Below are 72,089 nucleotides of genomic sequence, written 5' to 3'. Positions count from 1 at the left end.
TTCTTTAAAAACAATATATAACATTTTTCTTTCTCAAACAACTTCTAACTTTTTCTTTGTTCTTTATACATACCTAAGACCATCGTGGTCTGTATGTATGCCCAAAATTGCAATTCTCTTTTTTATATATTGCCAGATACAAAGTTTTGCTTAGAGATTCATCTGTACATTTTTATTTGACTTAGATATCTGGATTTAAACAATGGATATATGAATACATATATAAATCTAGGTCCCTAGTTGTGTTCATATGACTTGTTCCTCAGTGGTGAAATATAGCACTGTATGTTTCACATACGCAAAATTATAATAGGTAGCATATGTAATTCATTTAGGTGAAATAAGGAGTTAGCCTAAAAACGTTTGTGAATTAAGCCAGAAATAAAAGAGAATAATATGATTTTGTTATATTAAAACTAACACTGTTTAATCTTCAAAACACTGGAAGTGTTCTAAAAGTTTATAAAGAAAATATACAGAACAAGTTTTGTTTTCTTAAATGTGAGTTATGTTTATGCTAGCTTTATTATTAAGTGGCAAAAAATTGGTTCCAGTTTTGGCAGTTTTTTCACAGTATATATAAGATTTACTTTAGACAGATGTTTTCTCCAGAAAAAGAAAAAGATTTCTTGATATAAAGCCATTTTGAAGAACTGGCCAATTGATAGTGTTTCTCAATGATTTTTTAGGCAAATTGGCAACTTGGGCAATTAGTGAATTTGATCCTGATATTTGGACTTATAGACATTTGTTTATCAGAATTCATACTGGCTTCATTCAAATGATGATCCATGCAATTCCTTTATTTTTTTGAAGTAAATCCAAATTTTATGCAATAACTACATTTATTAAACAATGAAACTTTGATCAACTCAATTGAACAAATATTTATTAAGGGAACCGATAACAGTACAATTCACTATGTAGGTTCTAGAATGAGAATATGATTTTATGGCATCATATAGTAAAACTAGGATGATAATATTTTAAAATAGCAAATATTAACAAGAATGAAAATGGATTTCTTTTACACTCAAGAATTTCTCCTGTTCAAGACAATCTTCCAAAATACGTGGAAACCTTCTTTATATTTATATTTAGAAACCACACAAAAGATATTTTAGCTAATGAGTTGATTGTTTTTTCTGGCCCCAGAAGGACACAATAAGCTCATCTATTTTTTACCTTAGTTTCAAGCATCAGTCTCAAATATTTCTAATTCATTTCCTAAAATGTATAAGAGCATCATCAAAAATTTACTAAAATGTCTTCTTCTTTCCCAGGAGCACTTCTTTCACTTTGATGTCCCTGGTTTTCCATGAGAATTTATTCATCATTAAGAATAGTCAGAGAAGAAGAGATTATAAAGGCTCCCTCACAGAGTTATGAAACATGAAGGATAAATGCCTGTTACCCGGACAGGGGAGAAGGAGAGTGAGGGTCTGTGGGAATCACTGGGAGAGAGACTGATTTTGTGAGGAGAGTCTGAGAGATGATATAACCAAATTGGCAAGAGAGAAAACTAATCTCATTAGTTTTATTTATCCTTACTTATGTTTAAAAGATTTTTTTAATAAAAATGTTTTCAAGCAGTTATTTAAAACATTGTGTTATTTCCATTTTCATGGACACTTCTGGGAAATTTTATCTTAATTATTGCATCAGCGTTTTGCATTCAGAGACCCATGATGTTTGGCATTTGGAATTAAGCAACACTGCCCTCTAGAGAACTTTGAGGTGCTGCCTCAAGAAATGCTCAACTCTCAGGAATGAACTGGGTGAAACAAATGCACTTCCATATTTCTTAATGCACCTAGGCCCTAAAAGTAGTGTGAAAAACCAGGCCATGGTCATAATATTGCTTTTCGTCATGTACAGATCCATTGATGGAGATACGCAGTGAAAGGAATACAAGCTGGCTGGGGTGAAAAGCACTTGGCCCTGAGCTAAATGTGGACAAAGAATCCCAACTGACAATGTCAGCAAACACAGAAATGACAGCCAGCATTCTGGAAAAAAAGAGACTTCATAATTCTGCTGTGGGAATCTTTTCTAAAGCAACTAGACATATACAAAATAAAATTAATTTAAAGGAACTTCAAGGAGGAAGAGAGGGAGGGAGGGAAAGACAGCGAAAGAGAAAGAAATAGCAGTAGAATGTGATGGATCTAGAGGAGTTTAAATAATCTGTTGGTGTGTATACTGTGAACCACAGAATAACAGGCAAAGGAGAAGTAAGGAAATGAGAAAAATGGTCATCAGAACACCTCTCTCTAAACCCCTCATTATCATCATCTTAGGGACTCTCTGAGGACATAATCAAAGAGAAATTATTTAAATCAACTATTTTTTCAGATTTATTTGCAGTTTTGGTAAAAACTGCCCCACCAAATGAGCTGAAAAATATTCCTTTCTCCATTTTCAGGAAGAGTTTATGAACATTTGAAATATCTTCTGCAAATATTTGACAGAATTCACCAACAAAGATATGTAGGCCTAGATTTTCTTTGTGGTGATATTTTAAAATTACTAATTTAATATATTTTTTGTTATGGATCTACTCATTTTCACTTTCTTCCAGAGTCAGTTTTGATAATTGTGTTTTTCCTATGAATTTGCTCATTTCATTAAAGTTGTCTACTGAAACAAAGTTATTTATAGTATTTCTGTATAATTCTTTTCATTTCTGCAGGGTCAATAGCGATGGTCTCTCTTTCATTCATGGTTTGTCAATTTTTACCTTTTCTTTTTTCTTTTTTTTTCAATGCCTTTTGGGTAGAGGGTTTTCTGAACTTCTTACTCCAGAACTCCAGAAGTAGTACCATGTATTTGATTTTTATTTTCAGACAACATAATCCACTTTATATGGTTGAATTAAAAAAAAAATTCCAATATACAGTACAGGAGAGTCAAGAACCTATCCCTGAATATTATGCAACCAGAACCAAAAGAACCAGGAAAAACAACCTGCTGTGCCACAGGATTCAGTCAGCAGAGAATAGATGTAAAAAAAATGCTGTTAAAGTGGCCACAAGCAAACAAACGCTTCTTACTTTTCTACTTGCCTGAACATACATTCTTCTAGTGTGTGGCACCACCTCAAATCACTCATTTCTGACTCACACCTACTTGGTAGAACTTAGGTCACATATAGCAACCCAGGAGAAAAAGAATCAGAAAATTTTATTTTCACTAGCATTATTATACAGAAAATCAAAGTAGAGACAGTTGAAGTAGGTGTGAATGAGTCAACTTACGTTTTATACCACAATGACTTCACATGATCTGACCACTTATCAGTCCCCCAATGTTATCTCAATACAGTTCTCAAATGACCATTCATTATGCACTAGTCACTCTGTCCTTTTTGCTATCTCAGGATAACCTTGGAAAACTTCAGGAAATTTGTATTTTCTGTTCTTTTTGAGTTGACTGCTCTTATCTTAGGTTTCGGCATAGTTAATGTCTGTGTATAAAATGTCATAATCTTAAATAAATCTTCCTTAATCATTCTTTGTAATCCCCCTCCACTCTCTGAAATATTCTTTCTGTTTTCCAAATATTCCATGAGTACATGGTTCTTGACAAAACCTAGATTTCATCCAGAACCTCAGCTGTAAAGAGGAATATAGAAGAGAGTAATGAAAGATGCCAACTGCCATTGGCAATTTGGGATATAGGTGTTTCTTTAGCTGTGCTTATTTTTTTGCTTCCATTGGCAAAAATCTTTACACACTTTGTGCATTATATCTAATGATGAAGACAAAAGCCATGGATACAGAAATGTGCACCATTTTTTATCTTTCCAAATTGAACTTGATCCAGTGTCAAGTCATATAAAGATATACATAAATCATAAAATATTTTCCCTAACTGCTAATAATAGCAGACTTTTAAATGTGAAAATATAAAAGAAGTAATAATTGTATATAAATAAAATAATAGTTTGCCATCATATGTTTCTTTTGAAGTTACAGAAGAACTTTTTCACCATAAATTTGGCTGTTTCTTGGCATCTCAAAATAAATTTCAAAGTAATAATATGTTGAACAAAATTTCTCTTTGAGTTTTTGGAGGATGAGAGCTAGGTAGATTGCCAGGAGTTTATCTATGTGCATTGCAAACAGGGTGCTAAGAATTGTGGTTTCAACTAAACTAGCTATATACTGCTAGCAGCTATTTAGGAGGAACTAAAGGTACAGGAAAGTTGAGAAAATCAAAATTAGCATTATACACAGAAAAAAATTTATGGTTGTAAACTCATGGACAGAGACAACTAAAGTTTATGATTAGTGCAAATCCAAGTTTAAAAAGCCAATGCTTATACAATTATTTAAGGATATAAGAAGAGAAACAGGCTATAGTTCTTCAAAACAACATCTTCTGGTTAGTAAGTCAATACCATCCAGACCAACAGCACATATAAAAATCACATATATAGTCTATGTCTACTTTATCTCATCCTCATATGCGTCACTGAAAAGAGGCTAAAGGTGAATCAATTATCCTGCATTTATTGCAAAAGCAATGATTTTAAGTTGTTTTCTGATCAAAAGGAAACACGGTATTTCTTTCTAAGAGGTAAGATTTTAACTATGTTCTATAGTAAGTTAAATTTGTTGAACAAAATAGCTATACACAGGTTAAAGATGTAGGTTATTCTCATTTTTTTTTCATTACTAATCCAATTTAGGGCATTTTTAAAAGAAATATGACAGCTTTTACTAGACAATGTTTAAAAGTAATGGTGTACATTGTAAAATAATTGCTGTTTGTCAAATAATGGGTGCAAGATAGGAGGATAAAAGCTTTAGATAAGCTGGGGCTATTTTAGATTAGGTGAGCTAGACAGCATTTCTCTAAGAAGGTAATATATAAGTAGAAACAGGAATAAAATAAAGAAGTCATAAGAGATCTAGAAAAATATTTTCTGGCAGGGGAAAAAGCAAATGAAAAAGCCCTGAAGCTACAATAGACTTGTCAGCTCCAGGCACTGCATGGAGCAATATAGCTGGAGGGGAGAAAGTTGGGGGAAAATGACTTTGGAGAAGCAGCCAGAGGCCACCACAATCAGGACCTTGACATAATGAAGATGTGAATTTTAAGTGTGATGGTAAATCACTAGAGAGTTTTGAGCAATGGTGTGATATGATCCAATTTTTAATAAGTAAATTTGTAAAACCTCTCTCTCTCTAATGCCAAGAGAAAACTATAGAGCATTAGAAGAAGAAGAAAAACCATATGTCTTCATTAATTTTTTGTTGCTATAGCAGAATACCTGAAACTGAGTAATTTATGAAGAAAAGAGGGTTATTTTTTACAGTTCTGTTCTGGAGGCTAGGAAGTCCAAAACTGGACAGCTGCATCCGGTTGGCTTCTCAAGAGGGACTTAGGCTGTGTCATAACATGATGGAAGACATTTCAGGGTGAATGAGGAAGCAAGTAAAAGCTACAGGAACTGAACTTGCCTTTATTTCAGCCTACTCATGGGAGGCAATTCTATTCCCACAAGAGCTAATCCAGTCTTTTGATAGCTAACTCTGTTTTGTGAAAGACATTAATCCATCTTAACAGCCTAATGACCTTTCACAGGCCCCACCCCATAACATTATTACATTGGCAATTAAATTTTAACATGAGTTTTGGTAGAGACCAACCATATCCAAACCATAGCAGCATCTATCAAAAATTATATTTAAAAAATAGACCCAAAGTGTTATAGCAGTGAAAAGGAAGTAATGATTAATTCAGTCTGTGTGAACTTAAAACTTATTAAAAGAATGGGCAGTTAGTAGAAGCTTTAAGATTGAATAGAAAAATACAGATGGACATAGGATCTTACAGAAATGCATCCCCAGTTAAGGGAAAAGCTAAACAAAAACAGAACCACTGGATTAAGCAAATTGTGATTAGTGAAGGGCTGAGGATTAGTTAACTATTGATTTCATTAAGAGAAGAATTAGATTAGATTGAGTATATTGGAACTAGGTGATGTAGATTCTTGCATGTACTGTTCTGGAGTTTGTGAAATTATTGTTTTAGCAATGGATCTGAATTTTAGATATTTTTAATGAGAAAATCTTATTTATTTATCAACATTTTCCAATGTAAAAGATGTTCTGCTAGGAATTGGAAATATAGGGGTAAAAAAAATATAATTACCCCTTCTGAATTTCATAGTTTCTACACTTTGGTTAGAATAAAGTAGCTTCTTATACTGAGTAAAATCACCTTTTCTACAGTCTGGTAAAATGGAATTCTCCCCCAGTTTTGCAGTTACTGTAGCTTCATTTTAGAACCATGATTTTCCATTTTTGAGGAGTTCAATATCAATATGTAAGGTGGCGTGGACTCTTGCCCTTCTCTCAGTAACGACCCAACCCATCCTATTCACTGTATTCCGAGTTACCAATGTATCCTCATCTCACAAAACATTGGAGGGAAATTAGTTTATATTCTCATTAAGCACCTAAATAAAAATTGACATTGAATCCCCTTGCACATAGTCCTCTAATTATTTCTGAGAGCTCTCAAAGAAGCCGTCTCAGTGCTCAGGAATACATTCCTCAGATTTTCCACTTGAGCTTCCTTATTAATTAATTACCATTTATGTTGATGATAACACATTAGATAGAGAACCACTCTACACAGTACAGTCAGCCTCTCCTGGTGATTGTCACTTCTTGAAGCACTTGGAAGGACGGCCTCACCACCCTCTCCAATGCCACCCTACCCCTAACGTGGATCAGGCTTGACTCACAATTCTCCACTGCACAACTGTGATGATATCATTTTACTAACACTTCACTGAAGATACGAGAACAAGAATATAGAAACATAACATCACAAAGAATGTAAAACTGGCTCCTCAATATGTCTGTTCAAGGGCTTTACAAGTCCACAGCCACTCTCAGGCTCTCTTATTGCCCTGTCTAGCTTGTAGGAAGATGTCAACCCTTACTCAAAATACACACATATACACATAGGCACACACACACACACACATACACACACACACACACTAATCTAAGAAGCTGCTATGAATACTCTCTAAAAGCATCTGTAACTACAAATCAAAAGTCAAATTGCCATGAGGTGCAAAGAGGTCCCAATTTTACATGCATATCACTCAATCTATTTCTTTTTTCCAGCAAAACTCTTCTGAAGATGCTTGATAGTAAGAATACCTCACTGGTTAGAGAGAAACTCATACTCCTACCTGAAAGGATGTGGAACCATCCTCTCACCAGCACAGTCCAGTAGGTTGAAATACAATAGCCCAAGAGCAGTATTACTTGTCATTCATTTAAATAATAACACACATAAATTCTTAGCTTACTATAACTTTTTTACTTTAGAGACTTTTAAATTTTTAAAACCTTTTGACCCTTTTGTAATATCATTTAGCTTAAAACACAAACACAGTGTACATGGGTAAGAAAATATTTTCATTCTCTGTATCCTTATTGTTGAAGCTTGTCTCTATTTTTAACATGTTAAACTTTCATTTTAATTATATTTTTACTTTTTTGTTGTTGTTGTTAAAAGCTAAGTCACAAACACATACATTAGCATAGGCCCACACTGGGTCAGACTCACCAATAACACTGTCTTCCACCTCCACATCTTCTCCCATTGGCAGGCCTTCTGGGGCAGTAATACTCATGGAGCTGTCATCTCCACTGGTAACAGGCCTTCTGGAATACCTCTTGAAGGACCTTCTTGAAGTTGTTTTAACGTTTTTTTTCGTAAGTAGAAAAGGATCACACTCTAAAATAATGATAAAAAATACAGTATAGTGAATACATAGACCACTTGCTTGTTACTATTATCAAGTACTCTATACTGTACATAATTGTATGTGGTACACTTTCATATGACTGGCAGAGCAGTAGGTTTTACACTAGGATCACCACAAGCACATGAATAATGTTTTGCACTACAGTATTATGACAGCTATGATGTAATTAGGCAATAGGAATTTTTCAGCTCCATGATGATCTTTTGGGGTTACTGCTGTATACGTGGACTGTTGTTGTCGTTGACTGAGATGTGATACAACACATGACTGCATTTATATCAATAAAATGTACATTCTAAGACACTTTCCTTAAAACAAAAGCACAATTTACTTCAAATGTTCCTTAAAGTTTCTATATCTAGAGACAAATGGATGTTCTTACACACATAAATATTTTCTAAAATTCTGAAGGCTTCTGTTTTGTCTGGGAAATCCTCGCAGATGAGGTCAGTTGCTCCAGTGGTCACATAGTGGACTCCTGTTCATCATCCACTTGCTGGGCAAATTCCATCTCATGTATTATTTGTCTTTCCCACAAGAATGCCAGTTATCTGGCAGCAGAGACTCTTTTCACTTCTTTGTCACTAGGGTACCTCCCAGAGGAGTGTCTGGCACATAAAAGGTGTGCCTTGCATATGGCAAGCTCAGTATTTACTTAGTGAATTGCAAAATCTAAAGTAGATGGCTTTTCTAAAAATAACTGTTAAGTACAAACAAGTAGGAGCTCTGATTACATTCTGAACTATATACTTCAGGCTATATTATATTTAGTTTTCATTGCCATGGTTTCTTTTTCCATATTTTTAACTACATTGACAGTATCTACTATAATGAATGAATTTTAAAAATAAATTATTACTTATATGGAAAATTCCCTTTTCTAAAATGTCCAATTCAGGTACTACTTCAACTTTATATGCTTCTCTTGACATGACCAGAAAAAATACCTGATCTCTAACTTCTTTCTCATAGTGCTTCATAATATTGTGTTTCTAATATTCCATTTCCCACAACATTTAATTATTTTTTAGTATTTTTATTTTCCTCTTTAGTCTTTGAATATTCCAGAAAAGAAATAATTTAATTTTTTTTCTTGCTGAGAAAAAACTGGGGAACTTTCATTTTTTAAAATTTTACTTTAAGTTCCAGGATACATGTGCAGAACATGCAGGTTTGTTACACAGGCATACGTGTGCCATGGTGGTTTGCTGCGCCTATTTACCGTCATCTAGGTTCCCTCCCCTCAGCTCCCACCCACCACCAGGCCCCTGTGTAAGTTGTTACACTCTCTGTGTTCATGTGTTCCCATTTTTCAACTCCCACTTATGAGTGAGAACATGCAGAGTTTGGTTTTCTGTTCCCATGTTAGTTTGTTGAGGATGGTGGCTTCCAGCTTCATCCATGTCCCTGCAAAAGACATGATTTCATTCCTTTCTATGGCTGCATAGTATTCCATAGACTATATGTACCATATTTTCTTTACTGAGTCTATCATTGATGGGTATTTGGGTTGGTTCCATGTCTTTGCTCTTGTAAATAGTGCTGCAGTAAACATATGTGTGAATCTGTCTTTATAGTAGAATGATTTATACTCCTTTGGGTATTGACCTAGTAATGGGATTGCTGGGTCAAATGGTATTTCTGGTTCTAGATCCTTGAGGAATAGCCACACTGTATTCCACAACAGTTGAACAAATTTACACTCCTACCAACAGTTTTAAAGTGTTCCTATTTCTCCACAGCTTCACCAGCATTTATTGTTTCCTGACTTTTTAATAATTGCCATTCTCACTGGCCTAAGATGATATCTCATTGTGGTTTTGATTTGCATTTCTCTGATAATCAGTGATGATGAGTTTTTTTCATGTTTGTTGGCCAAGTAAATGTCTTCTTTTGAAAAGCGTCTGTTCATATCCTTTGCTCACTTTTTGATGGGGTTGTTTTTATCTTAGAAATTTGATTAAGTTCCTTGTATATTCTGGATATTAGACCTTTGTCAGATGGGTAGATTAGAAAAATTTTCTCCCATTCTGTAGGTTGCCTGCTCACTCCAATGACAATTTCTTTTGCTGTGCAGAAGAAGCTTGTTAGTTTACTTAGATCTCATTCTCCCATTTTGGCTTTTGTTGCAATTGCTTTTGGTGTTTTTGTCATAAAATCTTTTCTCATGCCTATGTCCTGAATGGTATTGCCTAAATTTTCTTCTAGGGTTTTCATAGTTTTGGGTTTTGCATGTAAGTCTTTAATCCATCTTGAGTTAATTTTTGTATAAGGTGTGAGGCAGGGTCAAGTTTCAATTTTCTGCATATGGCTAACCAGTTTTCCCAGTGCCATTCATTAAATAGGAAATCTTTTCCCCATTTCTTGTTTTTGTCATGTTTGTCAAAGATCAAATGGTTGTGGGTGTGTAGTGTTATTTCTGAGGTCTCTGTTCTGTTCCATTGCCCTATATGTCTGTTTTGGTACCAATACTATGCTGTTTTGATTACCTTATAGAATAGTTTGAAGTCAGCTGGATGCCTCCTCCAGCTTTGTTCTTTTTGCCTAGGATTGTATTGGCCATAGGAGCTCCTTTTTGGCTCCATATGAAATTTAAAGCAATTTTTTTTTTCTAACTCCTTGAAGAAAGTCAATGGTAGTCTGATGGGAATAGCATTGAATCTATAAATTACTTTTGGCAGTATGATCATTTTCATAAAATTGATTCTTCCTATTCATGAAGATGGAATGTTTTTATCCTTTGTTTGTGTCCTGTTTTCTTTTCTTTTCTTTTTTTTTTTTGAGACAGAGTTTCGCTCTTGTTACCCAGGCTGGAGTGCAATGGCGCAATCTCGGCTCACTGAAACCTCCGCCTCCTGGGTTCAGGCAATTCTCCTGCCTCAGCCTCCTGAGTAGCTGGGATCACAGGCACACGCCACCATGCCCAGCTAATTTTTGTATTTTTAGTAGAGACAGGGTTTCACCATGTTGACCAGGATGGTCTTGATCTCTTGACCTCGTGATCCACCCGCCTCGGCCTCCCAAAGTGCTGGGATTACAGGCTGTTTTATTTTCTTGAACAGTAGTTTGTAGTTCTCCTTGAAGAGTTCCTTCATGTCCCTTGGTAGCTGTATTCCTAGGTATTTTATTCTCTTTGTAGGGATTGTAAATAGGAGTTCACTCATGATTTGGCTCTCTGCTTGTGTATTGTTGGTGTCTAGGAATGCCTGTGATTTTTGCACACTGATTTTGTATCCTCAGACTGCTGAAGTTGCTTAGCAGCTTAAAGAGTTTTTGAGCTGAGAAGATGGGGTTTTCCAAAGATAGAATCATGTTGTCTGTAAACAGAGACAGTTTGACTTCCTCTCTTCCTATTTGAATAGGCTTTATTTCCTTCTTTTGCTTGATTCTCCTAGCCAGAACTTTCAATACTATGTTGAATAAGAGTGGTGAGAGAGGTCATCCTTGTCTTGTGACAGTTTTCAAAAGGAATGCTTCCAGCTTTTGCCCATTCAGTATAATATTGGCTGTGGGTCTGACATAAATAGCCTTTATTATTGTGAGATAAGTTCCATCAATACCTAGTTTATTGAGAGTTTTAAACATGAAGGAATATTTAATTTTATTGAAGGCCTTTTCTACATCTATTGAAATAATCATGTAGTTTTTGTCATTGGTTCTGTTTATATGATTGATTACATTTATTGATTTGTATATGTTGAATCAGCCTTGCTTCCCAGGGATAAAGCTGACTTGATCGTGGTGAATAAACTTTTTGATGTGCTGCTGGATTCGGTTTGCATTTTTTTTGAGGATTTTCGCATGGATGTTCATCAGGGATATTGGCTTGAAGTTTTCTTTTTTTGTTAAGTCTCAGCTAGGCTTTGGTATCAGAATAATGCTGGACTCACAAAATGAGTTAGGGAGGATCCCTCCTTTTTAATTTTTTGGAATAGCTTCAGAAGGAATGGTACCAGCTCCTCTTTGTACTTTCAGTAGAATTCAGCTGTGAATCCATCTGGTCCCAGGCTTTTTTGGTTGGTAGGCTATTAATTACTGCCTTAAGTACAGAACTTGTTATTGGTCTATTCAGGGATTCAACTTCTTTCTGGTTTAGTCTTGGGAGGGTGTATGTGTCCAGGAAATCATCCATTTCTTCTAGATTTTCTAGTTTATTTGCATAGAGGTGTTTATAGTATTCTCTAACAGTAGTTTGTATTTCTGTGGTGTCAGTAGTGATAACTCCTTTATCATTTTTTGTTGTCTCTATTTGATTCTTCTCTCTCTTCTTCTTTATTAATCTAAATAGCAGTCTATCTATTTTGTTAATGTTTTCAAAAAACATATCCTGAATTCATTGAATTTTTTGAAGGGATTTTTATGTCTCTATCTCCTTCATTTCAGCTCTGATCTTGGTTATTTCTTATCTTCTGCTAGTCTTTGGATTTCTTTGCTCTCGCTTCTTTATTTCTTTTAATTGTGATGTTAGGGTATTGTTCTAAGATCTTTCTAGTTTTCTGATGTGGAAATTTAGTGCTATAGATTTTCCTCTTAATACTGCTTTAGCTGTGTCCCAGAGATTCTGGCATGTTCTTTGGTCTTATTGGTTTCAAATAACTTCCTGATGTCTATCTTAATTTCATTATTACCCAGGAGTCAATCAGGAGCAGGTTATTCAGTTTCCATGTAATTGTGTGGTTTCGAGTGACTCTCTCAATCCTAAATTCTAAGTTGATTGCACTGTGATCTGAGAGACCGTTTGTTATGATTTCAAGTATTTCGCATTTGCTAAGGAGTGTTTTACTTCCAATTGTGTGGTTCATTTTAGAGTAAGGGCCATGCGTCACTGAGAAGAATGTATATTCTGTTGATTTGGTGTGAGGAGTTCTATAGATGTCTATAGGTCTACTTGATCCAGAGCTAATTTCAATTCCTGAGTATCCTTATTAATTTTTTTGTCTCATTGATCTGTCTAATATTGACAGTAGGGTGTTAAAGTCTCTCACTATTATTGTGTAGGAGTCTGTCTCTTTGTAGGTCTCTAAGAACTTGTTTTATGACTCTGGGTGCTTCTGAATTAGGTGCATATATATTAAGAATAGTTAGCTCTTCTTGTTGAGCTGATTCCTTTACCAGTATGTAAAGTCCTCCCTGGTCTTTTTTGATCTTTGGTGGTTTGAAGTCTGTTTTGTCAGAAACTAGAATTGCAAGCCCTGTTTTTTCTTTTCTTTTTGCTTTCCATTTGCTTGGTAAATTTTCCTTCATTCGTTTATTTCAAGCCTATGTATCTCTTCGCATGTGAGATGGGTCTTCTAAATACAGTGCACTTATGGGTCTTGATTCTTTATCCAATTTGCCAGTCTGTGTCTTTTAAGTGGGGCATTTAACCCATTTACATTTAAGATTAGTACTGTTATGTGTGATTAAGATCTTGTCATCATGATGCTGTCTGGTTATTTGCAGACTAGTTGATGCAGTTTCTTCTTAGTGTCATTGGTCTTTGTGCGTCAATGTGTTTTGCAGTGGCTTGTATCAATTTTTCCTTTCCATATTTAGTGCTCCTTCAAGTGCTCTTGCAAGGCAGGCCTGATGGTGACAAAATCCCTCAACATTTGCTTGTCTGTAAAGGATTTTATTTCTCCTTCATGTATGAAGCTTAGTTTGGCTAGATATGAAATTGTGTTTGAAATTCTTTTCTTTAAAAATGTTGTATATTTGCTCTCACTCTCTTCTGGCTTATAAAGTTTCTCCTGAGAGACTTGCTATTAGTCTGATGGGCTTCCCTTTGTAGGTTCCCTGTTCTTGCCTTCTGGCTGCCCTTGACATTTTTTCCTTCATTTCCCCCTTGGAGTATCTGTTGGTTATGTGTCTTGGGGTTGATCCTCTCTTGGAGTATCTTAAAGATGTTCTCTGTATATTCTGAATTTGAATGTTGTCCTGTCTTGCTAGTTTAAGGAAGTTCTCCTGGATAATATCCTGAAGTGTGTGTTTTCCAAGTTGGCTCCATCCTCCCTGTCCATTTTAGGTACTCCAATCAATTGTAGGCTTGGTCTTTTTACATAGCCCCATATTTCTCAGAGGTTTTACTGTTCCTTTTCATTCTTTTTTTCCCAATCTTGTCTGCATGCCTTATTTCAGTAAGAGAGTCTTAAAGCTCTAATATCTTTTCTTCTGCTTGATCAATTCAGCTATTGATAGTTATGTATGCTTCATGAAGTTCTTATGCTGTGTTTTTCAACTCTATCAGGTCTTTTATGTTTCTCTCTAAACTGGCTATTTTAGTTACCAGCTCCTGCAGCCTTTTATCAATGTTCTTAGCTTCCTTTTTTTTTTTTGTTTATTGCATTTTAGGTTTTGGGGTGCATGTGAAAATCATGCAAGGTTGTTGCATAGGTGCATACGTGGCAGTGTGATTTGCTGCCTTCCTCCCCTTCACCTATATCTGGCATTTCTCCCCATGCTATCCCTCCCCAACTCCCCACCCCCCTCTGTCCCCCCGACTCCCCCCCAAACAGACCCCAGTGTATAGTGCTCCACTCCCTGTGTCCATGTGTTCTTATTGTTCAACACCCATCTATGAGTGAGAACATGTGGTGTTTGATTTTGTGTTCTTGTGTCAGTTTGCTGAGAATGACGGTTTCCAGGTTCATCCATGTCCCTACAAAGGACGTGAACTCATCGTTTTTGATGGCTGCATAATATTCCATGGTGTATATGTGCCACATTTTTCCTGTCCAGTCTATCATCGATGGGCATTTGGGTTGGTTCCAGGTCTTTGCTATTGTAAACTGTGCTGCAATGAACATTCGTGTGCATGTGTCCTTATAGTAGAACGATTTATAATCGTTTGGATATATACCCAGTAATGGGATTGCTAGGTCAAATGAATTTCTATTTCTAGGTCCTTGAGGAATCGCCACACTGTCTTCCACAATGGTTGAACTAATTTACACTCCCACCAACAGTGTAAAAGTGTTCCTATTTATCCACACCCTCTCCAGCATCTGTTGTCTCCAGATTTTTTAATGATCGCCATTCTAACTGGCGTGAGATGGTATCTCAATGTAGTTTTGATTTGCATTTCCCTAAGGACCAGTGATGATGAGCATTTTTTCATATGCTTATTGGCCTCATGTATGTCTTCTTTTGTAAAGTACCTGTTCATATCCTTCAACCATTTTTGAATGGGCTTGTTTGTTTTTTCCTTGTAAATCTGTTTTAGCTCGTTGCAAATTCTGGATATCAGCCCTTTGTCAGATGGGTAGGCTGCAAAAATTTTTTCCCATTCTGTTGGTTGCTGATTCACTCTATTGACTGTTTCTTTCGCCATGCAGAAGCTGTGGAGTTTGATCAGGTCCCATTTGCCCATTTTGGCTTTTGTTGTCAATGCTTTTGGTGTTTTGGTCATAAAGTCCTTGCCTACGCCTATGTCCTGAATGGTTTTGTCTAGGTTTTCTTCTAGGGTTTTTATGGTGTTACGTCTTATGTTTAAGTCTTTAATCCATCTGGAGTCAATTTTAGTGTAAGGTGTCAGGAAGGGGTCGAGTTTTTGCTTTCTGCATATGGCTAGCCAGTTTTCCTAACACCACTTATTGAACAGGGATTCCTTTCCCCATTGCTTGTTTTTATCGGGTTTGTCAAAGATTGGGTGGTTGTAGATATGTTGTGTTGCCTCCAACGCCTCTGTTCTGTTCCATTGGTCTATATTTCTGTTTTGGTACCAGTACCATGCTGTTTTGATTACTGTAGCCTTGTAGTATAGTTTGATATCCGGTAGTGTGATGCCTCCTGCTTTGTTCTTTTTGCTTAGAATTGACTCGGCTATGCAGGCTCTCTTTTGGTTCCATATGAAGTTTAAGGTGGTTTTTTCCAGTTCTGTGAAGAAGGTCATTGGTAGCTTGATGGGGATAGCGTTGAATCTGTAAATTACTTTGGGCAGTATGGCCATTTTCACGATATTAATTCTTCCTAACCATGAACATGGAATGTTTCTCCATCTGTTTGTGTCCTCTCTTATTTCGTTGAGCAGTGGTTTGTAGTTCTCCTTGAAGAGGTCCTTTACGTTCCTTGTTAGTTGTATTCCTAGATATTTTATTCTCTTTGTAGCAATTGTGAATGGCAGTTCATTCTTGATTTGGCTCTCTTTAAGTCTGTTATTGGTGTATAGAAATGCTTGAGATTTTTGCACATTGATTTTGTATCCTGAGACTTTGCTGAAGTTGCTTATCAGTTTCAGGAGATTTTGGGCTGAGATGATGGGGTCTTCTAGATATACAATCATGTCGTCTGCAAATAGAGACAATTTGACTTCCTCCTTTCCTAATTGAATACCCTTTATTTCCTTTTCTTGCCTGATTGCTCTGGCTAGAACTTCTAGTACTATATTGAATAGGAGTGGTGAGAGAGGGCATCCTTGTCTAGTGCCAGATTTCAAAGGGAATGCTTCCAGTTTTTGCCCATTCTGTATGATATTGGGTGTTGGTTTGTAGTAAATAGCTTTTATTATTTTGAGATACGTTCCGTCGATACCTAGTTTATTGAGGGTTTTTAGCATAAAGGGCTGTTGAATTTTGTCGAAGGCCTTATCTGCATCAATTGAGATAATCATGTGGTTTTTGTCTTTGGTTCTGCTTCTGTGGTGAGTTACATTTATAGACTTGCGTATATTGAACCATCCTTGCATCCCCAGGATGAATCCTACTTGATCATGGTGGATAAGCTTTTTGATGTGCTGTTGCAATCGGCTTGCCAGTATTTTATTGAAGATTTTTGCATCTATGTTCACCATGGATATTGGCCTGTAGTTTTCTTTTCTTGTTGAGTCTCTGCCCGGTTTTGGTATTAGGATGATGTTGGTCTCATAAAATGATTTGGAAAGGATTCCCTCTTTTTGGATTATTTGGAATAGTTTCAGTAGGAATGGTTCCTCTTTGTATGTCTGGTAGAATTCGGCTGTGAACCCATCTGGACCTGGGCTTTTTTTGGGTGGTAGGCTCTTAATTGCTGCCTCCACTTCAGACCTTGTTATTGGTCTGTTCAGGGTTTCGACTTCTTCCTGGTTTAGGCTTGGGAGGAGGCAACTGTCCAGGAATTTATCCATTTCTTCCCGGTTTTCTAGTTTATGTGCATAGAGTTGCTTGTAATAATCTCTGATGATGGTTTGAATTTCTGTGGAATCTGTGGTGATATCCCCTTTATCATTTTTTATTGCATCTATTTGGTTATCTATCTTTTCCTTTTTATTAGTCTGGCTAGTGGTCCGTCTATTTTGTTGATCTTTTCAAAAAACCAGCTCCTGGATTTATTGATTTTTTGTAGGGTTTTTCGTGTCTCTATCTCCTTCAATTCTGCTTTGATCTTAGTTATTTCTTGTCTTCTGCTAGGTTTTGAGTTTTTTTAACTTGCTCCTCTAGCTCTTTCAATTTTGATGATAGGGTGTCAATTTTAGATCTCTCCTTTCTTCTCATGTGGGCACTTATTGCTATATATTTTCCTCTAGAGACTGCTTTAAATGTGTCCCAGAGATTCTGGTATGTGGTGTCTTCGTTCTCGTTGGTTTTGAAGAACATCTTTATTTCTGCCTTCATTTCATTGTTTATCCAGTCTACATTCAGGAGAAAGTTGTTCATTTTCCATGAAGCTGTGCGGTTCTGGGTTGGTTTCTGAATTCTGAGTTCTAACTTGATTGCACTGTGGTCTGAGAGACTGTTTGTTATGGTTTCCGTTCTTTTGCATTTGCCGAGGAGTGATTTACTTCCAATTATATGGTCAATTTTAGAGAAGGTGTGATGTGGTGCTGAGAAGAATGTATATTCTGTGGATTTGGGGTGGAGAGTTCTGTAAATGTCTATTAAGTTTGCTTGTTCCAGGTCCGAGTTCAAGTCCTGGATATCCTTGTTAATTTTCTGTCTCGTTGATCTGTCTAATATTGACAATGGGGTACTGAAGTCTCCCACTATTATTGTGTGGGAGTCTAGGTCTCTTTGTAATTCTTTAAGAACTTGCCTTAGGTATTTGGGTGCTCCTGTATTAGGTGCATATATATTTAGGATCGTTAGCTCTTCTTGTTGCATTGATCCCTTTACCATTATGTAATGTCCTTCTTTGTCTCTTTTGATCTTTGTTGCTTTAAAGTCTATTTTATCAGAGATGAGAATTGCAACTCCTGCTTTTTTTTGCTCTCCGTTTGCTTGGTAAATCTTCCTCCATCCCTTTATTTTGAGCCTTTGTGTATCCTTGCATGTGAGGTGGGTTTCCTGGATACAGCACACTGATGGGTTTTGGTTTTTTATCCAATTTGCCAGTCTGTGTCTTTTGATTAGGGCATTTAGTCCGTTTACATTTAGGGTTAATATTGTTATGTGTGAATTTGATCCTGTCATTTTGATATTAGCTGGCTGTTTTGCCCATTGGTTGATGCAGATTCTTCATTGTGTTGATGCTCTTTACCATTTGGTGTGTTTTTGGAGTGGCTGTTTCTGGTTGTTCTTTTCTATGTGTAATGCCTCCTTCAGGAGCTCTTGTAAAGCTGGTCTGGTGGTGATGAAATCTCTGAGTTCTTGCTTGTTCACAAAGGATTTTATTTTTCCTTCACTTATGAAGCTTAGTTTGGCTGGATATGAAATTCTGGGTTGAAAGTTCTTTTCTTTAAGGATGTTGAATATCGGCCCCCACTCTCTTCTGGCCTGTAGGGTTTCTGCTGAGAGATCTGCTGTGAGTCTGATGGGCTTCCCTTTGTGGGTAACCTGACCTTTCTCTCTGGCTGCCCTTAGTATTTTCTCCTTCATTTCAACCCTGGTGAATCTGATGATTATGTGCCTCGGTGTTGCTCTTCTAGAGGAATATCTTTGTGATGTTCTCTGTATTTCCTGGACTTGAATATTGGCCTGCCTTGCTAGGTTGGGGAAGTTTTCCTGGATAATATCCTGGAGAGTATTTTCCACCTTGGATGCATTCTCTTCATCACATTCAGGTACCCCTATCAAACGTACATTAGGTCTTTTCACATAGTCCCATATTTCTTATTGGCTTTGTTCATTCCTTTTTACCCTGTTTTCTCTAATCTTCCCTTCTCGTTTTATTTCATTGAGTTGATCTTCTACCTCTGATATCCTTTCTTCTGCTTGGTCAATTCGGCTGTTGAAACTTGTGCATGCTTCGCGAAGTTCTCGTGTTGTGTTTTTCAGCTCCATCAATTCACTCATATTCTTCTCTAAGTTGTCCATTCTCGTTAGCATTTAATCAAGTCTTTTTTCAAGGTTCTTAGTTTCTTTGCATTGGGTTAGAACATGTTCTTTTAGCTCACGAAAGTTTCTTATTATCCACTTTCTGAAAGTTGATTCTGTCATTTCATCACACTCATTCTCCATCCAGTCTTGTTCCCTTGCTGGTGGGGAGTTGTGGTCCCTTGTAGGAGGAGAAGTGTTCTGGTTTTGGGTGTTTTCATCCTTTTTGCGCTGGTTTCTTCCCATCTTTGTGGATTTATCCGCCTATCGACTTTGTAGTTGTTGTCTTTCTGATTTTGGTAATTTTAAGTCTGCAGCAGCAGAACTCATAAACCCCCTTTTTCTTCCCTCCCGGTGTTCTGTCCCAGGGAGTTAGGGCTTTATGATTTTCCACTGTCTTGCTGTTGCTTTCCGTGCCCACAAGGTGACAGCCTAGTCGCACTCAGCCTGCAGAGGCTTCACTGAGCTGCTGTGGGCTCCGCCCAGCTTCCTTGTGAACTTCCCTGCAGTCCTGTTTATATGAGTGGGACCTTTTCTATTTGGATCATACTTCCACCTTCTCAGACCTTAACAAATAAAATATCTTGGTACAACCAGTTATCTCACCCTCACTTGATAGGATTCTGAGCAGAGATCTTGGAGTCTGGCTGCTAAGAAATTTATCTTTGTCAGCATAGTCAGAGATCCTAAAATCTTAGCTGCAGTTTCTGAAGGAGCAGAGAGTCCCAATCATCCCATCCTGGTCACCTGTTCTTAGCTTCTTTAGAAGCTAAGTGTTAGAATATCCTCCTTTAGCTCAGCGAGTTTGTTATCACCCACCTTCTGAAGCCTACTTCTGTCAGTTCATCCATCTTATCCTCCATCTAGTTCTGTACACTTGCTGGAAAACTAGGCACTCTGTACACTAGAACAGTCATCTTGAGAAGCAGCACTCTGACCTTTTGGGTTTTCAGTGTTTTGTTGTTGATTCCTTCTCATCTTCATGAGTTTGCCTAGTTTCAATCTTTGAGGCTGCTGACCCTTGGATAAGGATTTTGTGGGGAAATTTTTTGTTGATGCTGTTGTTGTTATTTTCTGTTTTGTTTTGTTTTGTTTTTCTTTCAGTAGTCAAGTCCCTCTTCTGTAGGGCTGCTGTGGTTTGCTGAGGGTTCACTTCAGGCCCTATTCATCTGGTTCACTCCTGTGCCTGGGGATGTCACTTGAGGAGGCTGAAGAACTGCAAAGTTGGGTTCTTATTCCTTCCACTGGAAAGGGGCACCAACCCGATTCCAGTAGGAATGCTACTGTATAGGGTGTCTGACAACTTCTCTTAGAGAGTCTCACCCAGTTGTGTGGCAAGGGCTGCAGGACCCATTTAATGAGGCACTTTGACTGTCCCTTGGTGGAGGGAGTGTGCTTCACTGGGGAGAAACCTGCTCATGTGGGCTGCCCAGATTCCTCAGAACTAACAGGAGAAAAGACTAAGTCTGCTTTTCCATGGAGACAATGGCCATCCCTCTCCCTAGAGGCTCAGGTCCAGGAAGATCAGAGTTTTGTCCCTGATCCCTTGGCTGGAGTTATTGGAGTTCTCAAGGAAACCTTGCCCAGTGAGGAGGGATGGGTTGGGGTCAGACCTGAAGAGGCACTCTGGCCACAGTCTGCTGCAAGCCCAAAGTGTGTTGGGCTGTGGGTATTTGCTCTTGGGGTCAAGCTGTCCAGCTCCCTGGCTCCAGCAGTAAAAGTGTGGCCTGGAGCTATCGAGATGGCTGCCGCCCTTCCCCTGCTCAGGGATCTTAGTGTGTTAGGCAGCTAGCAGTTGCAGTGTTGGCTGCCACCCCTTCCCCAAGGAGCTCAAAGGCTTAGACAGCAGATAGCAGCAGCTGTAGCGCTAGTTGCCCCTCCCTGTGGGTAATCAGCTGGCTTAAGCAGATCCTAGCTGAGTGGCTGTTGAGAATCTGTGTGGTATGGTTTCACGAATGGGATCTTCCGATCCATGGATTGCACTTTTCCATGGAAAAAGTATGGTTTCCCGGGTTGTGTAACACACTCTGTCACTCCCATGTGGGCCACGACGACATCACACTGCTCTTCCGTCCTCTTCGTGGGTCACGTCAATCACCTAGTCAGTTCTGATGACAGAACCTGATTATCTCAGTTGCCGGTGCTGGATTCACATGCTGTTATGGGTTCTTTTTGATAAGTGCCTCTGATCACAGCTGCTTCTTCTAGTTGGCCATCTTGGCCCACCTTCTAAAATTTTTCTAAGAGAAATCCTAGCTATAGTTGCTTAAAAACATTTTCTGAGATACTGTTGAAATGCACAAAAACATTCTTACATTATGACTTTTGACAAACAAGTCACAATAATTTACACTAAAGATATATATAGTAAATTATAGAATATAATATTTGGTATACATAATTTCCAAATAGCTGCCATCCTTCCATCCTTGGAAAAACCAAGCTATAGTCTGTTTTATACTGTTGAATTATCTATCCTTACTATGTAATTTTGTCAACATCATTCGCTTTTCATTGGTTGTTTTGGTCATCTGAGTGGATTATTCTTTCCACCTAATAGTTAATAATGCTTCATCTTTCTGGAAGCATTAAATAAGACATCTAACTCATTTTTTTCTGCTTTCAAAAATTTTTCTTTTCTGTTAAAATCCTCAGAGAACTTTGCATATTCAGGGGCTGGTTGGCAATTAACATTTAAGTTTTATTTAAGTTTTTTAGTTAATGTAAAAGTAACTATGAACTGTGTTTGTAACTGGACTTTGTAGGTATAAGAATTTAATTATCTATTTTTCTCTCTCAGACTATGCTAATAAGGTATGCTCTCCAACATAACAATATGCAGAAAAAAAATAGCTTGTAAGATGTTAAGATGCCAAAATCTTTCACCCACTATCAAAATTTTCATTAAATAACAGCCATTTATCAACACCTCCTTTTTGCCAGGTCTTACACTGTTTCTGGTTACCTAAGCTGGAGTCATATATTACATCGGCTTCGTTTTCCATTACCAGTCATTTCTTTGATTCAGTTGTGCTTACATTTTCAACTATTTGTTAGGGAACTTCTAAGAACTGTAGATCCGAAGATGAAGAAAATGATTCATTTTTTCACATATTTTATATGTCATTATTATACTACTTAATTCAAACAATAAAAGATATTTCTTTTCTGTCTGCAGAGTTCAGGGAAGAAGTTAAAAAGATGATGTTATAAATATCTTATTTAATGATAAGTAGTTCTTCAGATAGATATGTTAGCTTACAAAGAGATGGTCATTGTCTTTAAAAGCAGTGCAACAATGTATATTGATATAAAAAGCTTCAAAACTGGCAAATTAGACTAGTTGTAGGCATCAAGTGATCTTTCATAAATACAGCTATAATCATGGTGTATCTGTTAAAAATTAAACAATGGCTTCTTTCTCCATTCATAAAGCCTAAAACCCCTTAGCTTGGCATAATAGGTACTTAGCTATCTGACTTATAGTAGTTTACCAGTACCATGACCAATCAGTTCCTACACTGCACCCCTGTTCCAAACATGAAAATGTTATACTTCAGTCATACAAAACTGCTTACACAGCAGCTACACCTGTTTTGTCTTGGAATAAGCTGTTCTCTGTGTCAAGAATTCCCTTTCTGAATTTGTCTACCTTTGCTTTACAGTTTATTCAACTGGCCAGTCAGGGCAGATTTTGGGAATCTTCATCTGTCATGTTGTCATTGCATTCATTATTATTATATTATAATCATTTATTTTCCCATCTTACTCATAAGGAAGAAACTTCTTATTCATCTCTGTATTTCTACCAAGCAGTGTATATTATAAGGGTTCAAGAAGGCATTGTTAACTAGATAAATTTATCTTATATTGGTGTGTCAAAATGTTAACATCTATAATATTTGATATATATATATATATAATATATAATATTTGGATTCCAGAAAATATCTCAATAATAGACTAAATTTTATTTGGAAATTAGATGTGACACAGCAATAATATTTTCAACACTTCTCCTTCCATCCATGTCTAATGTTTTCTTTTAATTTATTTCTCTGTCCTCAGTAGGATAAAATTAAAGATTTGGTTTTACTTTTAATAATTTTTTCTGTATGATATTCTATCCATGTCATCACAGTCTATCCACTCTTTGATCAATGTTTTATTAGCAATATCCCTTGAAAATAATTGTTGTTACTGGTTTCAAAGGTACACATTGAAATTAGGTTATGTCGGCCAGGCATGGTGGCTCATACCTGTAATCCCAACATTCTGAGAGGATGAGACAGGCGGATCACCTGAGGTGAGGAGTTTGAGACCAGCCTGGCCAACATGATGAAACCCCGTCTATACAAAAAATACCAAAAATTAACTGGGTGTGGCAGTGCATGCTTATAATGCCAGCTACTTGGGAGACTGAGGTAGGAGAACCTGAACCTGGAAGGCAGAGGCTGCAGTAAGCCGAGGTCAAGTCACTGCACTCCAGCCTAGGTGATGGAGTAGTTTTAGGTATCAAGGAATCAAGAAAAAAAAAGAAATTAGGTTATGTCAATAGACTCTAGAATATAGACAATTTTAGAATTGTCTGTCTATTTATCTTTAACAGATTGAAAATTAACTTAGAGTAAAATGAAAAAATCCTGTTTTTATCTATGACTACAGATGATATTAAAAATCTAAATGTTAATTCGTCTTTGTGGTAACAACAACAACAATAAAAAAAACTCTCTATTTCCTTTCATTGTGTTTTTCTTGCACACAAAGCAGATTTTTTTCTTGATTTACATCAACTTTAAATTGTGTTTGCCTCTGGTAGTTTGTAAATTAGAGGGCTTTTATTGTATTCTGGCATCTTCACTTATTCAATGTGTATCCTGTTTGAACATTTAAATTTTAGTAAGACTTTATATATTCTCAGTTACACTCAGTGTAGTAGTTTTGCCAGAATACCAGTAGAAAAATGTTATAAAATGCCTGACCATATGGTCCCTTGAGCACAACATTTAATACGAAACTCAAAGTAAACATTGCAAAAGTATTTTTGGAATCATTACCAAATGTTGATGCTACATTATACAGGATACATGACAACACTCTAAATGTTAAGTATTCTTGAACTGAGAAGCACTTTCATAATAATGAATAAAAGGGTGTTGCAAAAAGTGAACATAGGCATTAATATAATTTGTAGTGAATTCGAATCAGGTGTGGCAACTTTAAGTTGAAGATGTCATGTCCTTAAGCCTCAAGATCAGAGAAAAATAATTATTTTCAGAATAATAATATGAATATCTTTTTATTGTAAATCTTCCACTGAAAAATGTTTGGTTGCGACAGCAAGGGTTTATTCTTTTAGACTGTGTTTACATCAGATTACAGGTTATATCAGTGCTTTCTGGTTATCTAAATTTCCCCTATAATTGAAATTAGTAATTGAATTTTCTTCCTTAAGAGCTGGATTATGTTGAATAGCTAATATGCCATAGGTAGGAAGCATAACCTCAAAAGGTGATGCATCTTAAATTGTAAGAGCAGAATCACATGGAATTTTCTCTACTTTGACTTTATTTAGAGATACGCAAGATATTTGCACAGTTTTGTCCGTTTTTGAATACAATCTAAAGTCTACTATAAGTGTACCATTACAGAAATTTTGACAAATATGTACAGTCACGTGGCCACCACCGCAATCATGTTAGAAAACACTTCCATCACTCTAAAAAATTATGTGATGTGCATCTGTGACAGACTCTCTCCCCATCACTCCAGCCCCTGACAACCACTAATCTGTATTTTCATTATAGTTGCCTTTTCTAAAATTTCCTATGAATAAAATTTTATTCCATTTATTATTCTATTTATTTTTATTCCTATGAATAGAAAGAATTTAAAAATGTATAGTCATTTGTGTTAATTGATTTCCTTTGGCATGCTGCTTTTGACATTCATCTACATAGTTGCATGTTTCAGTTATTTGTTCTTTTTATGACTAAGCAGTACTTCATTATATAAATATACCCACATTTGTTTAGGTACTCACAAGCTGATGGGCATCTAAACTTGTTTTCAGTTTACGGATTTTGTGAATAAAACTAATGTAAGCATTTAAACAACAAAAATGTTGTTTATACATATACTTTCATTTCTCATAGAGAAACAGAGTTGAATTGCTACGTTATATGATAAATGCACATTTAACTTTATAAGATACAACTAAGTTGTTTCCAAGGTGCCTGTACCACTTTGTATTCTGATTTAACAATGTATGAATATTCTAATTGCCCCATATCATTATCAATGGTTCTCAAATTTATCTAAGGACATAATAAATTCTTAGTAAAAATTTGAGCTTACTTTTGTTTTTAGTAAGAATTGAATTGTTGATCTAAAATTTCTATGAAAATGCAAGGGAACTGGAATAGCCAAAACAACTCTGAAAACATTAACTAATGCTGAGAGACATACACTACCTGATTTTAGCATTATAAGGGTTCAATAAACAAGAATTTCTACTGATGTAAAGATCAACTAAAAGATCAGTGGAACTGGATAGCAAACCTAGAAACAAATCTACAAATAAGTGTTCTATTTTTGGCAAATGGTATAAGACAATTCAAGGAGAGAAAAATAACTTCAATAATTGATCCTGGCATATATGGTTAGTCACACACAAAAACAAATTAATATCAATCCTGATCTCATAACATATATAAAAAAAACTCACAATGTAGCATAGACCTAAAGATAAGAGCAAAAACTGAAACTTTATGAGCAAAACAGGAAAAAATCATAGTGATGTTGGATTAAAAATATATATTTTAAATTAGAAATCAAAAGCAAAAGTATTTAAACAAATTAATAATTAAACTTCATCAAAATTTAAAACACTGTTGAAAAGGCCTAGTAACAAACAAAGAATTAAAAATTAGCTACGAATTGGGAGAAAATATTTGCTAAACATAAGCGTACCTGATGAAGGATGTATATATCAAACATATAAGTGATACTTAGCACTCAGTAATAGGAAGAAAAACAACCAAATTTAAAAATGGGTAAAATGTGCCACCAGAGAGCATGTATGTTTGGCAAAGAAGCACATAAAAACATGTTCAAAATTACTGATTATTAGAGAAACACACACTAAAATCATGAAGAGATACCTCATAACCAATAGAATGATCAAAATTAAAGACTGACCATACCAAAAGTTGGTGAAGATTTGTAGAGACTGGAAACTCTTATACGCTGCTGATAGGCATGAAAAAATGGTACAACCACTTTGGAAAAATAGTAGTTTGGTAGTTTCTTAAATAGTTAAACATTTGCATATCAGATGACCCAGCCACAAATACAATTCAAGGGTTTACCTGAGTTGAAAAGTGAAAACAATCACCCACAAAGAGACTTATACACACATTTCATAACAGTTTTATGTGTAATAGTAAAAAACTGTAAGCAATACCAATTTCCAACAACAGGTGAATGTATAAAAAATAGTAGTAACCAGACACTGAAATATTACTCAGTAATAAAAGAAGAATGAACTACTGATAGCATTAAATCATTGATAAAGCTCAACAATTATTCTGTATAGAAGCAGTCAAACAAAAGAAGACCTTCTCTAGGTATACATATATGAAAAAATCTAGGGAAGAGCACCCTAAACTATAGTGAAGAAAGCAGATCAGTGATTGTTTGGGAGTGGTATCAGAAAGGGGCATAAAAGAAGTAATTTCCAGTGGCCATGAGGAAACTTTGGGGGATTAATAAATATGTTTATTGTCTTGATTGTGTTGATGTCTAAATTTATCAATTATTATCCTTAAATATATGCATTTTATTGTATGTCAATTATACTTTAAAATGTTTCAAAACTTTACTTAGTATTTTTAAACAATTTTATTTAGCATCTAGTTATATGAATATGACAATAATATGTACGTTAAAATCTATTAAATTCAATAGAGATTCTGATATTTCTCATAGGAATTTTGGAGGTTTCTTGGTGGTGGTGGTGGTGCTGTTTATTTGCTTTGCTGTTTCTGCTTTCTTTTGTTTTAAAATTGGGACACAGGTTCTTAGATTAAATGTCTCCTTTCTGGTATTTATCTTAAATTTTATAATTGGGGTTAACTATTTGGGCAAGAATTTTTCACTACTTTGAACTCCCTTGAGTATATGCATATGAGTTTAAACCCAATTAATTAAAAACTTAAATGCATAGGTTATTTGACTAAGTCTGCTTGCTTGCTTGATTTTGTACTTAGAAGTCTTTTAAAGAACAAATCTGAGTCTTCTTGTGTCTCTAAAATGGGTGAGAATACAAAGACAGATCATATCACCTCTCTTACCAGACAGTAGACTATCCATTTGGCATCTTGCCTGGAAAGTTGCAAACTCAATTAAACGCACATATGGCCCAGAGAAGTAAGCATCCATCTTTACCAAGACTCATTTCTCTATGGCATTTTCAAACCATGGCTATGCTTAAACCTTTTCCATGCAATGAATTGTATCTGATTGCTTAATAATTTCAAATTGCACAATACTTTGTCTACCATAAATGTTATCATAGAAATGAACTAAACAGAATATCAGTACAGTTTCTACAAGAGTGCTTTTCCTGCTGAGGTGCATTTTATTTAGGAAATCAGGTCTAGAGATATCTAGCCTTAATGAGAGGTAGTGGTAGAATTAATAAATCTCCCAATTTTCCCTGAAGCAGCTGCTCTTTTCTGAAATAATGAGCATATGGTTTCATCATATTTTATTGATTTGATCCCCTTGAGCTAAAGAAATATTCCAGTGAAATGCAAACAACTTTCAAAATTTCTGCATATTTCTCAAGCCCACTATTTTCTTGGCTAAACAGGAAGCTGATGAGCATACAAATGAAAAGTCAAAGGCAGTGTTCAGATTTTGTAACCAAAGAGAAGGCAAAAGGGAAGGTGGGATCATGAAACATTTTTATTTCTGAGATGTCCCTCTAAACATTTATGAGATTTTTAAAACGTAGTGGAAATGACTCAAAACTAATGGTATGAAAGAGTCGCCACGTTTTGAATAGATGCAGGAATGTCAGTGTTTGACCCAATGATGTATATACTAGAAAGGTAGAAAGAGATTGAAACTTTCTAGCAAATTGCAACCAGGGTTTGCTTCGTGTAAGTAGTGTCAAAATGAGCGGTTTGAGGTAGGACATAAAAGGAAAGCATATGCTAATCAACCCAAGACTAGGCAGGCAGCAACAGAGTAAGTGAAAAAAGAATTAGGTCAGCATCAGAGGAAACAGATAATTTCCAAAGGAAGTAAACCAAGCTCTTGGAGATTTACAGAAAAATATGTGTTTTAATCGGGTCTTACCCACTACTCTGTCAATGGTCGGTTTTTAGGAGAGCCTGCCCTCTTAGAGTTTTATAATTCTATGGAACAAAATTATACTTTTAGTTAGAATTTATTTTATTCTGTTGTGGTAGAGCATGATACTTCTTCAGTATTAACTCTGGCATGCTTTTACAATTAGATTGTTGATTTAAAATGTAGATTATTGGGCCTCACCCTCACAGAAACAGATTCAATAGATATGGGGTTAGGCTAAGATCTACATTTTAATGAGCTCTACAAATAGCTCCATACTGATAACTTTTCCCGTCTGCTTCCTGCTGTGTGTGGTCTGGGAAGCCCTGAGTTCTGCCATTTGCAACTTTGACCTGGGTTAATTACCCATAAAAGCTACTTCCATGCACATTATGCCAGAAGAAGCAAGGAGTTCTGGCTAATTTGTTTGCTATCTTTATGAGGTATGAAAATACAGGAAAATAGGAATATATTTTAATATAAAACTATACCAGGTTACTGTTAATTTTATTGTAATTTTCAGCCATAGTCTTCTGTTAATCTCTGTTAAACAGGTGTCTTTGTTGAAAGACTGCTGTAGATCTTTTGTTGTCATGCCAAGGAATCCTATGAACCTCAAAAAGCAATGATTATAGTCTAGCATTTCTGAAACAACTTGATCACATTATTCCTTTTAGGAGGAGGAGTGCCCATTAATATTCTTTCAAAGCTAATGCTCAGTAGAATGCACTATGGATAATGATAGTTTATGGACTTAAACCAGTGTATATTTGTACAAATGTATAGCAATAGTGAATGAGAGACTGTTCAACAGTGCATGCCCAGACATTGTTGCTATTTTACAGCAGGAGCTGAACTCAATATGTTGTCAAGTTCAACTAGACCAAAGAATGACTGAGAAGAACTTCAAGTAAGGTTTCTAAATCATAGTACTAGATGTGACAATGTTAAGGAGACTAGGATATAATTGTGTAAAAATCAGTACCTGGCAATAGCCTGTCTGAGAAACAAAAGTTAATGACCAAGATGTTTAAGCTTCCTAGGAAGAGCTGCCTAAGTAGGGCTGAATAGTAAAGGAAAAAGTCACTAACAGAAAGAGCTTGTAGACAAGTTGGGGCAAAATGCTAATGTATAGAGAGGAAGTGAATCCCAGGTACAGAAACAAAGGTTGCAAAGTGTGTGTGGCCTGAATCAATTAATGTCATAGGATAAACATGACAGAATTTTGTATGTCAGACAGTATTCATATAGACTCTAAAAATCATAGACTTTCATTTATTGAGTGCTTATTATACTCTAAATTGATGCCACTTTTCTATATTATCTTAGAAAACTTGTCTAAAATAATCCTTACAAATTCTTACAGCACAATATGTTAGATATTTTATTAGATGATATATTATCTAATGCAATTGCCATAACAACCTTACAAAGTGAAAGCAAAGCACCAGAAAGAAAAAACGTCCAATGACAAGTTTTTCTAAGGTAGGAAAGTGGAAGAGCCTTAAGGTTATTTATTTTTGGTCATTTATTTATGCTCATTTTATTTAGTTATTAACTTTACTTTTAGGTTTTATTTTTGTGTTACTTATGACTTTTAAATGGGTTCTCTCTTAAAATTATATCATTGTCTCTGACTTTCTTAAGAAGTAATGACAACTTATAATAGTGACAGAGAAAAATGTTTATGAAATATTTTGTTCTGCTATTAGCCAAAAAATAATTTCTGTACTATCTTAATAACTTTCGTTTATTTGTTGTCTCCAAACCTCATAAGATTAACTGATTGTCAACAATATTAGGCAAATTAATTGTGTTATTGGATTGAAAAGAAAAATATTGGACAATTAACTAACATATTATTTCAAATAATACTTCAGTTTTTTCATGTTAGAGTGAAATGGTGTCATATATATTATATGAGGGGCATGAATTAATAATTACTCTAAATGAAAGCTGTGGTCAAGGCATAGTAAAATTTCCTATAATACAAATAGTCATCTTCATTTCTTGAATTTATACAAGCTGTTTAAACTGTTCATGTGTTCTCCTCCATAGCTCATGGGAGAATTCTGTTTTCCGTTAGGTTAGAAAAGAATCTTTCGTCACATCTCATGGTTGTTTGGCATTAACACACTATCCGATGACCCAAATGTTCTTATCTTAAACACTTTAGATCAACAGTTTTTCCTGCCACCACAGTTGAGAATAGCTACCGCTTTCATTGACTTTTTAATCTGAGAACTCCTTGAGATCAACATTGTTTCCTATTTTTCAAGTGAGGAGATTGGCAGAAAGAAACATGTTCAAGTGTCACAATCAAAGCAAGTCACTTGAAAATTAAACTTTGAACCTAAAGCATCTGAGATACGAGTTTGCCAATTGGCTGAATAAAGCAAAGCACATGTTTTATGCTCTAAAAGTCCTTGCTTCTTTTTAAAACAAAATATTGTAAATAACATTCTACGATGTTGTTTACAAGAAATGAATTCAGCTTATATTTATGAGTCTACAGATAGCACTACAAATTACAATAAATAAATGAGTATCTAAATTGGATAATTTGGAGGTACAAAGCACATTTTCATAATATTATGAAATGCTAATTATTTATATTCTGTTCTAATATACACGTAATTATCTTTTTTTAAAAATCTGGACTCAAAAGTTCATTTTCACATTAAGTGTTACTTAGGGAGGAAAAAGGGGAAAAAGAAAGACCCGAGTGTAGTTTTTATGTTTTCTAAACTAATCTGTGTTTCTGAATTTCTTAATTCTATATTAAACCAAAATGATCTCACTATGAAAGAAGGCAGACCTTACAATATCTTGAATTTGCCAGACTTATAATCACCAGGAAAAATCGAGGTTTATTTACTTAAAAGTTTATATATTAATATGCTTTGGCTATGTCCCAACCCAAGTCTCATTCTGAATTGTAGTTCCCATAATCCCCACGTGTCATGGAAGGGACCTGGTGGAAGGTAATGGAATCATGGGGAAGTTATCCTAATGCTGTTCTTGTGATAGTGAATGAGTTCTCATGAGATCTAATGGTTTTTTAAAAGGTCTCCCCCTTCTCTTGGCACTCATTTCTCTCTCCTACTGCCATGTGAAGAAGGACATGTTTGCTTCCCCTTCTGCCACGATTATAAGTTTCCTGAGGCCTCCCAAGCCATAAGAAACTGTGAGTCAATTAAACCTCTTTTCTTTACTCAGTCTCAGGTATGTCTTTATTAGCAGCATGAGAACTAATACATATATTAATATGTATAACACAAATTTATCAGATTTCATGACAAAATTCTGTGATTATAGCAGAAGTAAGATTTTTTTACTGATATTCAAATTACAATAACACAGATAAAGGCAATATGTTCTTTGCCTTTATCTTTGTAATATCTTTGTAATCATATTCTTTGTAATTTGATTTATGTGGATATGTATATACACAAAAATACATACATAATTTGTAACATTGTAGTATAGATATTGTGTTTAACTAAGATACTTAATTTCTACAAATTAACTATTTTATAACTGTGTAGTAAACCAATAAATGACAATTCTGTATAATTTAGTAAAAACAATGTCTAAAATTATTTATCTTACTTTTTTTCATAAATTAATATAACCCATTTGGCCCTGAGAGCATTGGTTTATACCCAAATGGAATACATAAATGTGGAATGATAGTTAATGAAAAAAGGGAGTAAAAGCCACCTCATGATGTTAATACTTGTTGAAGACTAACAATTATTTCCTATTTAAAAAGTAATTATTTAAAATGTGCACATTACAAAAAATTATTCAGCAAGATATATGTTAGTTGAAATGTAGGAGAAATGGAAAATCCATTTATCTTTAACATATCAAAAATCAAATATTATTTGAAATATTTGGTTACCTTTTGTATGCAGAGTAGAAAAATTTATGTCTGTCTGTGCATGCTGTTTTTATTTTTAAACTATCGGTAAAGTAAACCTAATGGTGCACAAAATTATAAAGAAACATTTTGTCTATAAGCCATTTTTACATATAATTTCTGATTTTCATTCTAAGTTACTATGCCCTACAATATCCAGATCTTATGTACAAGCCAGTATTCTCAGTGTTGTCCTAACAACAGCCATCATAGGAAGAATGCTATCTCTCAAAATTACTTTTTTTTGACCCAATTATCTTTCTACACCAAACATTCATGATTTCTAAATACCATTTTCAAAAAGAAAGACATTGGATGAACAAATTTATGTTAAAGTGTGATGACTTCAGCCTACATATTATATTTTATAGAAGTTACTTGATTGGGAGGCTGAGGAGGGTGGATCAAGAGGTCAAGAGATCAAGAACATCCTGGACAACATGGTGAAACCCTATCTCTAATAAAAATACAAAACTTAGTTGGGTGTGGTGGCACACACTTGTAGTCCCAGCTACTCAGGAGGCTGAGGCAGGAGAATAGTTGGAACCCAGGAGGCAGAGGTTGCAGTGAGCCAAGACTGAACCACTGCACTCCAGCCTGGTGAAAGAGTGAGATTCCGTCTCAAAAATAAAAAATAAGTCATTTGATAGAAAAATAACAATGGTAACCCAAATAATTCCCTCTATATTGGTGAAAATTCAAAACTGCAATAACTTGTTGGAAATGTTTAGGGAGCTAGTTTCTTTACCTAGATTTCTTCAAATCATATTCCATCAGAAAAGATGAATACAATGAGTTAGAGGCAATGTGATATTATTTAAAAACATGTACTTTGGAATCAGATAGTTTCAGGTTTGAATTCAGAATAATCACTACATAAACTGGGGACCTTGAATAGGTTTCATAATCTCTCCAAGTCACAGTTGTCTCATTGGTGAAATGAAATTTAGAAAACTTGCTTCTGTAGCTTTTTATGAAGATTACAAATAATATATGTGGCTGAGGTCACTGTGGGCCACACTTGTAATCCCAGCAGTTGTTATAGGCTGAGGTGGGAGGACTGCTTGAGGCCAGAAGTTTAAGACCAACCTGGGCAACACAGCAAGATCCCCATCTCTACAAAAATTAAAAAAAAAATTAGTTCCAATAATAGTAGTAGTCCAAGCTACTGAGGAGGCTGAAATGGAAGGATTCCTTAAGCCCAGGAGCTCAAGGTTGCAGTGAGCCATCATTGTGACATTGCACTTCAGCCTGGGTGACAAAGCAAGGCCCTGTCTCAATAAATAAATAAATAATATATGTAAAATATCTAGCATACAGATAAAATTAACACATAATACATATTACATATAATGAATTAAAAAGTCACTATTGTAAGTAAGTCTTTGAATGCATGTTTTCATATTATTCATGGCTCTAGGAACATGCTTAATTTGACACAAAATAGACTCACCATATGGTTTACTGTTTCCGTATTCAAAGTAAAAATGCCAAATGGTGCTGTAAACACAATTAGCAAAAATCAGGATTAAAAAAACTGGAAGAAGGAAATTTGGCAATCAGACACCTTAAAAATTCAAATCACATAATGAAGAATCTAGAATCAAGGTAGAACAGAATTTGATCAAATTTAAATCTTATATGAACTATGCCATCATATGCTCTTCTGTATTCTTATTACTAATTCTAGTAGTCATGAGAATAATGCTTATAGTTTTGGAAGGAGAAAGAATAGGATATTTGATGGTTAAATTGTTTTCTGAAATTTGATTCAGATATTTCAATAATAATAGATAACTACATATTATTCTCTATTTTATGAAGCATTTTGCATACATACTTATATTTAATCCTCTCTATTAGTTCATGAGTTTTTATCAGCTGAGTTGATAAATGTTCACATAGCTGCTGTGTGCAGGATACTTTCTTTACAGTAACTGTTCAATCCAAATCCATTATGCCCACTTTCTAGTTTTTATTAGTCAACATTTAGACTACAAGCCCTTTCCCTTTTCTATTGATCATTTTCTGCCCTATGATTCCTAAAATCTAATACTTCATTGACCTGAATCTGGTCCCCCCAAATCAGACTCCTCAAACTGTGACCTATAGAAACGCCGTAACTCCTAGAAGATTTCTATGTCTTTAAGATGCTCTTTCAGGCTTTTTTTTTTTTTTGACTTAAGTAAAACCGGTTCTATGCACCATTTCCCATTTTCTCTGGAATCTTCTTAAGTTGCTAATCTTCTCATTCCTTACTAATCTTGGGGATGAGTTGTGCAGTCTTTGTCCCTCCTCCCATTACCAATGCTTCTGCTAAATTATAATTTCTCTATCTTTTTAAGAAAATTAAGGTTTTTTTTGATATTTATGGTACCCAACTATAGCACTCTCTTCACTTTCGACATTTACGTTGGTAAGTGTTACTATCTTACCAATTATGTGGTTCCCTTCTGTTTGTTAGGGATTTCATTGCCTGGCTTACAGAATTCCTCTGAAATCCTCTGCATCTGACATCTAGCTATTACCCTGGTGACTTAAGTGTTCCCATGAATGACATGTCTGCTCCAGTGGCCTCCCAGGTCTTCAAATTATTCCCCTTGGATAATTTTCTTTTCCTCTGATTTAGCTAGTCTCACCATCATACTTCGACTCTTGTCAACATATGCAACAAACTGAAAATAAAATTTAAAATACTGCCTGCTCTCTTTTCAACTTGCTTATTCACATTTTGTTCTTCACGAAATAGGGACCACCTGTTTTAGTGGTCCCTTCACTTCTTATCCTCCTTAGATTTTAAGGTTCATCATTTCAGCAACCTCTTGCAAAACATAATCCTTTCTTCTTAATTTTTAATTGAACACATCTGCCCAAACCCTTACTCTGAATGAACCTAACCATCTGTTTCCTCTAAGCTTGCACTAATTATCCTAAGAACACTGAAAAATATCATATTAGACAATGTATTAATTCCACCGTAAATTGAGAAGCAACAACTTAAAATGCGCCCTCACTGTGGCCACATTTCTCTGATTCTCTATCTCACTCTTACATTCTCTACAATTATCTCCAACCTTTTATACTATTTTTTCAAACATTAGAATAACCTTATCTTGCTTACTCTCACCAAGTGATCTTGACTTCTACATTAAAAAAATAAATAAATAAAAAGTATCAGAATGGGGTGTTGGGAGCTTCCTTGCCCTCTTTGGGCAGAACTCTCCTAGAAGCTTGATGTGCTCACCAACCTGGAAGCTCTTCAAATCCCATAAGTTCTTTTCTATAAGTTGTTATTTGTTTTATGTAAAGATAGAGCAATTTAAGAAACAATAGGAATGGTACAGTGAGAAAAAGATTAAATAATAGAAAAAATTTATTACTTATGATCGCCAAAGGTGAGACGGAATAGAGCCCACAGCAGAGGTGGCAGTAGCCACCTTAGGGAGAAAACAGGAAGTTAGTTCTCTAAAATTAAAAAGGACATGTGAAGATGTGGGTAGGTTGGAATGTTTTAAGTAAAGAAAATGAGCAAGTTTCAATGTGATACTTTTTATTTTTTCTTTAAAATTGATCTATCTATCTATCTATCTAAATGTATATGTGTGTGTATACACACACGCAGGGGCATGTTGCAAGCACTGACAAAACATAATTTTGGTTACTCTTCAGCAACTGCCTTCTCGTCTTTACTGCTGTGGTTCAGTCTTACTAGCATTTACCTCTGGAGTCTGCCATGTGAGCTCACCTAGGATGGGCAGCATGTATAACATATATTTTAACATATATTTTACATATTATATATTTTTATTTTATTTCTCTCTATATAATAAATTCTACTTGACATCTTGCCTCAGGCATTTTAATGACTCTTCAAATTTAAATGTGAGAAACTGAGAGCCTTTGCACCTGCTGTTAATCTGCCTGTAATGTTCACTTTTCTTTATCTAGTTTTCTTGCTTGCCTTACAGGTTTCAGTTTAAACAAAACTGTTCTCCCTCTCTGACTAGGTCAGTTTTTGTGTTATAGGATCTCATTATATCTCTTATATCTCTTTGCTCATCTCAGTTATAAATTCCATTTTTACATTTGTTACATTCATTTCTGTGATTATTGTCTTTATCCCTCATTAAAGAACACATTCCAAGAAACAAGAGACAGTATCTCACTATGAAATTAACACCAAGAGCATTGGGCAGGATACAACGAGTATTTGTTAAATGCATTCTAATGTGCATGTATTGGACTCTCTGACTTATACACTTTATTTTGACATGTTAGGATAGCACAATCTGCTTTTTCTTCATGTTCCCTTTTACTCCATACCTTGGACAAGCCTGTTCCATTTTGACTCTATGGATGTCACAAGCATATCCACAGAACATAATTTTGGTCACTCTTTGGTAACTACCTTCTTGTCTTCACCACTATGGTTCAGCCTTCCTAGTATTTACCTTTGGAGGCTGCCATATGAGCTCACCTAGTATGGGCAACATGTAAAACACAATATTTTAATAAATAATATCTTAATACACTGGTAAAATAGTAGTAACATAATGAGAAAGTACTATGGTAAAAACAGAGGGATAAAGAGGTTGGAGTCAGATATAGGGAGGCTTGACAAGGAGAAACAAGAGAGAAGGCAGTGGGGCCAAGAAAGAATAAGAAAGAACAGTTGCCTATCTCATTCTATTATTTTGTAGACTGGAATTGTCTATAACACAGCCTATTTTTTTTTTTTTCATAATAAAAGCTCTCCCTTTAGACAGAGGTCTATTTCAGGACTCTGCTCCAGAAGGCAGTGCTCTCACCACTGCTTCCTCTGCATAAACCCCCATGGAGAAGGGTTTAACTTGGTTCACTCTGAGCCAGTCACTTTCTGAAAATACCCCATCATTCTTATCAAGGCATCTACACATTGACAAGCTCCAAATAGCCCCACCATGTGAATATGATTCCAATTTTATAGAAGAGAAAAACAATCCAGGAGTTATTGTTTGGTGTACAATAAAAGGCACAAAGGTTACAACAGTGAAGTTTTCAATCCAGGCCTCCTGGTGAGAAATAGCATGATTTTTAACTCTTTTCTAATGCTGCTATAGCTGATCATGTCTCAATAATGTATTAAGCAAATCACTGAACTTAGAAAGGAAAAAAAGAGTTAAGTTTTTTGAAGCATTTTCTAAAAACGAATGAAATGTGTTCATGCAGGAAAGGAGACCAAAGAGACCAAAGGGCAGACCAGTGAATTCTGCAATCCCAGTGAGAAAGCCAAAGTTCTTTGGAGAGTAGGAACATGATTCCAGTAGGTTTAGTCCTTTGTGGAAAATTGAGAGGAGCTCCTCCACCAGAGATATTATGATAGATGGCTAAACAGATAGAAGATAGATGGCTAGTTCACAAATAAGAGGATTAAAAGAAAGTAAGTGATTTTGTTAAATATAAATTAAAGGTATTTTGTTTATAATAATATTTGCTTATGGTGAAAAATACCTCTTGACAAGCAAATGATGTATTGTGGGGAAGTAAGTAAGGGCTATACAGTTTATTTGATTACAAGTGCCAGAAATATAGGAGTAAATGAGGAAGATATTTAATTTTACAAATTACATTAATCTTTTTATTACATGAAGCCATCACTTACTAAACATCTTAGTATACTAAAGAGAAGATATTTCCTTCAAACACTAAAAAAAATGTGCTAACATATAAACATGGCTCAAATGCTTTCTAAATTTATGAGATTAAGACCTTGCATAAGTTCAATAAGGAAAAATATTACTATACATTGATAAAAATTTTACAGTGATAGTTTATAGCAATATTTAAATCAATAAAAACAGCCACGTACAAATGTATTGCATTAAGTAAACTTTACATATTTCATCATTATTTAATCAACTCAGGTTTCCCCAAAGGTGTGAGAATAAACTAAAGGCACTCATCTTGATGCTTTTTCTAATATTCCTAAGTTGCGTCTTACATGATGTCTTGAAACACAGTGATGGATGCCTAACAAAACAGCTCCTCTACACACACACACACACATGCCTGCACGTGGCTAGTAGGATTCCAAGGTGAAACAAGTATGAAAAATACTATCTATGTTATCCCCTTCTTGATATGTACAATAAGCATTATCAATTTAAAAGCTCAGAGAAGTCCTACAATAGAAGTTCTTTAGTATAACTTTGTTTAGGCTATTAATTACCAAATTATTTTGAACACAGACGGTTTGCCATGAATATGTATTTACATTGTGTATAGTATAACTGCTTTTGGAAGACAGTTGGTGAAACAAAAATGTATTTGTATACTCCAGAAGTTTAGGCTTCAACAAATATAGTTAAAATTTTTTATGAATGTATTTTTTGGAATTCTAAAATTTTATGGAAAGAAAAATTATAATTGATGGATTTTATAGCATAGGATCCCTGAGAATATGCAAGTTTTCTCTCTAAATTAGTTGACCAACTTCTAAAGAAACTATGTTTAGCAATAGGTAAATACACACATATCAGTAACTGCACAGAAAATAATTGCATCAGATCCTAATGGCTATTGAAATTTTTATTTACTGATTCAATTAGTAATTCCCATAGTTACTTAAGTAACAAGTTTTAATCTGTCTTTATTTAAAGTCATTGTCTCTGCTTTTCATCAATTGCTGGTCTATGTGTGAAATTGGTAATTAAAAGGAGGTCACATAAATACGCTTCAGTCTATTGACAGTCATTTGAATTTGCAAATAGAAATTGTTGGAAGAAGAAGTTTAGCAAGGATAAAAAATTAATCATGTCACAATTGAATAAAAATGCTACCAGTTTAGAATTTTCTGGTGAATGAGTTTTTTTTTTCTTTTCTCAAATCCCTAAACTAAACCAACACAAATTTTTATTTCAGGTGTTGCTCTACTTAACATTTGATATACTGGATTTCTCTTAATAGAAAGGACATAAAAACAGAATTTATTGTCCTTGGCTTATTTTTTTCTCCAGAAAAATAGCCTCTATCTTATTTAGTATGTTTCACAAACAGAAAAGTAAAGACATAATTCCAGCAGGGTGTTCAAATCCAAAATACTGAGACATACAAATACGACAACGAGAAATAAGGAAAAATGCAAGTGCCTGCCCATTCTACTAAATTCTACATGATAAATTCTCTCGAGAGAAATTTCAGGCCCAGGAGGACTTAGTTTTGAAATGTGCAATTAAAGGTATTCGTAAAGAATATCTCACTTGCAATCAGTTTGCCAGATCTAGAGTGTTTACTTGAGATTTGCCAACGTATGAGACTAAAATGTTCTGTGTTTTTAACATATGTTGAAGAAAACAAAATCACCATGAATCAAAAATAGTGGGACATTTATCAGGGCAAAGTGTTCATCATTTCTAAAGTTTCCATTCATTTATGTATTCTAAAAGTGTAACTTTAATAAGTGTTTATTTTAAAAAATAGAGTATTTCTATTCAGATTAACATTTCTCAAGATAAGCAAAAGAAATTCAATTTAACAAAACGCCAATGAATCTGAAAGAAGGGTTGTCTAGCATCTGTAATCTTAGTGAAATAAGAGGAAAATAAAAGTATCACATCTAACAAGTTTAAAATACAAAAAGTAGATTTGGTGATTTAAAATTCCAAGAAAAAGTGTTGGGAGTCAGATGAGCATGGCAGTTAGGATGCTCTGACTGAAAGTAACAGAAAATCTCCATTTCAATGGCCTTATTTAGGTTTTATTTGAAAAGTTACTAATTCACTAATTCAGAAGCTCAGAAAATAACAGGAAAGGACAACTTCATGATTGGTTATTCCGGTGACACGAAAAGAAAATGAACAACTTAGTTTTTTCCCATATCTCTGCTCTCCCCTCAATCCCCACACTTACTGACTTTGCTCTTTGGCTTACCCACAGTTCCAGACATCATATCCAGACATGGCAACAATGACCACCAGCAAAAGAGATTAATGCTTTTTGTCTACTGATTTTAAAAAGTGAAGAATATTTTCCAAGTGTTTCCCCAACATATTTTTCTTCTCATACAATTGGCCAGAACTACAACAATTCTCATACTTCAAGATTATTGGTTGGTAGAATGGAACCTCCATGACTAGCTTAGACAAATCAGAAATCACTTCCTGCTACCAGGGATTGCTCGAATTCTTTGAGTGCAAAGAAGAACAGAAACCTGAACAAAGTTGAGAAATTTTGGGAAGAGGTCAGGTGGTGGAGCACAGTGCTGTAGAGAGTGGATTTTCATAGGCCACCTCAAGTGCATGATATGATACAACCTGCTGTTTTTAAACAATATAAGTAATTTTCTTAGAATATTTTCATTATAACTACAAAGATAATTATCTAGATAAAATAAATGTAATGATTGTTAACTGCTTTTATTATTTTATTACAAAAGCATTTAATGGTTTCCTACTAGTTGCCAGGGACTCTGCTAGAAACTAGAAATAAAATGTTATTTTTATTCTGGGTAGTGTAGATGTTAAAGGTATCATTAAAAAATGACTTTGCATGCTCGCTTCAGCAGCACGTATACTAAAACTGTAACGATACAGAGACAATTAGCATGGCCCCTGCGTAAGGATGACAAGAAAAAGAAAAAAAAAACACACAAAACTTTACTACACAGACTCTAAATTATTTGCTTATAGTTTGTAGTCTATTAAAAATTAATTTTAAAAACTTACCTCATAAAGAGACTATTGCTTTTCCTTGACCTAATATAGAGGAAAAATTAATGTAAAGGATTCCTATAAAGAGGACATAATGTGTAATGCTGGGGGCAATGTCACCAAATTGAGCTCTTCAATATCTAAAACAGGAAATATCATTGGAATGTTTTTATAAAATATGTTTCAACTTGGCCTGTGGCATAAAGGCAAATGGCAATTGCTCTCTCTCTCTCATTCTCTCTCTCTCTCTCTCTCTCTCACACACACACACACACACACACACACACACACACACAAACACACACACCCCTAAAAAGGGCAAAACAACCTGCCCAGGCTGGCAGCACAACTCAAATAGTCTGTTTCCTAAGTCAATAATGGATTGTAAATAGGCTCTAATAATATAAGGAAATGTTGAGATAAAGTTAAGCAAAGTAAATGTCTAAGGGCTTCTTAGAGCTTTAACTATGTTAATATGCAGTTACCAAAACAGCTAATAATTATTGAGAATTTACTGAATGCTATGTACTGGCTGGCAACAGTGTTTCAATTATTTTATCTAATCAACACAATATTTCTATGAGGTAGGCACTAGTTGTACTTTTTTTTTAAGATAAAAAACTGAAACCCAGCTAGAAGCTGAGCTTGAAAAAAGGGGAGCAGGAGGAAGGTGGCTATCTTCTGTAGTTCATTTAAGGGCCTACTTAGACTTCAAAATTCTTTTCATAGCTGAATAGAGGGCTTTCTAGAAATAAGATATCTCTCATAAAGTAATTCTGGGTCTGTTCTTCCATATAAGACATGAACACAATAAGTGTAACCCAGAACACTGTTAAGCAGATGAATCCATTATAAGAAAAATAAAAAATCTCAGTAAAGTATCTATACAATATCTATGTAACATGATTCTCTATTGAATCAAATTATGTACTCCTAACTTATTAAATTTTGAGGTCTTATACTGAATATTTGGATATAAGCCCATTAATTGATAGGTTTCTACAGAAGTGATTTTGAGTTTTGGAGGAGTGGATAAAGTATTTTTAAGAATTGAGCTTATTTTTAGTATAAACATATAGTATACATGTTAATATCAGCCCTGACAGGCCAAGAAAAAATAACTTGTACATAAAAATAATGTTTTCCAAGAATATTAAAATAAGCAAAAACAAATCAGAATACAGTTTGGCCTATTTGTAGTTCATAGTAACAATGAATGCATTATAATTTTAAAGTGCAATTACCATAAGGAAATTGTATAGACATGCCACTTAAGATATTATACCCCTGAATTCCAGATGAAATATTATTGCTACTAAGACACAGAAGAAAAGATTAAAGTTATACACAGAGTATCCTTTATATTTTATAATTCTTGTTTGCTTTTAAAAGGAATAGTTGGAAAAAAGCAAAAAGCGATAAAAATATAAACACATAATTGTACATAGAAGAGGAAAATTGAGGTAAAAAGAATACTTAAGACTTTAATATCTTTGCCAACTTTGTACAAGTATCTAGTATATTACTTTATAGAATTAAAAAGATATATAATTGAATAAGATGTTTTGCAATTGATTATATTAATATTCAATACACTAACATTTATAATACTGAAGTAAAGAGGAATAAAATTGACTCTCTTTATATGATTTAGAGCCACTAAAGTGCCAAATAAGAAGAATGTATTTAAAACAGATTTTTTATTAGTTTTAATCTTGAAAGTAGCTATGAACTGTGCCTTGGAGCATTTAACAATATTTAATCTGTGAAAACATGGCAAATGGTAAATCCCTGCATAGTTTGGAAGGAAACATATGCTCTACAAGAGATAAGTGTAAATATGTATATTCTGAGTAGTTTTTCATTTTTAATTCCAAGTTCTTTGGAGTAAATTGCATTTTTGAATTTTAAGCATTTCGTTCAGCTTATTGCAGTAAATTCTTATGCTTCCACAATTATTACTTTTTATAAGGATTTTTGTGACAAAAAGAATATCAATTCTTATCACATTAAATTGTCTTATGATTTAAAAGTAAAATAAAATAAATGCATATTTTAAATTATGCTTTCAGTTCTGAGATACATGTGTAGAACCTGCAGGTTCGTTACATAGATACACACATGCCATGGTGGTTTGCTGCACTCATCAACCCATCATCTACATTAGGTATTTCTCCTAATGCTATTCCTCTCCTAGCCCTCAACCCCCCAACAGGACCCAGTGTGTGATATTCCCCTTCCTGTGTCCATGCGTTCTCATTGTTCAACTCCCACTTATGATGAGAACATGCGGTGTTTGGGTGTTTGGTTTTCTGTCCCTTTGTTAGTTTGCTGAGAATGATGATTTCCAGCTTCATCCATGTCCCTGCAAAGGACATGAATTCATCCTTTTTTATGGATGCATAGTATTCCATGGTGTATATGTGCCACATTTTCTTTATCCAGTCTATCATTGATGGGCATTTGGGTTGGTTCCAAGTCTTTACTACTGTGAATAGTGCTGCAATAAACATATGTGTGCAAAAAAAATGCATTTATTTTATTTTTAAATAAATTAAATTTAATTTTAAGTTCTGGGATATATGTGCAGGATGTGTAGGTTTGTCACATAGGTGAACCACACATGTATTTTTAATGAGACACAGTTGAATGAGAACAGGGTAGTGCTGGCTTCTGGATTCCAGTTCAGCTCTGACTCTGAGAATTTGGCAAGTCCTGTCAGCTCCTGGATGAGTTTCCTCATCTGTCAAAGGATAGGGAGGTGCCCTCTGGTTCTCCTATCATCTTTTATTATGTGTAGCCTTATTTTTCTCAGCTATACGATGGGGATCATGCCTTGCCCCTTTTCCTGCCCCAGTTTTCTCCTAACAACTCCTGAGACAGAGGTAAGATTTATGTAGGTAGATGTGGGGCTTTCAGTGCTGTCTTTGGGCACACCTTTCCCTGTTCCTAGGACCTGTCCTCCCTTCCAACACATAAACTCAGTAACAGTAATGCCAACTCTCAGGCAATTAATTGTAAATAAAGGGTAGGTTTTAATAAAATGAAATTGCCTTATGAAGAATTATCAACTTTTGTTGCTTCACTGCTTCCTTTCACATCAGCTTTTTTAAAGAGAACTGTTTGCTCCATATCAGTCTGGTTTATACTAAGCTATTATACATTAATGTTTGCTATATGAATTGAAATATGGTATCTTCTTCAATACACAGAATACTCTATCTTGCAAGCTTTGATAATGTCACAATATGACTACACTACTGGTGATTCAATTTGTATTAAGAGATTGCTGTCTCTCTATTTTCTAACAGAGATCTTTCAGACATATTTAAAAATGATAATAATTTACATAGTTCTCCCCATAAACATCTTGTTAGACTATACTGAAAAATTTTGTACTTTTAAATATGAATTTTTGTTCTCTCTTGAGAAATTTGAGTGGCAGCTATTCACTGCTGAAACCAGGTCATCAGTATCAGCCTACAATTTGTCAGAAAATATGTTTAAAAGTTAATATAGGAGTATGATGTAAATCTATTAATAATAAATGACACTACTGACAATTTCAAATTTAGGACTTTCCCCCATGAGTGTAAAATAGTAAATAAATAAACATTTTGTAGGAAAAAGTACATTTCTGTTGCCATTCTTTTGTGCATATATATTAAGTTTAGCATGCTGAAGCACAATTCTGTTGACCTTTTTCAACTTCACCTAAACATAAACTTTCTTATCAATTCTTTTAAACATTGTACTTATAAGTTTTTTCAGATTGTATTGGATTCACACATCTAATCTGGAGATTAAAATATAAGAACCTGCAGCACAAAGTCACCTTGAGTTTTGTATGGAAAAAAATTCTATGATATTTCTACTCAGATAACTGAGGTGATATAAAATAGAGATTAAGTTGTAATGATTACCTCACCCTCTACCTCCTGGCACTAATGTTTTGGTAAACTTTATACATTTTATCTAGTTTTCCTCACCTAAGTAAGTTCCGTGTGTACTTGGGCATATAAGGTAAACCATACCATACACTCACTAGATTGATGGAAAAAAAAAAAAAAAAAAAAAAAAACTTTCCATGAGATGGGAAATTTCAAATACTCCAGGTCAAGAAAAGATATATAACTTTCATTTATCTGATGACCCATAATGGAATATTGGCTAGAGTAAATTATTATGGTTTGTTTGGGATAGTCAAACAGACACAAAATTCACCTTGTAAGATCCTGGTGGAGGAACACCTCAAAGAAATAAATAGCAATTCATGAGAGATTTCAAGAACTGAGTGAGGCTTGTGCAACTTGGATGAAAGAGGACATGTTTTAAAACTCCATGGACAGGAAAAACAACACATTTCTAATCACAAATGTTGATTTTTAATTAAGTTGTTTCTTTCTCAGATATTCTAAGAGCTTAAAGAATACTGTATTTAAAAAATTAATGTGTTTAATAATTCTCAAGGACACATCTAGACCAACTGACAGAAATAAAATCAACAATTATCTACTTAGTTACTAAAGGCCTGATCATTCAATCAAGACTATGATGGTTAATTTTTTGTATCAACAGACTGGGATAAAGGATGCCCAGACAGCTGGTAAAATACAATTTCAGTGTATGTCTGTGAGAGGTATTTCCTGGACAAATTAGCATTTGATTCAGTAGACTGAGCAAACAAGATCCACCTTTACCAGATGTGGGTGGGTACCATCCAATCTGTAGTGGAACCTGATCAGATAAAAGGCAGAGGAAGTGCAAGCTCTTTCTTACTGAGCTGGGACTTAACGTTTTCTCCAGTCCTTGGGTATAAAATCTTCTTGTTCTTGAGCCTTTGGACTTAAACTGAATTAACTGAATTACACCAGTAGCTCTCCTGGATCTCCAGCTTGCAGAGAACATATCATGAGTCACCTCAGCCTCCATCGTCATATGGGCCAATTCCCACCATAACCCTCCTCATATATCTAGATATTCCTATTGGTTCTGTTTCTCTGGACAACCCTGACAAAGACAAGGGGACATAATTCCAGCATGAAGAAATTGCACAGCTAGGTTTTGGAATATTACTTCAAGACTGTCATTTCCCCTGAACTTCATTCTCCTTAGAAGATGATTTGGCAAGTGTCTTCTGTTATTTGAGAATGTTTTCTGAAAGGAGGTTGAAATAACATCAACTTATGAGATGCCATAAGTCACTTCAGCCTAGAAAATCTACCTTGGTGCTGAGCACTGCCTCTCTCCTCACTCCAAGTAATTATAGGATAACTTTGTTTGTTACCTGGGAGTTAGCCATCCTGAGAAACTCCTCAGTCTAGGCAAACATATCTGTCTATTACTCTTGTCTATATGCCAATATTGATCCCAGCATTTCTTTTTTCTTTTCTTTTCTTTTGAGAAAAGAATCTCACTCTTAGTCACCTAGACTAGAATGCAGTGGCGCCATCTTGGAGCCTCTGCTCACTGCCTCCTAGACTTCACAGGCTCAAGCAATCCTCCCACCTCAGCCTCCTGGGTAACTGGGACTACTGGTGCATGCTACCATGTCTGGCTAATTTTTGTGGGCTTTTTTGTAGAGACAGGGTTTTGCTATATTGCCCAAGCTCTTCTCAAACTACCGGGCTCAAGTGATCCACCTGCCTTGGCCTCCCACAGTGTTGGAATGACAACCATGTGCCACTGCATCCAGCCTAGCCCAGCATTTCTGTCTTCCATACCTCAGGACCTAAATGCTCAAGTGGTATTTCATACTCAAAAATTCATAATTTGTTTTAATAATAATAGCTAACAGATACTTAACATGTATTCTAAGCCAGGCACTCTTCTTAGCACTTTTATAATATAACTATTTTAATCCTTAGAGCTGTAAATCAAACAATTCTGTGAATACTTACCCTCTTTCAAAGATGAGAAAAAGAGGTACAGGGGAAGAAAAATAACTTGCACAAAGTTGCACAGCTAGTAAATAGCAGCATAAGAATCTAAATCTGGCTCCCAAACACTCAGATTCTGCCAACACCTGGTACTGTTTTTGTATTATCTTTAACAACAATAAACTTTTCTTTCAGGGTTTAATAATAATAATAAATATCCCAGTCACTTAGACTGAAAATCTCCTATTATTTTTTTACTTCTTCATTTACTTGTTTATTTATGTGTGTGTATGAATATTTACTTGCATTTGGGGTGTTCAGGTAGTTATTGTTTGCTTTTTGTTGTGAGTTTGCTTTGCATTTACACTTTTTCTCTATCTAGCATTTGTTCTTGCTCAGATAAAGTAAGGATTAGGCTGTTTTCCCCTTGATATGCTTCTGTAAATAATCCCAATACAAGTATTGAAAATATATCCTCCATTTACTTGAAGTACAACTTTTACCACAAACTAAAGATCTAGTAATTTCCAATGAATTTTCTTGTGTTTTCCAGCTATTTACATTTATGTCAATTACAAATAATGGTACATTTTCCTTCTCTTTTGAAAGTATCTGACATTGTCTTGCCTAATTTCACTGTCATCTAAACCCAAAATACAATAAGTACAATGACAATGAAAATCCTTGTTTGGTTTCCAATTTTAATAAGACTGTTTTTTAATTTTATCATTGCTTTAATCTACAATTTTAATTTTACTTAGATTTTTAAAAATAAGTAATATGTGGTGAATTTCATTAAATGTTTTTTTCAGCAACTATGAAGATGACCAGTTTTTCTCATTTCACTTACCAGTATGGTAGATTTTACTGATGTCTTTGCTAACACCAAACAATGAGGGCATTAGTAGAACCACACTATTTGGTCGTGTTGTGTGTTTCTTTTAATAAGCAACTTGATTCTATCTGTAAATATTTTATTTTACCTTAGTATTAATACCATCAATATTTATAACACAAAATGTTTCGTAGTTGTCTTTTGAAGGAATATATTTATAAGCTTTTAATACCAATTTTAGAGTACACTTTGTAAAATAAGTTTGGAAGCTTTCTTTCTCTAGGTTATGAAACAATTTAAACCTCTTCATTTCAACTTGGTTTGTTAACTAACAGCATCAGCATCACTTGGGAGCTTGCTAGAATCGTACATACCACCCAAATCAATGGAATCAGAATCTGTATTTTAATAACAACTCCAGATGATTTGTAAGTTTGAGAACACTGGTGTTAATAATATAAGAATTTCATGTTTTTGGAGGCTTAGTAGAATTCACCTGAGAAAAATGCCCTAGTGCTCTGTATGTAGCATATTTGCAGAGAGCAAAAGGCAGCTGTTTGACAACTTTTCTCCTTTTTTAATCAAAAAGTTGATCTGTTTATTTAACCAAAGTAAACTTGCCTAATGTATAGAAAAAGACAAATCAAGAAATGCATAAATTTAATCAAAGTACTCTTTTTTACTTATTTTTATGTCATGTAAATGTTTGATTTTTTTAGTATAAATTGTGTGCATTTGGGCTTCCCCCCTTTATTCTACATTATGTTAGTTACTGCTCTACTTTTCTTTTCAAGGAAGCAAACTTATCACTGTTGGTTTTAGTTTGATGGTATTCTTGATCACCGGTTTTGGTGTACCTGTTTATTTCTTATTTCATTTCCTTACCTTTCATGAATCTTTTCCTAGTTTAAGACACAACATTTAATTTATGAATTCCTACATTTCTTGTCTGTTTGCATTTTCCTTTTTGCACAGACTCTACTACTAAAAGCTCTAAATAAAAATATACTATTTTAATTTATGGCTAATACTAGAAATTACCATTAATTCCCAGCAATCCTTTAATTTCTGATTTTCTCCTTGATATAATTTGTGAAATACAAAACAAATTTCTTATTTTAAATTGATTTGGTTGGATTTTGAGTTTTTTCATCTGAGTTATTATCCCTAGTTTTCTTGCACATTTGTGACAGAATACAGTCGTCCTTCCCAGAATTTAAGAAAGTGCCCCTTAGGGACTAATATTTGATCAATGTTTCATGGAAACTTGATGTTTTATTTTAAGATGTAGCTTAATATGTTTATTAAGTTTATTTTAAAATATTATTTATATTCTTAATTTTTTGTTTACTTTGTCTTGGATTGAGAGAAGTGAGAAAAAAACATTTAAGGATACAAATACATTTTAGGACAGATTTTTCTTTTTTTTCCTTTTTTTTTAATTATACTTTTTAAGTTCTGGGGTACATGTGTAGATGTTGCAGGATTGTTACATAGTTATATGCATGCCATGGTGGTTTACTACGTCCCTCCCCCCAGTCACCTACGTTAGGTGTTTCTCCTAGATTTTCTGTTTTTACTTTTGGTTCCTGCAAGATTCCTTTCTAGATTTTTATTCTGTGTTATTTGGTACAGAAATATTCATGCTAAAGAGATTCATTTGGAATTGGATTTTTTAATCATTATAAAATTTTCCTTTTTATTTAAAGTTTTTGCTGTAAATTCAACCTGTATACATTATTATAGCCAGATCACTGCTTTTTTATTATTAATCTTTGGCATTTGCTTCATCACTGTTTAGCTATAGTTTTACTTTTATCCAGAGATTAAAATACCAATTTGTTTTAGAATTATTTAAATATAGTTTATATATTCTATCAGATATATTTTCTGATAATACTTTTTATTTGATAAAAATTTATAAAAGGTAAAATTAGTGATATAATCATTTTTTCTTAATTCACTATTTTAATTTATGTTAGATTTTGTGTTTTAAATATTTCCTGCTTCTATCATTTACTATATCAACCATTTGTTTCGTTTTAGTTTATATATATTTTGCTTCTCATCTTTTGATGGCTTATTTCAGTATTTTTATGTTCTTATGAAAAACTTCATATTGCAATAATATATTTAAACTTCTATGCTTCCTCTTTTTAATACTTATAGTAAACAGTGTATATCTTTTCTTCTACTTGTCTTTCTTTTAATCTTTCACCTCCTGATTTTTTTATTTTGTAATTTTCTTACACTTACAGTTTATAACTATTATATTATTTTCTGTCATCTGAACTATTTCTATCTTTTGGACAACATTATGTATTTAAATGATTTTAGAATTGCTTCACTTCTGAACTCTTTTTGGATGTGTTTCTCAGTTAGATTTTTATTTCACTCAGTTATGTAAAAGGAGTTTGGAGGTGCCATAGTGTTTTAATTTTTATATGTTTGGGAATGTTTACTCTTGCTTTTTAACTTGAAGGATAATCTTAGTTTAGAGTTCAATATCTTGACATTTTTATGGGCTCTATATCACTGTCATCCACCACTGAATTTTGGAGTAAAGAAGTCTGAGATCAGTTTGATTTTTGCCTCTTTCATATATAATTCAGTATCTTGTCAGAATGTCCTAAGGATTCTAATATTTGAAAGACTGGATCCTTCAAGGACACATCTCAATACTGATAATTCTGTATCAACTCTTCTTAGGACACAATATGCCTTTTAAATTTGCTTATAATATTTTATTTCAGAAAAATACTTTTCTCATAAGCTTGATTTTATTTCAGTCTGTTTTATTTTTACAGAAACATGTTAGCCACACATTGTAGAGGTCTGTTTTCAGTCATATCAATTATTTAACTCTGTGACCATTTTAGCTTGTCATTGTCATTTCATTTTGATTTATCAGGCCTGTGTTTCCTGACTCTTAGAGTTTCCTACTGGGTTTATCCTAACTTTATTGCCTTCCTTTCAGTAATCTTTTATTTTCCCCTCAATTCCTGCATTTGGTATTCTATGTGTACTTAGTACAAACTATACTGTATTTGACATCTCTACTTTGGCTTTAATAACTGTTCTTCCTCCTTTTTATTGTTATTATTATCACTGGGAATAAAAAATAGAGAAGAAACATATTTATTCCACCAATCCTAACTATAGTGTACCTATTACTTCAAACAAATTCCACATTTATCCTTTATCAAAATATTAAAATTTAAAAAAATATTAAAAAATAGGAAGGGAATTCTACTTTCACTGATGATAGAGTACCTTTTATTAGACTAACTCTCTCACCAAGAGCAACTATGAAAGTGAACAAGAGAAGAGAGGAGCAGATACTCAGAAGAGACCTCTTTGTAGGTATCTGGAGAGGAAAGAGCCAAGAATTAAGGAGATGAGATTCTGGAGAAAAGAGAAATGCATTGAGAAATGACAGACTTCCACTACCACTATTTTCCTTTTGGCTATTTGCTAATCCTAGCACAAGGAAAGAATGTCAAGTAGAAAGTGTACAGAGCCTACAACAATGCCATGCTATGGGGAAAACAAACAGTGGAGTTCAGGGCTGGCAAAGCAGTTAGGAATTTGAGGGGACAGGTGCCAGATAGTTTTTCTCCAGTTGAACGTGTTGCGAACAAGTTCCTCTTGAAATCTTCAAACTTTCCTGTGCTTTCTTGTTCTTTCTTGTTCTATAAACAGCCTGTCCTGCCCTTGCCATGTCCAGACATGCCTTGTACTTGTTCTGTAAACAGTCATTCCCACCTTAGCAGCTGACAGCCTTTCCCTTCCTGCCTAATTAGCCATATTCAATTTCAAACACTAGCCAATTGGGTCAGCTCACACTGTGCAGTCCAACTCCAGCCATTGGGGAAAGGGCACAGAAAAGGAACTACATTAGGTATAAAAACCCCTGCTCTACCCCACTGGGTGTGCTCCTGCAATTGCATCAGACACAGGCAGCATCCTTCTGTGGAAGTAAATTTGCCTTGCTGAGAAATCTTCTGTTTGAGTGCTCATTTTCTTGGCAACTCTGAGTTCTTATTTCCAACAAACAGACATCTCAAAAGTATGAAGTTGGACCTCTTTTGTAACTTATTCGAAAATCTTACTTCCTTTTATATACTCCAGCTTCTCAAATACTTCTCAAACTTCCTTTCAATTGGTCACAACATCTTCGTAGTTGCCTCATTAACTAATGTGTTTAATAAAATTGTTGATGTATATTAATCTTAGATTTTCATAATAGCAATTATATCATTAAAAATATTTTAATATATTTAATATATTGCAAAGATATAAAAGAAAATGAAATCAACAATGATGTCCTCATACTCAACAAAATAAACAAAACATCACCAGTATATTTTGAAATTTCTTGTGTTCTCTTCTTGTCCTTCATCGCACTCTCCTCAGCTTCCTCCATACCCTAATAGATTAATTTTGACATTGATGCTTTTCTTAAATTTCTTTAGTACATATTTCTATAAAATAATTATATTCATACAATGAGATATATGTAATATATATGTATATATTCATATATAACAGATAGTTTGCAAGCTTTTATAACTTACATATTTGTATTTGTATAACTTACATGTTTGTATTCTTCTTCACCTTGCTTTTTCCTACTCAATGTTATATATGAGAGATGTATCCATATTGACAGATGTAGCTCCAGTTTATTCACTTTACTGTATAATAATTCATTGTATAAAATATTACTTTTAGATAAAAGCTTTTATGAGTGTTTAGGTAGCTCAGATTTATTCTTACACATTTTTCCCTTTCTGTATTTGTAAGACACTCCCTGAAACATATTATTAGGAGTAAAATTTGGGGTCATAGGAAATTTACTAGCTATTTCCACATTGATCTCCCAAGTGGCTTTACCATTTATTCTTGTATGCCAAAACTTGGTACTGCCATTTTTAAGATTGTTGCCTTTCAGAGGAATGACAAATTATATCTAATGGGTTTTTTTCTTTATTTTATTATCTTTATTGTAAGTGTCACTGACTATCTTCTATTAATTAAACAGACTGATTTCTTCTGTAAATTGCTAGTGATGTAGGATTTTTTTGCTCCTTAGCTCAGCTAAATGCAGGTTCTTGTTTCATGACTAAAAAGAATTAGACACACGGACACATTCAGGCATGAGGAGGGCAGAATGTATTTAGTGAAAAGGGAGCTCTCAGCAGAGAGGGGTCCTATCAGCAGGCTCTAACCTCAAAGATTGATACCAGGCCACCACACAGGAGCTGAAGAGAGTATCCTCCCTTGCATAAGCTGTGGATTCCTGGTGGCTCCACCCCATTTCCACAGTGCATGTGGGCCTCCAGTCCATTGCAGACATGCTAAGGCAAGACCCTGTGAGGGTTTCCTTACCTGCAAAAACACATCTGGTGCAAATACTATTGGGGTGGGTCAGAGATTCTCCAGGGACTCTTACTTATCTGCCTAGGTATTTGTCTGCCTCCTATCTCTATCACCTAGTATGTGAATGTTGCTCTTTTTTTTCTTATAATATGCCTACATAATATGGAAGTTTTCATATTTTACATCACTAAACATTTGTAAGTGACAGGTGTTGCAAATAGTTTCTTGATCTATAGTTGATCATTTTATGTTTTATGGTATTATTTTGGTGAAAGAAGTTTTGCATTATGATTCTAAGCATATATATCAATCTTTTCTCTTACGGTTTTTGCTTTTTGTGTCTTGTTAAATAGATCCACTTCTACTCTTAGGTTATATTAATACATTTCTATAGTCCTCTATACATTTTTAAATATTATTGAGCTTTGCGTGAATTCTCTCAGCAATTCACTTTTTTATAGAATGGGAGTTAGAGACTCTATTTTAAATTTTTTCCTTTGGATAACCAATTGTCCTAATAAATTTATTGAAGAGTACATTCTTTTTACAACAATCAATGGTGCTGCCTCTGACATAATTCAAGTTGTTATAAATGTTCAGTTTTGGTCCTGAATTCTCATTTGTGTTCTATTGATCTCATTATTCATCACTGCACTGATTTCACACTGCTTTAGAAATTGTCATCTAGCTTCTTTTTGAGGAGTTTAAAATGATCATATTTATTTCCCCTTTAATAATTCATTTATCAAATAATAAGAACCTGCTATATGCCTGGAAATATTCTTGGTACTAGAGAGAATTAATAATAACTAAGGCAAATTGTCTTTATGAAGCTTACATTTTGTGGAATTATCAGATGATTAACAAACACATGCATAATGCAATGTTAGTGATTGGTAATATATAGAAATACAAACTGAATGAGAAGACAACAATGGGCTATATTAAGTAAAGTCAACAACGAAAGGACTCTCTTTAGAGGGAATATTTGACTTGAAAACAGTGAAAGGAAGAAATAAACTATGTAATTATCTTTAGTAAGACTATTTGGGGCAAAAGGAAACAAGTGCAAAGGCCCTGAGATAAAAATGCATGTCTTTGAGAAGCAGAAGAAAGGATGGTTTCACTAGAATGGAATAAACAAGGAGGGAAGGGAGAAAATGAGGCCAGGAAATGTTATATCTAGGGCTTTGAAGGTTATAGTTGGAATTTTGGATTACCTTAAGTGTCTTAGGAAGACTTCTAAGTAAGAATCTGATAGAATCATTTATACATGTCAGTAACATTGCTTAGGATGCTGCATGAACTGTTATTAGGAAGGCAAATATAAAAGCAGATTTGGAAGCAATTTAAATGATCTGAGCAAAGATGATTTGGCTTAAATTGGGATGGTAGCAACGGAAGTGGAGGTAAATGATTTCATTTACTATATATAGTTGGTCCTCTGTGCCTGCTGTTTCTGCAACTGTGGATTCAACCACAAATAGAAAATGTTAAAATATGTGTGTGTGTATAAAATATAACAATAAAAATAATACTAAATTTAACAAGTAATATAGTACAACAAAAAATTTACATTTTATTAGGTATTATAAGTAACCTAGAGACTGTTTAAATTATATAGAAGGATCTGCTGTAGGTTACATGCAAATATTATGCCACTTTATATGAGACACTTGAGCATCTGCAGATTTTTTGATATGGAATGGTTCTGGAACCAATTCCTTGCAGATACTGAGGGACAACTGTATTCAAATGAAATATATATGGCATCTGATAAATTGTGAAATATGTAAAATATAACTGAAAAACAGTTGTTAGCATTTCCTGTGCAATGGTGAGGTTCATTTGTGACCTAATAAAGACTGGAAAAGAAATACATTTGGAGAGAGAAGAAATAAAAAAAAATAAGTTTTTGGTTTTGGAATGGATAGGTTTGCCAAGTGTACTAGAAATTCAGGTGGATACATTGAGTAAGCAGTTGAATATACGAGTTGAAGATCAGAAGAGAAGCTGAAGCCAGTGGGTATAAATTGGATATGACCACCTAGCTTTGAGGAGTTTAAAGCGCAGAAGAAAAATGCACTGGAGTCTTAAAGAATTCCAATGTTTAAGGGTAGGAAGATGACACATATCTATCAAAGGAGGCTGTGGGAGTCAATAAAGTCAAAGGAGGGCCAAACCAAGTCCAGAAATTGATTCACACTACTCAAAGAAATCAGAAATGACACAAACAAATGGAATAACATTTCATGCTCATGGGTAGGAAGAATCAATATTGTTAAAATGGCCATACTGCCTGAAGCAATTTATAGATTCAATGCTATGCCTATTAAACTACCATTGACATTCTTCATAAAACTAGAAAAAAAATATTTTAAAATTCATACAGAATCAAAAAAGAGTCCAAATAGCCAAGGCAATTCTAAGCAAAAATAACAAAGCTGAAGGCATCGTGCTACCCCAATTCAAACTCTACTACTGGGCTACAGTAACCTAAATAACATGGTACTAATACAAAAACAGACACATAGACCAGTGTAGCAGAATACAGAACCCAGAAATAAGTTCCCACATCTACAGTTATCTGATCTCTGACAAACCTGACAAAAAAACAAGCAATGGGGAAAGGATTCCCTATTTAACAAATAGTGCTGGGATAATTGGCTGGCCATATGCAGAAGGTTAAAACTGGTCCCCTTCTTTACACCATATACAAAAATTAACTCAACATGGATTAAAGACTTAAATGTAAAGCCTAAAATTATAAAAAACCCTGGAAGACAATATAGGCATTACCATTCAGAACATAGGCACAAGCAAAGATTTCATGACAAAGATGTCAAAAGCACTTGCAACAAAAGCAAAATTGGCAAATAGTATCTAATTAAACTAAAGATTTTCTGCACAGCTAAAGAAACTATCAATAGAGGAGACAGACAACCTACAGAATGGAGAGACATTTTGTAAAGTATGCATCTGACAAAGGTCTAAAATCCCGCATCTATAAGGAACTTAAACACATTTGCAAGAAAAAAATTAAACAACCCCATAAAACAGTGGTCAAAGGACATGAAAAGACACTTTTCAAAAGAATACATGCATGTAGCCAACAATCATATGAAAAAAAGTTCATCACTGATCATTAGAGAAATGCAAATCAAAACCATAATAAGATACCATCTCACACCAGTGAGAATGGCCATTATTAGAAAGCCAAAAGAAAAAAAACAGGTGCTTGTGAGGTTGTGGAAAAAATATGAACGCTTATACACCATTGGTGGGAATGTAAATTAGTTCAACTGTGTGTGAGACAGTGTGGTGATTCCTCAAAGACCTAAAGACAGAAATACTATTTGACCTGGCAATCCCATTACTGGGTATATACCCAAAAGAAAATAAGTCATTCTGTTATAAAGACAAAGGTACATGTTATCCTCATTCCAACACTATTTATAATAGCAAAGACATGGAATCAACCTAAACGCCCATCGGTGATAGACTGGATAAAGAAAATGTAGTACATACACATTGTGGAATACTATGCACCCATAAAAAGAATGAGATCATGTCCTTTGCAGGGACATGGATGGAGCTGAAGTACATTGTCCTTATCAAACTAATACAGGAACAGAAAACCAAATACCATATGTTTTCACTTATAAGTAGGAGCTAAATTATGAGAACACATGAACACATAGAGAGGAACAACACACAATGGAACATACTGGAGGATGGAGTCTGGGAGGAGGGAAAGGATCAGGAGAGATAACTAACGGGTAATCTTAATACCTGGGTGATGAAATGATCTTTATATAACAAAACCCCATGACACAAATATGCCTATATAACAAACCTGCACATGTACCATTGAACATAAAAGTTAATAATAAATTGATTTACGGAGGAGGCAGTAAATACACCATGTCAGAAACACTTTTAAATTTTGCCATGAATACCTTAGATGAAGATAAAATTTACTATCATTGAGAGCAGAAATGAGTGGCATCAAGTTAAGACAGAAATATATCAAGCAGGAAATCTACTGGGTATTTTTAAAGAAAGTATTCATTTAGAAGACTCCCTGAAATACATAGCATTCCAACCTTGAGAACTGGAATATCAGCCAGATCTATAATTTTTGGTGTAAGTTAATAATATAAGGTCTGTGTTTTAACAGACAAGAATAATTAATCTTTTTATGTTAAAAGAAACAATTCTTGCATAGAAGATGCTAAAGATTATAAACTATTTAAACACTATCTCTATTGTCCTATAAAGTTCACACTCCTTAGTTTTTTGTTGTTGTTGTTGTTGTTTTCTTAATATATACATTTTTTAAAATTGTGTTTTAGGTTCTGCGGTACATGTGAAGAACATGCAGGATTGTTGCATTGGTACATACATGGCAATGTGGTTTGCTGCCTTCATCACCATCACCTATATCTGGCATTTCTCCCCATGTTATCCCTCCCCAACTCCCCATCCCTCACTGTCCCTCCCCTAGTTCCCCCCTACAGACCCCAGTGTGTGATGCTCCCTTCCCTGTGTCCATGTGTTATCATTGTTCAACACCCGCCTATGAGTGAGAACATGTGGTGTTTGATTTTCTGTTCTTGTGTCAGTTTGCTGAGAATTGTGGTTTCCAGGTTTATCCATGTCCCTACAAAAGACACAAACGCATTGTTTATTATGGCTGCATAGTATTCCTCAGTGTATATGTGCTACATTTTCACTGTCCACTTTATCATTGATGGGCATTTGGGTTGGTTCCAAGTCTTTGCTATTGTAAACTGTGCTGCAATCAACATTCGTGTGCATTATGTCCTTAGTAGAACAATTTATAATCCTTTGGATATACACCCAGTAATGGGATTGCTGGGTCAAATGGAATTTCTATTTCTAGGTCCTTGAGGAATCGCCACACTGTCTTCCACAATGGTTGAACTAATTTACACTCCCATCAACAGTGTAAAAGTGTTCCTATTTCTCCACATCCTCTCCAGTATCTGTTGTCTCCAGATTTTTTAATGATCACCATTCTAACTGGCATGAGATGGTATCTCAATGTAGTTTTGATTTGCATTTCTCTAATGACCAGTGATGATGAACATTTTTTCGTAAGTTTGTTGGCCTCATATATGTCTTATTTTGTAAAGTGTCTGTTCACATCCTTTGCCCACTTTTGAATGGGCTTGTTTGTTTTTTTCTTGTAAATCTGTTTTAGTTCTTTGTAGATTCTGGATATTAGCCCTTGGTCAGATGGGTAGATTGCAAAAATTTTTTCCCATTGTGTTGGTTGCCAGTTCACTCTAATGATTGCTTCTTTGGCTGTGCAGAAGCTGTGGAGTTTAATTAGATCCCATTTGTCTATTTTGGCTTTTGTTATCAATGCTTTTCGTGTTTTAGTCATGAAGTCCTTGCCTATGCCTATGTCCTGAATGGTTTTGCCTAGGTTTTTTTCTAGGGTTTTTATGGTGTTAGGTCTTATGTTTAAATCTTTAATCCATCTGGTGTTAACTTTAGTGTAAGTTGTCAGGAAGCGATCCAGTTTCTACTTTCTGCACATGGCTAGCCAGTTTACCCAACACTATTTTTTAAACAGGGAATCCTTTCCCCATTGCTTGTTTTTGTGAGGTTTGTCAAAGATCAGATGGAGGCCTCTGTTCTGTTCCATTGGTCTATATCTCTGTTTTGGTACCAGTACCATGCTGTTTTGATTACTGTAGCCTTGTAGTATAGTTTGAAGTCAGGTAGCGTGATGCCTCCAGCTTTGTTCATTTGCTTAGAATTGACTTGGCTATGCAGGCTCTCTTTTGGTTCCATATGAAGTTTAAGGTGGTTTTTTTCCAGTTCTGTGAAAGTCATTGGTAGCTTGATGGGGAATAGCGTTGAATCTATAAATTACTTTGGGTAGTATGGCCATTTTCACGATAATGATTCTTCCTTAGTTTTTTAGCCAAGATGATCTGGTTCCTTTCAACTTCTACAGTCTCATTTAAATTTTCTTTTTCCTTGACATCTTCTATTCCACATCCAAGTCACAGTGATTTTAAAAAATTAATTGTAATTCCATCAAAACAGTATGTGTTCTATTTTCTTTTGTACATACCTCCCTTTCTGAAATTATCTCATAATTTTGCTTTGATAATTTAACAATTCCCCCAAAATGTACATGACATGACATAATGTAAATCCTGTTTACATGTCAACTACTCAGTTATGTTTCTCCTTACTTCTAATATCTTTTAGTATAATTTTATTACTTCTTTTTCTATATAATTTCTGTGCTCTTAGAGAAGTAAAATTCATAAAGTCCCCTAGGCAATAGGTGGCAAAGTTAGGAGGTCTGTCTGGATTCAAATTTCACGCTCTTTCCATGACAGGATGTGATTTAATCCACTCAATTAGTATCCATTCCCTACTTCACAAACTCTTCATGTTGTGCTCTGATGTTGCTTCTAGACCAACAGAAGTCATTTTATTCATAAATAAAAATAACAGCTATTCTACCCCTGCCTTCTTTAATGAGGATGAACTGCTACAAGTGTGAACTTTCTGAAGGCCTAGATAAGGTCAAGTCCTTGTCACATAAAAAAGAAAAATATTAGGAAATAAATTACAATTTAGAGCTGGTTCTTGAATAATGTCATTTTATCAATGTGGTTTGGTTACAACCGTGATGAGAAAACATATTGATTCTCAGCCAGGGCCACAGTCTGTGTGGAAGATCCACGTTTTCCCCACGTCTGCTGAGGTTATCTTCAAGCATTCTGGTTTCCTCCCACATCCCAGAGCTGTGCATGTTAGGCTGATTGGTGTGTCTACACTGTCCTAGTATGAATGAGTGTGGATGTGCATGAGTGCCATGCCGAGAATCGCATGCAGTCCAGCATGTTTTCCCACCCTGATCCCTGAGCTGCTGAGATAGGCCTCAGCCACCCACAACCCTCAACTGGCATAATTGAGTAACTTTATTTCAATTGCTAATATAATTAATATTAAAAATGTTCTGCATCTTTATTTTTGTGATCAGAAGTATGCTGCAGGAAATTAATTTTTTTTTTTTTTGAAACGAGATCTTACTCTGTCACCTGGGCTTAAGTGCAGTGGCTTGATCTGGGATCACTGTAGCCTCAAACGCCTGGACTCAAGAAATCCACCCACCTAGGCTTCCCAATGTGCTGGGATTAGAGGTGTAAGCCACTGCTCCTGGTCAAAAATAAAATATTGCTTATATCAATTAGCCTATGGTAAAATTGGTTTCATTATAGGTAACTTTTACTTAAAGTCACTTTTTCCAAGAACGTTTCAACAATGTTAACTAAGGAGTTACCATATTAGGTAAGGTCTTCCTAGAAAGCACAATAACTGTTTATCTTTGAGAAGTTGCATACACTTTAAAGAAATTAACTTTCATATGAAGAAAATAAAAGAAATATTTAATTAAATAAACTAGCTTATTCCACACTACAAAAACAGGGGTCAGCAAATACGCCCATAAATGATTTCGGGAAATTTGATAAAAATGAAAACAATATAGAAGACATGATATAAATAAATGATACCAAACCTAATCTCATTAGCGAAGGTTTGTCATATAGAGCTCTAACTTATTAGGTTGGTGTCACTGAAAGTAATGACAAAAACCGCAATTACATTTACACCAACCTAATATTACAGACAACAGTATCAATTTTAGGAAACCATCAGTTTCAGAGATCTTATTCTGCAGGAATGTTATAGACTTGATGAATCCTCACAACTCTTACCTTTCACACCTTTGATGACGTAATTTTCAATTTAATTTATAAGTATTTATTTTTATCAATATTTTTATTTTTATTCAGATATTAATAGTGTAGTCTTTTTACTATTCCATTTTTAATATAGTTTTTAAAAGCACAGTTATCTTGGCAGGTTGTTAATAGTTGTCTACAGTGAGTAACCACTTTAATTTGAATCACTAGTAAAGAAAGTTGCATTAGTAGCATTCAACTAACAGATTATGCTCTTAGTTTGTGATTTATATTTGGTGTCCTGATTCAAGGGCTAATGAAAAGGTAATGTTGACATCTTCTATTCCGCATCTAAGTCACAGTGATTTAAAAAAAATCACTGTGATTTGTGATGATCACTGCTCATTTATTCAAATAACTGTGTACATTGCTGATATCTGTTTCTTTTAATTTTATGAAGCCATTAATAAATAAGGAACAAAGATGCCAATTGTTTAGTATGACACATTTACTGTCAGGAAATGCATACTGAATTTGAGGTACATGAATGGGGATTTTTCTTAATCTTTCATTCATAAAATCTGAAGGAGTCATTTTTGTTAAAAGAATAAGCCTGTAATCTACATGTATATATAAAATGTGATTGATGATAGTTGTAGCCAATGGATCTTAAGGATGACCATAGCAGCAAACTGGATAAAGAGGCAAGATCCATCAGTGTGCTGTATACAGGAGACCCATCTCATGTGCAAAGACAACACAGGCTCAAAATAAAGGGATGGAGGAATATTTACCAAGCAAATGGAAAGCTAAAAAGAGCAGGGTTTGCAATCATAGTCTCTGATAAAACAAACTTTAAACAAACAAAGATCAAAAACCACAAAGCAGGACATTACATAATGGTAAAGAGATCAATGCAACAAGAAGAGCTAACTATTATAAATATATATGCAGCCAATACAGAATGACTCAGATACATATGGATTCATAAAATAAGTTATTGGAGACCTACAAGGAGACTTAGACACCCACACAATAATAGTGGGAGACTTTAATACCCCACTGTCAATATTAGACAGATCAACAAGTCAGAAGATTAACAAGGATATTCAGGACTTGAACTGAGCTCTGGACCAAGTAGACCTAATAGACATCTACAACACCCTTGACCCTAAATCAACAAGGTATACATTCTTCTCAGCACTACATAGCACTTATTCTAAAATTGGCCATATAATTAGAAGTAAAACACTCCTCAGCAAATGCAAAAGAACTGAAATAATAACAGTCTGTCAGACCACAGTGCAATCAAATTAGAACTCAAGATTAAGAAACTCACTTAAAACCTCACAACTACATGGAAATTGAACAGCTTTTGAACAAACACTGGGTAAATAATGAAATTAAGGCAGAAATAAAGATCATTGCAATCAATGCGAACAAAGAGACATGTACCAGAATCTCTGGGACACAATTAGGCAGTGTTAAGAGGGAAATTTATAGCATTAAATGCTGGAAAGATCTGAAATCAACACCCTAACATCACAACTAAAAGAACTAGAGAAGCAAGAGCAAAAAAATACAAAAGCTAACAGAAGATAAGAAATAAATATGATCGGATCAGAACTCAAGGAGATAGAGACATAAAAAAAAATTCAAAAAAATCAGCGAATCCAAGAGCTGGTTTTTTGAAAAGATTAACAAAATAGACCACTAACTATACTAATATATAATGTACATATATATATAATATACATATTATATATACATATTATATATACATCTATAATAATATATACATAATATATGTATATATTTTGTATATATGTATATACATCCCATCATGTATGATATATATACATATAGTATATATATTATGTATATATACTATAAAACATACATATATAATATATACATATATACATATATATCTAATAAAAATAATACTAAAATCATTATAAATTATTGCTAAATTAGATATAAATCTGATGAACATCCTACAGGGTGATAAACCATAACTTTTGGTGCTATCTTCTTTACAGAGCAGAAATCATTTTTGTCTGTGCAGGACAGAAATTATATCTCTGTTGGACAAAAATATTAACATTTTACCAATTTTCTATAAGCTAACATCTGAATTTACAGTTGTAAAATGTGCAAATCCATAACAACAAGTCAAGATTCTATTCACCTTAGAGGGGCTAGTTAGGCAATGCCTTACATGAAAACAAATTATGCAATCATATTTTGCCTTCCAAGTTTTGGGAAACCTTTTTCTGACCAAAGATCATCCCAATTTACAGTCCTCACTGGTCATATGTGAAAGTGTCTTTTTGCCCCCTCATGATTACTATTACCTCTTTTAAAAATGTTTGCCAATTTCATAGATAAAAACGAAATCTCATAATTTGTAGTATTAATGTTACTGAAAAATTATCTCATAGTCTTATTGAATATTTATTGCTCTTCTTTTTAAAAAAATCTATTAATATCATTTGCTCATTGTTCTAATGGTGTATTTGTATTAGTCTTTTCCTTCTTGATTCATGTTTTTTGATATATTCCTACCAAGTTTTACCTTAAATTACACTTTAATTTATATTTTCTTCTATTTTTATTTCCTTGGCATTTTTATCTTTTCATTTATTTTTTCTTCTTTCATCTCATTTTTTAAAATGAATTTTTAGAGCAGTTTGAGGTTTGCAGAAAAATTAGAAAGTATAGAATTCCCATATACCCTTTTCCTGCCCCACCCACAGACACAGTTTCCCCTATTATTAACATCTTGCATTAGTGTGGCATATCTGTTACAATTGATGTGCCAATACTGATACATTATTATCAACTAAACTCACATTAGGGTTCACATTACATATGCAATGAGTATTTCTTTTAATATAGAAATACTAGCTGATTTTATTATTATCAATTCCAAACAAGTCTTTAAATCAACTAAAATGTATTTAATTCAGCATAAAGTTACTTTCACATTTGTCTATAACCACAGTAAATACAGTTCTTGGCATAAAGACACAGACTTTAGAATTCAAAGCCTCCCAACCTGCAAGATTACATGTATAAAACTCCCACTATTTTTTATATAATAGTGGATTAATCAAATTAAAATAATTATACTATCTAGAATAAAATAAAATGGAAATAATTTACTCATAAGATTCATATTTAAATCATCTTTATTTACAAAATACTATCCTGGAATTATAATTCCATTAAGCTTCAATTTTAGCAAAAATATAAGTAAAGTAAATATAAGTAACAATTATACAGTAACAGCAGTTACTTTAAATTGAAAATGAGATCAGTGAAAATTATTTTTGAAGAGAGCAAAAAATATTGTGAGGTTCCTTGCTGTGGTTCCGGATGTTCAGTAATAGGCTCATTTGAAGGTGGAATCAACCCTGAAGGATATTTACCTATTCTTTTATTTGAAAATTGACAACAGAATACAGATGATTAAAGAAAATATTATTATTGTTATTATCATTTTCTGAGATGGAGTCTCTCCGTCACCCAGGCTGTAGTAGTGCAGTGGCACGATCTCAGCTCATGGCATCCTCCACTGCCCGGGTTCAAGAGATTCCCCTGCCTCAGCCTCCTGAGTAGCTGGGACTACAGGTGTGCACCACCACACCTGGCTAATTTTTTGTATTTTTTAGTAAAGATGGGTTTTCACCATGTTGGCCAGGATGGTCTCGATCTCCTGACCTCATGATCCACCCACCTCAGCCTCCGAAACTGCTGGGATTACATGTGTGAGCCACTGTCCCCAGCCAATATCATTAATTTTTAATGTAACTTTTGTCCTATCTTAACACTTCTTTTAAAAAAGAGGAATTACTTCAAAATATATTAAACAATGTAAAAATATTTTTTCTTTCATTATCAAAGTCCTTCTCAAAGAACATTTTCATGTAATATAATTTTCACCAAATGTAAAATTGACATCAGTGATTCCCAATTCTGATTTGATATTATACTAAAACATATCCAATTATATCAAAGACTACCTTAAAATTCCCCCAAACAAAATTCATTTTAATTCACTTTAAACTTTAAAAAGAGAGGAGAAACAAGGGAAGGAATAATAGATGAGACATTCATAGGCAAAGCCTAGTATTTGGTAACCACATATTTATTCTGCAGAATGCTATAGTTCAAAACGGTAAAGTATGAATGTAAAAATAATATATTGTTCCTTTTTCTTATGTGAAGCTTTAAAAGAATGCAATAAATCCAACAATTAGGTTAAACATAATAAATATATTTCAAGCTTTAAATAAGTAGGACTACATCAGAACTATTTATGAAAAAGAGTTTAAAAAATATCTGAGCCAGTAATGTTAAGGCTAGAATATAAATTTTAATTGTTTTAACTAACTGCCAGAATAACAAGTTGCTACCAAATAAGATACAGATAATTTTAGTTTTGTAATTCCTGCAAAAACTCAATTATTTTTGACTACCAAAATACAGAAATAATTCTATATTATTAAGATGAATCAATTTGAAACCTCATTACATTCCACTTATGGCTGGCTGCCTTCCCAATTGGGAAAGTAATGGTACGCTCACAGAATGCTAGAAAATTTTTTCCTCCACTGTTTTACTATATGAATGGATAGTAAAATTAATAACTCTGATCAATGAAACACATATTGAGCTTTAAAAACAAATTTTAAAAAACAAGCATACTTGTAAATGGAACATGTGGTGGACCTGGGAAATCCCTTGGTGGAAAATAATCTCTAGAAGCTCCCTTTTTCCACAGAGGTGACAGGGGCCCAGTGTCAGAAGGACCCCTGTGAGAATCAGTTAATGTATCAGAGGTTGATTCTCCTCTTTCACTGGTAATCTGATGGTTCAGAAGATTGCCTGGGCCTCTTGAGCCTTCTCCTTCTCTCCTTGGAAGCAAAGGTGAGAATCTGGGTGCACCCTCCAATGAAGCTAGAGGAGACAGAAAAGCTCTCATTTCAGATGAAGGCCGACCCAATGGTGAAGGACCATATGGGGAAGGCTCTCTGCCAAATGGTACATTTGGAACATCCAGTACATACAGATCTTTTCCTAAAAGTTCAAATTTAAACTCTATTTCAGTTAATTTTTGTCTGTTATGAGCATTTTCTTTCCTTAAATCATTGAGATTTCATTCAGCAGTTCCAGGTGCAAACCAATTATCATGCGCTTTTTTCTCAAAGGAAATAGTGCGCCCTTGATCATAATGTATCGTTCTCTCCAATTCTTCTTCAACATCTTTGGCTCGCTTTCTATAGGTCTCCAGCTTTGCAGTGGCATGGCTGATCCTTTTGTCTACTTTAGAAAGTTTCTCTTCTTTCTCTAACTGGTAATTTTCCTCTGTTGTTAATTTCCTGTAGAGTTTCATTTCATTTTCTTGATATAATTCAGTCATTACTTTAAGTTTCTGTTGAAGTTTCTGATTCTCACTTTCAAAATGTGTTTTCTGACTGCAAAGATGCTTGTTTCCATTCTCAAAAGTTTTAATATGCTCTGGAAGCTCTTCCTTTGTTTTATCAACTTCAGATAAATGAATATAAATTTGGGTTATTTCTCCTTCTAAGCTTTTGAAGGAAGCATTGAACTTAGCAGCATGAATCAGTTTCTTCAAAGCTTCATTTGGAGGATGATCTAATTACACATCATTTTCTGGTTCACTGTTTGTTTCTGAATCCAAGTTATCTTCATCCATTCTGTTTTCTCCAAGCATAGCCGCCCAATCTTTCATCTTCAGCAAGTGTTCAGTCAGAGTCTTGAAGTGATTGTCTTTAGCACTGAGAACTTGTTCTGCATGTACTTTGGAGTCTTCCAATGTTATATTCTGTTATTTAAGTTCACTCATTTGTTCTTTCCGTACTTCAGCTTCTTGCAAAAGCTGTTTCAGTCTTTCCTGAAGTTGAGAATTTTCCTCCAAAGCATCTTTTACTGCTATCTTCAGTGGTTCTTCATTCATTGGAAATAAAGTCTTGAAGGTCATTTTGGCTTCAGCTATTTGTGATTTGAGGGATTTTGACTCATCTTGTAGAGACTGTATCCTTTTTGAAATATCTGCCATCAGTTCATTTTGTTCAGACTGTTTCAATTTCTCTTCTTTTAACTCTCTTACTAGACATAGTATTTCTTCCTCAAGTTCCACATGGAACCTGTTCAGCTTTTCACAGGTTACCTCCAAGCTTTGTGCTTCTGTTGTCTCCTTCTCAAAGTTGGCATCCTTTAAAGATGACTCTACTTCATGGCCTTCACACTCTTTTTGAATAAGGCCAAATTTTTCAAGTAGTTTACATTTTTCTTCAGTTAGTCTAGAAAGCATTTTAGCAAGCTTTTTCTCTCTTCCCACATAAATCCAACTTCTAACCGATCTAAAATCTCTTCACACAAAAAAGGAGAATAGCAAAAAATCCAAAAATAACTGCCCATATCACCCATTCCCAGGGAAAACCATAAGAATTAGAATCTGCTCTCATAGTTTGATGCAGTATTGCCTCAATGCTGCGTAGCACCTCCAGAACCAGTCTCAAATATGGCTAAGGGGTAGCCTGGGTGTCCTACACAGTGTCAAGGCTGCTCTGGCGGTTGCTGCAGTAACACTGGCCTGCTGGGATCACAACAAAGGGCAGAGAACAAGCAGCCTTCTGTCTGGAACCTGAATCCACAGGGGGCAACCAGAGTGGACCACTGCAGAGCAAGCTGCAGGGGGAGCTGGGAAACACTGGGGAGCTGGAAGACATGGGGTGGGGGTGGTGCTGGGGGATGCAGGCACCCACAGGCCTCACAGGACCATGCTGCCTTTGTCTTTTTTCTTTTTACTTTATTTTTAGAGATGGCTTGTCATGTTGTCCAGGTTGGTCTTGAACTTCTAGCCTCCAGTGATCCTCCCGCCTTCCTCAACTAATCTTGGCATTTCAAATTCCACACTTTCCCCCTAACTATAATTTCACAATTTCAAAATCTTATTCATCCTTCTCTGACTAAGCCTTTGTTAATACCATAACTGAAACGGCTCTTCCACCTATAATTATCCTTACTACTTGTATAATACTGAATTACACAGTCTCACACATAAATTATGCAAAACATAATTTTGCGGGCATGTTTCTCATCTGAATTATATATATTTTTGAGCTAAGACCTGTCTTAATCATCTTTGTATGTCCACATAGGTAGAATGCAAGTAACAAGACACAACACTTAAGATACTTATGGGAGAGAGATCCAAGATGGCTGATCACTAGCAGCTCGGGCTCGTAGTTCCCAGTGAAAGTGCAGAGAACGAGAGGATACCACACTTTCAGATGAATATTTGTGGCTCACGGACCAGGAGATTCCCAGCAGAGGAGCCCCACGTGTCACCAGGGCGACTTTTGTGGCCAGCGCGGCGGTTTTGCTGGTGCCTTAGCGTGCCAGTTTTTGGTGCAGAGTCCGGAGACTCCCGGGCAGAAAAGCACCATCAATCTTAACACCGCTATTTTGGCCGGCACAGTGGATTTCTCAGATGTCGGCGCTGGGAATCAACAAGTTGGACGTCTGCTCAGAGACCTAGTTAGAAAGTCGGTAATTACAAAGACAACAGACAGATAAATATATAATGAAGGGAAGAAATCAGCGTAAAAAGGCAGAGAATACTCAAAATCAGAATGCCTCTCCCTCTACAGGGGATCGCAATTCCTCATCAGTAACGGAACAAGGCTTAATAGATTACGAGTGTGTTCCAATAACAGAAGCAGGTTTCAAAAGGTGGGTGATAAGAAACTTCTGTGAATTAAAAGAACTTGTTCTAACCCAATGCAAAGAAACTAAGAACCTTGAAAAAAGGTTTGACGAAATGTTAACGAGAATGGACAAGATAGAGAGGAATATAAGTGAATTGATGGAGCTGAAAAACACAACACGAGAACTTCACGAAGCATGCGCAAGTTTAAACAGTCGAATTGATCAAGTAGAAGAAAGGACATCAGAAGTCGAGAACCAGCTCTGTGAAATGAAACGAGAAGATAAGATTGGAGAAAAAAGGATGAAAAGGAATGAGCAAAGTCTCCAGGAAATATGGGACTACGTGAAAAGACCTAATTTACGTTTGATAGGTGTACCTGAATGTGATGAAGAGAATGAATCCAAGTTGGAAAATACTCTTCAGGATATCATTCAGGAAAATTTTCCCAACCTGGCAAGGCAGGGTAATATTCAACTCCAGGTAATACAGAGAACACCACAGAGATATTCTTCAAGAAGACCAACCCCAAGGCACATAATTGCCAGATTTATTAGGGTTGAAATGAAGGAGAAAATACTAAGGGCAGCCAGAGAGAAAGGTCAGGTCACCCATAAAGGGAAACCTATCAGACTTACAGCAGATCTCTCAGCAGAAACCCTACAAGCCAGAAAAGAGTGGGGACCAATATTTAACATCCTTAAAGAAAAGACCAATATTTAACATCCTTAAAGAAACATCCAGCCAAACTAAGCTTTATAATCGAAGGAAAAATTAAATCCTTTGCGAACAAACAAGTACTTAGAGAGTTCACCACCACCAGGCCTGCTTTACAAGAGCTTCTGAAAGAAGCACTATACATATAAAGGAACAACCAATATCAGCCTTTCCAAAAATATATCAAAAAGAAAAGAGCATTAACACAACGGAAAATTTACACTAACTAATGGGCAAAACAGCCAGCTAGCATCAAATGCCAGTATTAAAGTTATATATATTCTAATCGGATAAAAAGCCAAAACCCATTGGTATGCTGCATCCAGACCCATCTCACATGCAACGATACACAAAGACTCAAAACAAAGAGAAGAAGGAAGATTTATCAACCAATCAGAGAGTAAAAATAAACAAATAAATAAAAAGCAGGAGATGCAATTCTCGCCTCTGATAAAGTAGACTTTAAAGCAACAAAGAGCAGAAGAGGCAAAGAAGGACATTACATAATGGTAAAAGGATCAATATAACAAGAAGAGCTAACGATTTTATAGATCAACAAAACAGAAAATTAACAAGGACATCCAGGACTTGAACTCAGACCCGGAACAAATAAACTTAATAAACATTTATAGAACTCTCCACTTCAAATACATAAAACATACATTACCACCTCACACCTATTCCATAAGTGACTACATAATTGGAAGTAAATCACTCCTCAGTAATCGCATAGCATTTCATAGGTTTAAATGAAATATTGGTTGGCTGCTCGTTTGTTATTTTCTTCCCTTATTCCTTCCTGTTTACATCAAGTATAATTATTGGTATAAAAGAGGTTTTCAATACCCATTACTAATGCATTCTAGCCTGGGCAAGAAAGCAATACTCCCATTCTATCTCTTTCTCTTCCTTTTTCCTCCTAAAAAAAAAAAAAAAAAAGTCAAAACCCATCGGTACGCTGTATCCAGATCTATTTCACAAGCAACGACATACAAAGACTCAAAACAAAGGGATGGAGGAAGATTCACCAATTAAACGGAGAGCAAAAAAAAAGAAAAAAAAAACAGGAGTTGTAACTTTCGTCTCTCACAAGATAGACTTTAATAGTAACAAAGACTAAAAGAAACAAAGAAGGATATTACATAATGGTAAAAGGATCAATGCAACAACAGGAGTTAATGATTATAAATGTATATGCACCCAATACAGGAGCACCCAGATACATAAGACAGGTTCTTGATGACTTATAAAGAGACCTGGACTCCCGCACAATAACAGCGGGAGATTTTGACACCACATTGTTAATATTCGACGGATCAACAACATAGAAAATTAATAGGGACATCTATGATTTGAGCTTAGACCTGGAATAAGTAAACTTGGTGAATTTTTATAGAATTCCCCACCCCAGGTCCACGGAACGTACATTTTTCTCAGTATCACATTACACCTATTTTGAAAGTGACCACATAATTGGAAAATTGGAAGTAAATCATTCTTCAGCATTTGCATAGCATTTCACAGACTTAAATGAAATATTGGTTGGCTGTTTGTTTGTTATTTTCTTCCCTTATTCCTTCCTGTCTCCGTCGTTAATCACAATTATCGGCATAAAAGAGGTTTTTAATACCTATTTTTAGATTGCATTCCAGCCCGGGCAATAGAGCAAGAATCCTGTTCTCTCTCCCTCTTTTTCTTTCTCTTTCTTTCTTTCTCTCATAAAAAAAAAAAAAAGATACTTATGGGTTTTTTTCTTAGAAAAATGTCTCAAGTCATAGATACTTATGTTTTTTAATAAACTTTGAGATTTTCTTTTAAAAAGCCTTTAGACGATTTAAAAAAAGGGGGCCCATAACTGCTTATCTGATTCCTCATTTTAGGACTTCAATAAATTGTATGAGAACCTAATAAGACCTTCAGGCCCATATTTGCTGTCAGTAGCTAAGGATAGGATCATATACTAAGTAGAAGGCTACAACTGGAAAAAGTCTGGCAGTCAGGATATGACTTATTCTACACTTGCCACTAAGTAGCTGATTTAACACTTACACGCATCATTTAATTTTTTTAATTTTTTTTTTTTTGATACAGTGCCTTACTCTGTTGTCTAAGCTGAAATGCAGTGGCACAATCCAGGCTCACTTCAACCTCCACCTTTGGGATTCAAGCAATTCTCCTCTCTCAGCCTCCCAAGTATCTGGGATTGCAGGCATCCACCACCACACCAGGCTAATTTTTACATTTTTAGTGGAGATGCGGTTTCACCATGTTGGCTGGGCTGGTCTTGAACTCCTGACCTCTCGTAATCTGCCGCCTCAGTCTCCCAAAGTGCTAGGATTAGAGTCATAAGGCACTGCTCCCAGCCCATATCATTTAACGTCTAAAGGCTATAGCTACTTCATCTAGAAAATGAGTTTAGATTAAATGACTTCCATATCTACCTCAGTTCTAAAAACAGAAACAAAACATTATTTTATGGCCTCTGATATCAAAAGACTTTTTTAGAGTCACGTTAGGAAAGAGTAGTAAAAGCAACATTAATCAAGCTTCAGCTCTAATTCCTAACAAGGGCTCTGCTGCCAATCAGGTTAGAATCACAAGACAAGTTAGGATACGATTAAGATCTCTAACAAAGTAGCCCAACAAACCAAATACTTCAACTAACTCAAGTCATTAGTGTGCTATTTTAGAATACAAGGATAAATCACAAGAAATATTAAGTCCCAGAAAACATACTCCATGGTAGGGGTCTGCACCTGTAGCCCATCACCCACCTATTTGTATTAATAAAGTTTGATTGAGCACAGCCATGCCCATGT

General features: G+C 34.7%; 1 non-coding gene and 1 pseudogene across 1 annotated transcript; one reads left to right on the top strand and one right to left on the bottom strand.

Annotated features, from left to right (window-relative positions):
* Window positions 1–40,816: 40,816 nt before the first annotated feature.
* On the top strand, window positions 40,817–40,924 carry LOC135275483 (U6 spliceosomal RNA). Its single transcript, XR_010343116.1, has one exon. It is a non-coding gene; the product is annotated as a U6 spliceosomal RNA (small nuclear RNA).
* A 24,584-nt stretch (window positions 40,925–65,508) lies between these two features.
* Window positions 65,509–67,309, bottom strand: LOC105729127 (melanoma inhibitory activity protein 2-like; annotated as a pseudogene).
* Between the last annotated feature and the right edge of the window lie 4,780 nt (window positions 67,310–72,089).

Source organism: Aotus nancymaae, unplaced genomic scaffold (assembly GCF_030222135.1).
Source record: "Aotus nancymaae isolate 86718 unplaced genomic scaffold, 86718_ANA_hifiasm-v0.15.2.pri h1tg000016l, whole genome shotgun sequence".
NCBI lineage: Eukaryota > Metazoa > Chordata > Mammalia > Primates > Aotidae > Aotus > Aotus nancymaae.
This window is presented reverse-complemented; position numbering and strand designations above follow the sequence as displayed.